Raw genomic sequence first — 64,050 nt, 5'->3', positions numbered from 1 at the left:
TAATTATCCATGAAATGTTGATATCTTCCTCGTGCATTTTTGTATCCAAAAGGTAGTACGTTCGTTTCATAAAATCCTTGTGGTACTGTAAAAGCTGTTAATTTTTTAGATTCTTCTTCTAACTTTAGATGATAAAATCCTGATTTACCATCAAATTTACTGAAATAGTTGTATCCTTGTAGTTGTCTTACTTTTAATACTTTGTTAGGTATGGGGTAATTATATGTTTTTGTTTTTGCATTTAAATTTCTATAGTCAATAACCATACGACTTTTACCTCTTTTCTGTTCGCTATGTTTATTTACTATGAATGCTGGACTTGTATGTTTGCTATTGCTTTCTTGAATATATTTGTTTTCTAATAATTCTTTTATATGCATTTTAAATTCTTTTAAATCTTCAAAATTATATTTCAATGGTTTTTGGGTTATTATACTATTTTCATCACTTAGTTCAATTTTTACCTTTGTTTTGTGTTTTTCCCATCCTTTTAAGGGATCTTCACTATATAACATATCTAATTTTTCTTGAATTAATTTTAATTTATCTATTGAAAATATTATTAATTCTATATTGTGGGTATTTTCCTTAACATTTTCTAGTTTTTGAGTGATTTTTTCACTTCCTTTAATCCATGGTGTAGGCTTTCTGTTTTTATTATTTACTCTTTTTGCTCCTATCTTTTGCTTACATGGTGTGGTAAACCACCAATGTGTTTTTGTTATTACATGGGGATATAGTTTTTCTAGAAATGGCATTCCTAAAAGCATATCTTTATTTATAAATTCATAACTATATATATCTTCTATAGTTAATATTTTATCCCATATTTGTAACTTTATATTTTTTGCTTTATATGTTATCATACTTCCTTCATTATTAAATCCTGTGACAACTATAGGTGTTTTTAGTTTCTCCCATTTTTCATCTGGTAGACAATTATGTTTACACATGTTTGCTTCTGCTCCTGTATCTATCATTGGAGTATAGTATTTGTTGTAGTAATTTTCTACTATTATTTTTGCAAGTATATAAATTTTCATACTGCTCTTTTTGTTTTTATAGGTTATTATTAATAGTGTGTTTTCTAGGTTATATGGTTTCATTTCTTCTAACCATTTTATTCCTAATGTTATATTATCTCCTTGATATATCTTAAAGTCTATTAATATTATTATACCTCCTATGATTATTTCTTTTTGAGTTGTTTCTTCTATATGTAACAATTCTTTTGGTAATTCCGGGCATACTTGTTCTTTAGAGGTTATTTCTTCTTTCGATACTAATTCTCTTGGTATATAATTTTCTTCCTGTCCAATATTTATTATGATGATATGTTTTCTTTGTTCTATTATTCCAGTTATATAGTAGTGATATGGTTCAATTTCTTTTATTCTTTGATATTCTACTTATTTTCTTGAGGGTTGGGACGTGTCATTATTTTTATCTATGTTTCTTATTCTTTTTGATGTACTTATCCTATCACTCACTATTTCTAGATCTTCTTCTATGTCTATTTCTTTGTAACTATAATCATTATTATCTATTACTATAACAATTTGTTCAAAAGGATTCTCTATTTTTATTTTATTTATCTTATTTTCTGCTGTTATCTTATGTTTTGTTGTTAATACGTATAGATTTTTACAGCGAGCTGTAAATATTTAAAAAGAATAAACTATGAAATACTCCAAATATCATAAAAAATGAGTACCTCAAGAAGAATAGATAAAACTCCACAAAAATCAATAGAAGAAGAAATAAAACCATATCATTATTACATAACGAGCAACAAAAATATCTAATATTAATAAATATAGGACAAGAAGAAAACTATATTATAAGAGAATTAGTAACAGAAGATGAAATAATTACTACTGAACAATTATGCCCTGAACTACCAAAGGCATTAATATATATCGAAGAAACTACAGAAAAGGAAATAATCATTGGAAGAGTACCAATAGTAATAAAGTTTAAAGTATATCAAGGAGATAAAAATATCACTTTAGGAATAAAATGGTTAGAACAAGGAAAACCATATAATTTAGAAGACAAACAGTTAACACTAAATTATAATAATAAGAAGATAATAATAAAAAGAACTTTCTTATGATAAAAACATGAAAATATATATACTTGCAAAAATAATAATAGAAGGATATTACAACAGATATTATATACCAATGATAGACACAGGAGCAGAAGCTAACATATGTAAATACAATTGCTTACCAGAAGATAAATGGGAAAAATTAAAAACACCGATAATAATAACAAGATTTAATAATGAAGGAAGCATGATCACATATAAGGCCAAAAATATAAAAATACAAATATGGGATAAGATATTAACTATAGAAGAAATATATAACTTTGAATTGACCACAAAAGATATGCTATTGGGAATGCCATTTTTAGAAAAATTATACCCACATATAATAACAAAAACACACTGGTGGTTCACAACACCATGTAAACAAAAAATAAGAGCAAAAAGAGTGAATAACAAAAAATGAAAAACAACAGAATGGATAGAAGGTAGTGAAAAAATTACACAAAAATTAGAAAATATAAAAGAAGAAGACCCTAAAATAGAATTAATTATATTCTCTATGAATAAAGTAAAATTAATCCAAGATAAGTTAGAATTATTATATAGTAAGGATCCTTTACAAGGATTGGAGAAACATAAAATAAAAGTAAAAATTGAGCTAATTGATAATAATAGTATAATAATCCAAAAACCATTAAAGTATAATTTTAATGATTTAACCGGATTCAAGATACATATAAATGAATTACTAGAAAAAGGATATATACAAGAAAGCAATAGTAAGCATACAAGCCCAACATTTATTGTAAATAAACATAGTGAACAAAAAAGAGGAAAAAGTAGAATGGTTATTGACTATAGAAATTTAAATGCAAAAACTAAAACATATAATTACCCAATACCCAATAAAATATTAAAGATAAGACATATAAAAGGATATAATTATTTTAGCAAATTTGACTGCAAATCAGGATTCTACCACTTCAAGTTAGAAGAAGAATCTAAAAAACTTAAAGTATTTACAGTACCACAAGGATTTTATGAATGAAATGTATTACCATTTGGATATAAAAATGTACTAGGTAGATATCAACACTTTATGGATAACTACTTTAAACAACTAGAAAATTGTATAGTATACATTGATGATATATTATTATATTCTAAAACATAAAATGGTAGATAACAAGAAAGGTACAAGATTCAGTAACAAACCAAAGAGATACGAAGACTAGTATTGCATATATTAAATTTTACATTTACAATAGAAGTAATATGTACTGAGAAGAATGTTATTGCAGATTACATCTCAAGACAAAGCTACCCAAACTGAGAAAGAAAATACTATAGAAGAAATACTCAAAGCCATGAACCTACTTTGCACAAAAGTAGAAAATATTGACAAAGAGCTACAACAAATAAAAAGTCAGCAGCATGACTATAAAAATGCTGAGCTAAGTCGATCAGAAGACTTAAAAATTCCAGAGCTACAAGGTGACGTTGGGAAACACCTAAAAACCCATAATGATTTGTTACATGCAGCTACAGGAAGTACATCTGCAACAAACGAAGAAACTAGAACTAGATATTCTAATACTAATATGAATAAAATATCTGACAAATCATTTATGCCAAAAGAACCAAAAAGATCCATTATTCATACCACATCAGCTAAATACATATAAAGAAAGCCTAGGAGAAAACAAAAAGACTTATAACCATATAACCAGATCCTACATAGAAAACCCATAAAATACAGACTTTTCTGAACCAGAATCCAAGATCCAAAAATACAAAAAAATCCCGTGAAGATTATATTACACAAAATCTACAGGGATATAATAAACTGATTGCACAACCGGGAACACGTACCAATCTAGTAGAAACTTGCTACAACTATGGACTATTAAATACTGTATGTACCCAAACAGGAGATGAGATATCAGCAATACCAGAGTTACACAAGACATTTATGCATTATAAAAGAATAACTAAAGGAACACTCTTTTATATAAAGTTCTATTAAGCACCAGCAGAAATATTGTATGATGAAATAAAACCTATCATACAAGTTATAAAAATCGAATTAATCAGGAAAATGATAATACCAGAAAAAATAGAACGACAAGACGAGATACAAAAAGTAGAGATACCAGAATTTTATGCCAGAAAGCGAATTATTGGAATAGCTACTATTTTAAACGAATTAACAACCAATTATTTAAATGGAAATTCAGTATGAAGCTATTATGCAAGAGAGCAAACTATGATATATTCAAATTCTAGAGAAGTTAGAGAAGTAGATATGGAAGAAATATGACAATGGAAATTCAATCTATTTATGATTATGCGTAGCTAAATTTATTGATTCCTGAATATCATAGCATGATAAACTTTTAATAAGCTTAATATCCATTGTCGTATTTCTTCCATATCTGCTTCTCTAACTTCTCTAGAATTTGAATATATCATAGTTTGCTCTCTTGCATAATAGCTCCATACTGAATTTCCATTTAAATAATTAGTTGTTAATTCGTTTAAAATAATAGCTAATTCAATAATCTGCTTTCTGGCATAAAATTCTGGTATCTCTACTTTTCGTATCTCGTCTTGTCGTTCTATTTTTTCTGGTATTATCATTTCCCTGGTTAATCCGATTTTTATAACTTGTATGATAGGTTTAATTTCATCAAACAATATTTATGCTGGTGCTGAATAGAACTTTATATAAAAGAGTATTCCTTTAGTTATTCTTTTATAATGCATAAATGCCTTGTGTAACTCTGGTATTGCTGATATCTCATCTCCTGTTTGGATATATACGGTATTTAATAGTCCACAGTTGTAGCAAGTTCCTACTAGATTGGTACTTGTTCCAGGTTGTGCAATCAACTTATTATATCCCTGTAGATTTTGTGTAATATAATCTTCATGGGGTTTTTTTGTATTTTTGGATCTTGAATTCTGGTTCAAAAAAGTCTGTATTTTATGAATGTTTTCTATGTAGGATCTGGTTATATGGTTATAAGTCTTTTTGTTTTGTCCTAGGCTTTCTTTATATGTATTTAGTTGAGGTGGTATGAATAATGGATCTTTTTGGTTCTTTGGCATAAATAGTTTTTCAAATATTTTATTCATATTAGTATTAGCATATCTGGTTCTATTTTCTTCTTTTGTTGCAGATGTGCTTCCTGTAGCTGCATGTAACAAATCATTATGGGGTTTTAGGTGTTTCCTAAAGTCACCGTGTTGCTCTGGAATTTTAAGTCGTCTGATCGACTTAGCTTCGCATTTTTATAGTCATGCTACTGACTTTTTATTTGTTGTAGCTCTTTGTCAATATTTTTTACTTTTGTGCAAAGTAGAGTCATAGCTTTGAGTATTTCTTCTATAGTATTTTCTTTCTCAGTTTGGGTAGCTTTGTCTTGAGATGTAATCTGGAATAACATTCTTTTCAGTACATATTACTTCTACTGTAAATGTAAAATGTAATATATTTAATACTAGTCTTCGTATCTCTTTGGTTGTTACTGAATCTTGTACCTTTCTTGTTATCCACCATTTTACCTGCGTATTATATGTTCTTACAATAAATTTGTTATACACAATATATGGTTCAAAAATTATTAAACATTTATATATTGAATATAATTCTTTTCTATTTAGTTCTCATTTTATTTCGGAATTTGTAAATGTTCCTGAATAATATCTGCAATGGTGTTGTACCTATTCCTTATTATATCTATATTTTAATACTGCTCCGTAGCTCATTTCACTTGCATCTGATTTCACTATATAGGTGAATTTTTCATTTTCATCTGGAAAGCATAGTTTAGGTAATTTTTTACATAATGATTTTTTTTTCCGTATTTGTTGTTGATCTTTATTATCAAAATGATATTCTACATCTTTCTTTAATCTTTTATGTAATGGTCTTAAATTTTCTGCTAAACTAGGTATATATTCTCTTACTTGATTTACTAATCCTAGAAACGGTTGTAATTTCTTTTTTGTATCTATTTGTTCTTCATAATTTATTATCTTTTATACTATATATGTTTGCATTTTTGTTCCATTTTTGTCTATTTGTATTCCTAAGAATTCTATTTGCTTTTTCATTATATCTGCTTTCTTTTTAATTAGGCTTATACCTGAGTATTCTATGATATGTACAAATTTTTCTAATAATCTTATATGTTCATCTTGTGTTTAAGAATATAATAATATATCATCAATGTATACTATACAATTTTCTAGTCGTTTAAAGTAGTTATCCATAAAGTGTTGATATCTACCTGGTACATTCTTATATCCAAATGGTAATACATTTCATTCATAGAATCCTTGTGGTACTGTAAATGCTTTAAGTTTTTTTAGATTCTTCTTCTAACTTGAAGTGGTAGAATCTTGATTTGAAGTCAAATTTGCTAAAATAATTATATCCTTATATTTGTCTTATCTTTAATATTTTATTGGATATTGGGTAATTATATGTTTCAGTTTTTGCATTTAAATTTCTATAGTCAATAACCATTCTACTTTTTCCTCTTTTTCGTTCACTATGTTTATTTACAATAAATGTTGGGATTGTATGCTTACTATTGCTTTCTTGTATATATCCTTTTTCTAGTAATTCATTTATATGTATCTTGAATTCGGTTAAATCATTAAAATTATATTTTAATGATTTTTGGGTTATTATAATATTATTATCAATTAGCTCAATTTTTACTTTTGTTTTATTTTTCTTCCATCCTTGTAAAGGATCCCCACTATATAATAATTCTATCTTATCTTGGATTATTTTTACTTTATCTATAGAGAATATAACTAATTCTATTTCTGGGTCTTCATCTTTTATATTTTCTAATTTTTGTGTAATTTTTTCACTACCTTTTATCCATTCTGTTGTTTTCCGTTTTTTGTTATTCACTCTTTTTGCTCCTATTTTTTGTTTATATGGTGTTGTGAACCACCAGTGTGTTTTTGTTATTATATGTGGGTATAATTTTCCTAAAAATGGCATTCACAATAGCATATCTTTTGTGGTCAATTCAAAGTTATGTATTTCTTCTATAGTTAATATCTTATCCCATATTTGTATTTTTATATTTTTTGCCTTATATGTGATCATGCTTCCTTCATTATTAAATTGTGTTACTACTATCAGTGTTTTTAATTATTCCCATTTATCTTCTGGTAATCAATTGTATTTACATATGTTAGCTTCTGTTTCTGTGTCTATCATTGGTGTATAGTATCTGTTGTAATATCCTTCTATTATTATTTTTGCAATTATATATATTTTCATGTTTTTATCACAAGAAGGTTTTTTTTATTATTATCTTCTTATTATTATAATTTATTGTTAACTGTTTGTCTTCTAAATTATATGATTTTCCTTGTTCTAACCATTTTATTCCTAATGTGATATTTTTATCTCCTTGATATACTTTAAACTTTATTACTATTGGTACTCTTCCAATGATTATTTCCTTTTCTGTAGTTTTCTTCGGTATACATTAATGTCTTTGGTAGTTCAGGGCATAATTGTTCAGTAGTAATTATTTCATCTTCTATTATTAATTCTCTTGTAATATAATTTTCTTCTTGTCCTGTATTTATTAACATTAGATATTTTCGTTGCTCTATTACTCCCGTTATGTAATAATGATATAGTTTTATTTCTTCTTCTATTGATTTTTGAGAAGTTTTATCTATTCTTCTTGAGGTACTCTTTTTTGATGATATTCAGGGTATTTCATAGTTTATTCTTTTTTATGTGCTTAATCTTTCTTTTACTATTTCTAAATCTTCTTTTATGTCAATCTCATTATAACTATAGTCATTATTATCTATGACTGTAACTATTCTCTCAAAATGATTTTCTATTTTTATTTTATTTATTTTATTTTTTGCTGTTATGTTATCTTTTGTTGTTAAAACATACAAGTTTTTACATCTAGCTATAAATATTTCACTTCCTGGGGTAGTTCTATCCCTGACATTTTTCAATATAATACTAGTGATTTATCTATATTCATGTCATTTATTGCTACTGAGTAGTTAGCACTTATTATGAATTTAAATTTTTGGTATATGAGGTTACCTTTTACTGCACTTATTATACTTTTTTCTATAGGTTGTATGATCTTATCATCTGCTAAGTATATTTCTATGGGTGTATTTATTCCTTCTCTAAAACATGCTTTTATTAATATCTCTGTTCCTCCTAAATGTACATATTTAATTGGATTTTTAGCCTTAATATATTGTATTTCTTTATTGATTATTCGTTTGTTTATTATTGGTATTTTAGCCTTTCCTTTTCCTTTGGTGTATTTGCAATCTATGATATGTTCTCTTTGACTTACTACATAATACTCTTCTTTTTGTTGTTTAAACCAATTTCTTATTTTTGGTATTTCAAATATTTTTTCTACGCTTAGGTCTAATTCTTTTCCTTTTATTTGTTCAAATATATTATTATCAAATATTATTTTTTGTTTTGCCGATTCTTCAACTTGATATTTTTCTTTAGTTATTATTTGTATATCTGTTTCAGTCATTGATATAGTATTCATTATCTGATTCTATTACTGAATTGTTTTTCATTTCGTCTGTTTCGTTTTCTGATAATCCATATATACTATCTTCACTTTCTAATTCATAATCTACGTACTCTATTTGTGTATATTTTTTCATTGTCTACCAGTATTTTTTATATAATTGTTTTTTCTTTGAATTTTTAGGTAATGTACAATTTTTTGCCATATGTCCTATTTTTCCACAATTGTAACAAGTACATCCTGTTAATTTTTTCTTTGCTCTATATGGTCTTTTAGTTTTATAGTTTTTTACATAGTATCTTCTTCTTGGTTTTTTATATTTTATTTTGATATGTATTTTTTATTATATTTCTTTTTATAGTATCTGTCTGTACAAACGAATTGGGGTGTTGTTTTATTTTTGCAACATGCTAGGTTTTTTACCAATATTTTTTCCATTTTTATTTCTTCTTTATGTTTTTCACATAGTTCTATAAACCATCGCTGTAAGAATTTCATTCTAGTTCCTAATGTATCTGTTAATCCTGCTTCATTCCAACTTTTTATTACTTTTGAATTGAAAGGTTCTCGTAATTTTGTAAAATATAATTTTCTTATTTCTTTACTCTCTTCTATGCTATATGTTCCTTTATAATAGTATTCTCTAAATGCACATGTATATTCATCTATATAACGCATATTACATATTGCTAATTTTGTCATTAGATTCTAGTTTATGATTTTTTCTTTATTTTGTTCTTCTACTTATGTTGTCATACTATTAAATTAGTTTCTTATAGCTACTTCGTATTTATATAATATTTTCATAGTTGTAGTAGCTATTTCACCATCAATTTTTTTATTACTTCTTAAAGTTTTTAAACTTTCATCTGATAAATTTTGTAGGAATAATTTTACTATTTCTATAAGTGTTCTTTCTATATATCCTGGTGTTTCTGTCATTCCTATTTTGTTATCTATTAATTTTTTTGATATATATCCCATCCATAATTGGATTTTTTTATTTATATCTACAACACAGTCTAAATCTAAAAAATTTTGTTGTTCAGTTATTGGTTTAGGTGTTCATTTTTTATTCAATCTTTTATCCCACATAGTTTTTTCTCTATCATATTGTCCATAGTTTATATTATAGTATCTTGGATTTTTTGGATTTTTTACTCCTGGTGTACTTGGTTTTTCATCCATGTCTACGTGTCCTGTATTTACTTCTAAATTCTTTGTATCTATGTTTGCTAAAAGTTTCGTATATGTTTCGCTGGTTTCTGAATGTTATTCTTCTAGATCATCATTATTTATTTCATCAATTCCTATTTCAGGTAGATTATCTTGGTTTTCTTCTTTTTCTTCTAGTTCTTCTAATTTTAATTTTTTTAAAAAAATTTATTTATCTCATTTGCTCATTTTGTTTTTTGTTTGTTTTTTTTGTTTAATTTCATACATTTCTTTCAATATTGCCAACTCTTTTTCTAGTTCTATTATTTTAGTATTTTTTTCTTCTTTTAATTGTTGTACTTCCTTTTTTGCTTGTTGTTTTATTTTTTCAATTTCCGTTTTTCTATCTATTTCTTCATTTTCTTTTGTTATTCTTATCATAGCAGTTAAACTATCGTCTAATTTTACTGTTTCTTTTTCTAACATTAAACTTAGATTGTCAGCTATTTTCTTATATCTTCTTCCTAGATTAGAAAATATTATCTTTATTTTTAGTCCGTCATAGTTTTCATATGTTTTTCCATCTATTGCGTATTCTTCTTTATTCATTTATAAATTGTGTTGTAGTTTATATTCTAAGTTTTCTATTTGTATTTGTAGATATAAAATAGTTTTTCTCTGTGCTACTATAGATTTTTTACAAATTTCTGCAAATATATTACTGTTAAGTCTATTTTGCCTATGTCTTAATTCTTGTCTTTTTGCTATAATTATTTCAGTAAGTTTTTGTCTATATTCGTTATTCTCGTTATTCATTGTATCTTTAAATATTGAATATATTTATATTCTAATTTAGATATATTATTTATTAGTTGATCTAATTTATCGTTATTAGTTTTTGTGATATTGAGTTGTTTATATTCTGGATATAATTTGTTTATTTTTCTTCTTGTTTTTCTTATTTTTCTACTAATATATTTCTTTTTATCCATAGCTCTGATACCATTTTAGGTATACAAGACTTTATCATAATATTCTTTTTTCAAGGGTATTAATATGATTATTTCTTTTATATTTTCTATAATATATTCTATATATTGTATATCTTGGGTTCTTTGATATATTTCTATATTTTGTTTTATTAGGTCTCCTAATAAGGTTATATTTTTAGTTGCTTGCCAATATTGGAGGTATTCGTAGTTTATCATTAGTCTGAGTATTCTAATTCTTGATCGCTAATATCAATTCGTTCTAGGTCTATATCTATTTCATACCAGGTTTGGGTCGCTAGTTCTAATTCTTCAAAAATAAATATTTTATCCCATATTATTCTTCTTAATTCAATTATTTCTATATCTTTTAGAATATATAAAATCAATGTTTCATAAGTTAATATCATTTTATCACGTAGGTAAGTAGCCATATTGATGTTCCGTTGTTTAATCAATAATTTCCTCATATCATATGCACTGTAAATATTATTCATATTAGATTACTATAAACTAGATTATTTTTTACCATGCTTTCTCGTCACTACTAACACCGTACTTTCAAAGGTACTTTCTTCCTAAACAGCGCCTCAACTTTGTTTACTCCCCTCACGACTTTCCTTGCCTACGGTTTTAGCCTTAGGATGACATAGTTCTGAAAGTTTTTCCTTTTTTTTTCCCATGTTAGCAAAATAGAAACATGCTTCAAATAATTCTAGTATATAATAACTAATATAAACTTATTTTATCATGCTATGATATTCAGGAATCAATAGATGTAGCTACGCATAATCATAAATAGATATACCTGTTTTTCTATGAGTGTAATTTCTGTTGTGTTTTGATCCATATCTTAGATTGGAAACTTGATATTTTATTGAAATATTTTTGTTTACAAAGAGGCTTGCTTTCCGTCGAGAAAGTCTTGCCTTAGATGTGCCTAATGACTCTATATTTATACAAGTAGAGATGCCTCTACTTACTTTACATCTGTCCTATACTATTTCTACTTTACATTTACTACATACTACTTTACTTTAATAATGCACACCTACCACTTTAAATTTGTCCACTAATAATGTACACCTACCATATCTATCACTTTACATTTGTCCACTAATAATGTACACCTACCACTTTACACTTGTCTGCACTAATTTACATATTCCTATCCACTAACTTACTTTTACAATAAGACAAGCAACTTTATTTTTCTTTTATCTTGTCAGTATTTGATTTTTATATTGTCGGCTATATTCTAGTTGGATAGCTGGAATTACATTATCTTCTCCATAGCATTTTGAACATTGATGATCTGGGTATCTGTATCCAATAGTCTTGTAGTATTTTGTCATTATCTCTGGTGAAATAAAATTCTTGCGTATTACTCCTGTAGTTGGCTGTTGCTCTGGTTTTAATAAGCTTAATATCCATTGTCGTATTTCTTCTATATCTGCTTCTCTAACTTCTCTAGAATTTGAATATATCATAGTTTACTCTTTTGCATAATAGCTCCATACTGAATTTCCATTTAAATAATTGGTTGTTAATTCATTTAAAATAGTAGCTATTCCAATAATCTGCTTTTTGGCATAAAATTCTGGTAACTCTACTTTTTGTATCTCGTCTTGTCATTCTATTTTTTTCTGGTATTATCATTTCCCTGTTTAATCCAATTTTTATAACTTGTATGATAGGTTTAATTTCATCATACAATATTTCTACAGGTGCTGAATAGAACTTTATATAAAAGAGTGTTCCTTTAGTTATTCTTTTATAATGCATAAATGCCGTGTGTAACTCTGGTATTGCTAAAATCTCATCTCCTACTTGGGTATATACGGTATTTAATAGTCCATAGTTATAGCAAGTTCCTACTAGATTGGTACTTGTTCTCGGTTGTGCAATCAACTTATTATATCCCTGTAGATTTTGTGTAATATAATCTTCATGGGATATTTTTGTATTTTTGAATCTTGGATTCTGGTTCAGAAAAGTCTGTATTTTATGGATGTTTTCTATGTAGGCTCTGGTTATATGGTTATAAGTCTTTTTGTTTTGTCCTAGGCTTTCTTTATATGTATTTAGCTGAGGTGGTATGGATAATGGATCTTTTTGGTTCTTTGGCATAAATGATTTTTCAAATATTTTATTCATATTAGTATTAGCATATCTGGTTCTATTTTCTTCTTTTGTTGCAGATGAGCTTCCTGTAGCTGTATGTAACAAATCATTATGGGTTTTTAGGTGTTTCACAACGTCACCTTGTAGCTCTCGAATTTTTAAGTCTTCTGATCGACTTAGCTCCGCATTTTTATAGTCATGCTGCTGACTTTTTATTTGTTGTAGCTCTTTGTCAATATTTTCTACTTTTGTGCAAAGTAGGTTCATGGCTTTGAGTATTTCTTCTATAGTATTTTCTTTCTCAGTTTTGATAGCTTTGTCTTAAAATGTAATTTGCAATAACATTCTTGTCAGTACATATTACTTCTATTGTAAATGTAAAATTTAATATATTTAATACTAGTCTTCGTATCTCTTTGGTTGTTAGTGAATCTTGTACCTTTCTTGTTATCCACCATTTTACCTGCGTATTATCTGTTCTTACAATAAATTTGTTATACAAAATATATGGTTCAAAAGCTAATAAAAATTTATATATTGAATATAATTCTTTTCTATTTGTTTCCCATTTTATTTCGGGATTTGTAAATGTTCCTGAATAATATCTGCAATGGTGTTCTACTTTTTTCTTATTATATCTATATTTTAATACTCCTCCGTAGCTCATTTCACTTGCATCTGATTCCATTATATAGGAGAATTTTTCATTTTCATCTGGAAAGCATAGTTTAGGTAATTTTTTACATAATGATTTTATTTTTCGTATTTGTTCTTGATCTTTATTATCAAAATGATATTCTACATCTTTCTTTAATTTTTTATGTAATGGTCTTAAATTTTCTGCTAAATTAGGTATATATTCTCTTACTTGATTTACTAATCCTAGAAACGGTTGTAATTTCTTTTTTGTATCTATTTGTTCTTCATAATTTATTATCTTTTATACTATATATGTTTGCATTTTTATACCATTTTTGTCTATTTGTATTCCTAAGAATTCTATTTGCTTTTTCATTATATCTGCTTTTTTTTTACTTAGGCTTATACCTGAGTATTCTATGATATGTACAAATTTTTCTAATAATCTTATATGTTCATCTTGTGTTTTAGAATATAATAATATATCATCAATGTATACTATAAAATTTTCTAGTTGTTTAAAGTAGTTATCCATAAAGTGTTGATATCTACCGAGTACATTTTTATATCCAAATGGTAATACATTTCATTCATAGAATCCTTGTGGTACTGTAAATACTTTAAGTTTTTTAGATTCTTCTTCTAACTTGAAGTGGTAGAATCCTGATTTGCAGTCAAATTTGCTAAAATAATTATATCCTTGTATATGTCTTATCTTTAATATTTTATTGGGTATTAGGTAATTATATGTTTTAGTTTTTGCATTTAAATTTCTATAGTCAATAACCATTCTAATTTTTCCTCTTTTTTGTTCACTATGTTTATTTACAATAAATGTTGGGCTTGTATGCTTACTATTGCTTTCTTGCATATATCCTTTTTCTAGTAATTCATTTATATGTATCTTGAATTCAGTTAAATCATTAAAATTATATTTTAATGGTTTTTGGGTTGTTATACTATTATTATCAATTAGCTCAATTTTAACTTTTGTTTTATGTTTCTCCCATCCTTGTAAAGGATCCTCACTATATAATAATTCTATCTTATCTTGAATTATTTTTACTTTATCTATAGAGAATATAATTAGTTCTATTTTAGGGTCTTCATCTTTTATATTTTCTAATTTTTGTGTAATTTTTTCACTACCTTTTATCCATTCTGTTGTTTTTCGTTTTTTGTTATTCACTCTTTTTGCTCCTATTTTTTGTTTACATGGTGTTGTGAACCACCAGTGTGTTTTTGTTATTATATGTGGGTATAATTTTCCTAAAAATGGCATTCCCAATAGCATATCTTTTGTGGTCAATTCATAGTTATATATTTCTTCTATAGTTAATATAATATCCCATATTTGTATTTTTATAATTTTTGCCTTATATGTGATCATGCTTTCTTCATTATTAAATCCTGTTACTACTATCAGTGTTTTTAATTTTTCCCATTTATCTTCTGGTAAGAAATTGTATTTACATATGTTAGCTTCTGCTCCTGTGTCTATCATTGGTGTACAATATCTGTTGTAATATCCTTTTATTATTATTTTTGCAAGTATATATATTTTCATGTTTTTATCATAAGAAAGTTCTTTTTTTTTTATTTTCTTCTTCTTATTATAATTTATTGTTAACTCTTTGTCTTCTAAATTATATAGTTTTACTTGTTCTAACCATTTTATTCCTAAAGTGATATTTTTATCTCCTTGATATACTTTAAACTTTATTACTATTGGTACCACTCCAATGATTATTTCCTTTTCGGTAGTTTCTTCGGTATAAATTAATGTCTTTGGTAGTTCAGGGCATAATTGTTCAATAGTAATTATTTCATCTTCTGTTACTAATTCTCTTGTAATATAGTTTTCTTCTTGTCCTGTATTTATTAATATTAGATATTTTCGTTGCTCCATTACTCCCGTTATGTAATAATGATATGGTTTTATTTCTTCTTCTATTGATTTTTGTGGAGTTTTATCTATTCTTCTTGAGATACTCATTTTTGATGATATTAGGGGTATTTCATAGTATATTCTTTTTGATGTGCTTAATCCTTCTTTTACTATTTCTAAATCTTCTTCTATGTCAATATCATTATAACTATAGTCACTATTATCTATGACTGTAACTATTCTCTCAAAAGGATTTTCTATCTTTATTTTATTTTTTGCTGTTATCTTATGTTTTGTTGTTAAAACATACAATTTTTTACATCTAGCTGTAAATACTTTACTATCTGGGGCTAGTTCTATCCATGACATTTTCCAATATAATACTAGTGATTTATCTATATTCTTTTCATTTATTGCTACTGAGTAGTTAGCACTTATTATGAATTTAAATTTTCGGTATATGAGGTTATCTTTTACTGCACTTATTATACTCTTTTCTATAGGTTGTATGATCCTATCATCTTCTAAGTATATTTCTATGGGTGTATTTATTCCTTCTCTAAAACATGTTTTTATTAATATCTCTGTTCCTCCTAAATGTACATATTTAATTGGATTTTTAGCTTTAATATCTTGTATTTCTTTATTGATTATTCGTTTGTTTATTATTGATATTTTAGCCTTTCCTTTGGTGTATTTGCAATCTATGATATGTTCTCTTTGACTTACTAGATAATATTCTTCTTTTTGTCGTTTAAACCAATTTCTTCTTGTTGGTATTTCGAATATATTTTCTATGCTTAGGTCTAATTCTTTTCCTTTTATTTGTTCAAATATATTATTATCAAATATTATTTTTCGTTCTGCCGATTCTGCATCTTGATATTTTTCTTTAGTTATTATTTGTATATCTGTTTCAGTCATTGATATAGTATTCATTATCTGATTCTATTACTGAATTGTTTTCCATTTCGTCTGTTTCGTTTTCTGATAATTCATATATACTATCTTCACTTTCTAATTCATAATCTACGTACTCTATTTGTGTATATTTTTCATTGTCTACCAGTATTTTTGATATTTGTTTTTTCTTTGAATTTTTAGGTAATGTACAATTTTTTGCTATATGTCCTAATTTTCCACAATTGTAACAAGTACATTCTGTTAATTTTTTCTTTGGTCTATATGGTCTTTTAGTTTTATAGTTTTTTACATAGTATCTTCTACTTGGTTTTTTATATTTATTTTTTGATCTGTATTTTTTATTATATTTCTTTTTATAGTATCTGTCTGTACAACCGAATTGGGGTGCTGTTTTATTTTCGCAACATGCTAAGTTTTTTACCAATATTTTTTATATTTTTATTTTTTCTTTACGTTTTTTCACATAGTTCTATAAACCATCGTTGTAGGAATTTCATTCTAGTTCCTAAGGTATCTGTTAACCCTGCTTCATTCCAACTTTTTATTACTTTTGAATTGAAAGGTTCTCGTAATTTTGTAAAATATAATTTTCTTATTTCTTTACTCTCTTCTATGCTATATGTTCCTTATAGTATTCTCTAAATGCACATGTATATTCATCTATATAACACATATTACATATTGCTAATTTTGTCATTAGATTCCAGTTTATGATTTTTTCTTTATTTTGTTCTTCTACTTATGTTGTCATACTACTAAATTCGTTTCTTATAGCTACTTCGTATTTATATAGTATTTCCATAGTTGTAGTATCTATTTCACCATCAAATTTTTTATTACTTCTTAAAGTTTTTAAACTTTCATCTGATAAATTTTGTAGGCATAATTTTACTGTTCCTATAAGTGTTCTTTCTATATATCCTGGTGTTTCTGTCATTCCTATTTTGTTATCTATTAATTGTTTTGATATATATTCCATCCATAATTGGATTGTTTAATTTATATCTACTACACAGTCTAAATTTAAAAAATTATGTTGTTCAGTTATTGGTTTAGGTGTCCATTTTTTATTCAATATTTTATCCCACATAGTTTTTTCTCTATCATATTGTCCATAGTTTGTATTATAGTATTTTGGATTTTTTGGATTTCTTACTCCTGATGTACTTGCTTTTTCATCCATGTCTATGTCTCCTGTATTTACTTCTAAATTCTTTGTATCTATGTTTGCTAAAAGTTCCGTATATGTTTCACTTGTTTCTGAATGTTGTTTTTCTAGATTATCATTAGTTATTTCATCAATTCCTATTTCAGGTAGATTATCTTGGTTTTCTTCTTTTTCTTCTAGTTCTTCTAATTGTAATTTTTCTTTAAATTTATTTATCTCATTTGCTAATTTTGTTTTTTGTTCTTTTTCTTTTTGTTTAATTTCATAAATTTCTTTCAATATTGCCAACTCTTTTTCTAGTTCTATTATTTTAGTATTTTTTACTTCTTCTAATTGTTGTACTTCCTTTTTTGCTTGTTTTATTTTTTCAATTTCCTGTTTTTCTATCTATTTCTTCATTTTCTTTTGTTATTCTTATCATAACAGTTAAACTATCTTCTATTTTTACTGTTTCTTTATCTATTATTAAACTTAGATTGTCACCTATTTTCTTATATCTTCTTCCTATATTAGAAAATATTATCTTTATTTTTAGTCCGTCATAGTTTTCATATGTTTTTTCATCTATTGCGTATTCTTCTTTATTCGTTTATAAATTGTGTTGTAGTTTATATTCTAAGTTTTCTATTTGTATTTGTAGATATAAAATAGTTTTTCTCTGTGCTACTATAGATTTTTTACAAATTTCTACAAATATATTACTGTTAAGTCTATTTCGCCTATGTCTTAATTCTTGTCTTTTTGCTATAATTATTTCAGTAAGTTTTTGTCTATATTCGTTATTCTCGTTATTCATTGTATCTTTAAATATTGAATATATTTATATTCTAATTTAGATATTTTATCTATTAATTGATCTAATTTATCGTTATCAGTTTTTGTGATATTGAGTTGTTTATATTCTGGATATAATTTGTTTAATTTTCTTCTTATTTTTCTTATTTTTCTACTAATATATTTCTTTTTATCCATATCTCTAAATCCATGGCCAAACCCAAGATCCTAATGTTCAATTAGGTCTTTTCCCACAATTAATTACAGGCCAAAACCCTCCCCCAATGATAATCACCCAAGATTCTAAGTTCTACGAATCGAAAAATGGATTAAAGGAGTAATAATCTTACCTTTAGCGCTAGAAGTTGTGAAAAACTGTCAAGAAACTGCACTGGGTGGTCCCTTATCTCTCAAGAATGAACTATTGCAGAAAATAACATTTTTGGGGTTTTTACCCGATTTAAGTTGCGACTATCCCGCCACATCGGCCCCTCCCTGGCGGAACTAACCCTGCTCTGGTTTCTTGCACGGAGACAGAAGGTCAGAATTTGAGTTCCAAGCTCCTATTTTGCTACACACCTTCAACCCTTGACGTTCACAAACTACCATTTCACGCGTTTTACTCGCTCGAATTTGATTCCGCAAAGCCGTATGGGCTCTTTAAAATCTTAGCTATCCACTCATGTGATCAAATTCATAATTAGTTCCCCCATTCATTACTAGATTTCCCTAGACCTTACCTGACTCAGATTTCGTCAAAGTCTGGCCTAGGCTAGAAATTTTCAAGTCACTACTCAAATGTTTTTTGGCCCAAATTTTTTCCCCATTGGCTTTCCATAACGACGGAAACAGAACGTTACAATAGATACCAATTTACCCATCACTCGTCCCCGAGTGATAAACTAGGAGAACTGGCTAAGGAATGAGTAGAGTAGTATCTGAATCATCGAATAGCTGGGGATACTTGTCTCGCATGTCCTTCTCGATTCCCCAAGTATCTTCCTCAAACAGATGATGCTTCCATTGAACTTTTATGGACTTATCTCCTTGGTTCTCAGCTTTCGAACATTGCGACCAAGAATTGCAACCGATTCTTCTTCATACTGAAGGTCTTTGTTTAACAAAACTGAGTCCCACTTTATGATGTAATCTCCATCCCCAAACCAACCATTAAATTAAAACACATCCTCACATACAATGCCTCAATGAAGTAATCTCAATAATCGAGTGATAAATATTGTTGTATGTAAACTTAACTAACAACAAAAGCGATTCCTAACAACCACCAAAGTTGATCGTACACACCTCTGCAACATGTTATCAAGGACCTTGACGCAATCATAAGGACAAATCCATTCTCACATAAGCATGATAAAATTCTATATCAATACTCGCTACAATTAGAAGTGAACCTGAACCAACCAACGTTCACTCATAATACCCAAAAAACCACAGTTCTTATCAGCATCTCCATCTCACAACATAAATTCCCATGAGCTTAAGTTATAAAAGTTTGATCCTTAGACAATCGATACTCATCAAGGGATATGCCCAAGCATACAAACCCTCTAACAACACTATCAAAATACTAGATTTAGTAATTGTGATTGTAGATTACACTTAAGTACAGTACAATTGGACCCAAAGGTACCTATATTCAACCACACATAATCGATACATGACCTCGATGACTAGATGAATATTAAGATTGTCGGACAACCATAAATACGCATGGTAGCTCTTCTATAAATTCTCATAAGCAAGGGGTACATGTAGAACCACTGGAATAGTTTAACAACTCCAAGACAACACCAAATATGTCATTTGAAATAACCAAGTCTTCTCAATCATCCCACTCAACCAAGAGAACATTGCAGGGTCGGTACACCTGATCCACCACTAGGGATCCACCCACAAAAGTGAAACCACACGTGAGCATAGCTAGTGAATCATACTCACAACCATGTACAAAATAAAATAGATGGTCACATTAGAATTTATGGAGTAAATATTGAATATCACTAAAGGTTTTCCTCCGAAGAGCCGATACCAACCATTTCCATTCAGTTGACTCCACATACTCTTCACATCAATCTACTGAAGCCCACACTCTCAATACTAACAACCATCATAAACACTCCGGCCATTTACCTTCCTCTAAACCAACACTTTTGAATGAAAACCTTTCTTAGGTATTTACCAATCAATTGTAATAAACTTTACGAGTCAATCCAGGTGTAAGTCCTTTCAAATGCTCAATACCTGATACAATGATCATTTCTCACCTTGCAATTCACACCTTGACAAGATATATCACCACTAATGTAGAATTACTATGAAAATCTGAATTGTAAATTCAACCGTATAACACAATCCCCTTATCTATCAACATTAACTTGTTCCTTGAAGATTTTTATGAATTCATGGATCTTTGCTTATCATTGATCGCATCTCCATCGATCTTACAATATCTTTCGCTAAAAATTCAATCGTACTCTTTACTAAACTCAAAAATAAAAGCAAAGCACTTATTATCACACTCGAGCTAATGTATGTACACTCCAATAGTTTTTAATCAATCTGATGGACTCATGACACTATTACCATATGCACAACAAAATGAATGAAATCACACGTCTCTAAACCCTGTTAAGATACCTCTTTAGCCTTTGCAATCAAATAAAATATTCTTGCTCTCGCCTTTCTCTAAAGGTTGTACTACATCCCACTATTTTTTCTTCATTATGACTCTAGCTCTTTTAAATTCTATTCGAGTGGTGTCCCACAATTTCTTTAAACTTTCCATACAACCACGTTACTGACCAAATATTTGTAAACTGCAACCTTAGATACTTGCAAGTCATAATTACTATACAAAATTCACTTAATCAACAATCTTAATATATAGTTGCATCCCATCACAATCCATCACGAACTCTTACTACCATTACGCTCGGTTAGCCTTGTCTATCACTACAAAGTCAACCTTTTCATCGACATGACACCTCAAACACAGGTATACCCATCAAATTCAAAGGAATAACCCAATTTTATACGCACTTTCTTACTAAAATCTTCAATTTCCTTCACCCAAGTATACTCAATGGGACTTTCTTTATCCATAAGCTTGTCATTCCAGTATCAATCCACTCATTTATGTCTTAAAATAAAATCACCAGTCCTCATACTGCCATCCTTCTTCTTAACAAAAAAGACAGGAGCACCCCACGGGGAAGCACTAGGATGGATGAAACCTTATCAATAAGCTCCTGGATTGAGCTTAAGCTCTCTCAATTCTGCCGAAGCTATGAAATAAGGAGGGATGAAGATGGGGCGAGTCATGTTCCAAGTCAATGCAGAAATCCATATCCCTATCCGGAGGCATACCAGTCAAATCAGTAGGAAAAACTACCTTAAATTCAGACACTACAAGAATAGACTTAATAGAGGGAGACTCAACATCAACATCCTGAATATGAGCAAAATACGCCAAACACCCCTACCCCACCAGTTTCTTATCCCGAATGAAAGATATGACCTTAGATTCCTTAGGTTTGTACACCCCTTCCCACTCTAACTTTTCCCTACCTAAGATCTCTAGAGTCACAGACCTAGTATTACAATAAGCACAACATAATAGGGGGAAAACTAAGTCATGCCTAAGATTATATTAAAATCAATCATATAAAAATAACCAAATCAGCCCAAGTTTGAAAACCCATAAACATAACAGGACAATCACGATATACATGGGTGACTATGACAAACTCTACAACCGAGGTAAAAACATTAATGGGGGCATCAAGTACATCACAAACCTCATCAAATCCCAAGGGAAACTAAATTGACACGTATGAAAAAGTAGAACCCGGATCAAACAACACATTAGCCATCTGGTCACAGACAAGAATAGTACTTGTGATCACTGCATCAGATGTCTCCGCCTTGGCCTTGCCTGAAAATGCATAAACTGAGCCCTATCATTAATGAGTCCACAATTTGGATTTATGTAGGGCTTTATTTTGATAGATTAGTGTTCTCAAATACATATTTTGTCTCAATATCTGATGTAAATCCTTAAGTTTCAGGTATTTGAAGTTTGAGGTAAAGCATGGACACTACTTGGCAAAAATGTACAAAATGGCTGAAAAGATGAAGAAAAGAAGGCCTACGGATCGCCTAATATATTACGCGAGTCGCCGAATGGCTTTTATCTTGCCTAATGTTCTAGTGTGCTGAGCCCTAAAAGGAATGATCAAGTCGGTGGTGAAAAGAAGTAGTCGGTGCGTCGCCAAACAGTTCCGCGAAGCTATACTTTATTGCCCAGTGATTCAAAACGTGAACATGCTGAAGGCAAAAGAAGAACGGCAATGAACCAGACCAAAGGGCGGATCGCCGAGTGTATCAGTGATCCTGACTAACTGCACCGAGTGGTCCTTCGCAACACAAATTATCAAACATTACAAATACGTGTTTAAATTATTAGCTTAGAATTAGACCTTCTATTATCATATTTTTACAATTTTTTAGAATTCTTAGTTCTAAAGAGTTTTTGGAGACATTTGTTCTTGTGCTTAAAGATGTTGAAGATTTTCAATTCCAAGAAATTGGAAGTGGGTATCCAAGAATCTTCATCCTAGACGTGTGTAAAGACATTTTCGATCATACCCACTTGATGGAAACACTTGTTGGTATCGATTTCTATATCTTTTTCATGTCTAGCTAAAACCCATTTCTTGGGGTGTGATTTTGTGAATATGGAATTTACTATTGGGTCTTGCTATTTGATATTCTATTTGTTGTTTAAATGTGATTTCGTTTAATAGTTGTGTATGAACTTAATGGGGTTGTGATTGCAAATAGAATTTCATCTTAGTGTTTTTGGCTTGCTCTCGAGAGAGGTCGTAAAATTAAGACTACTAAATTGATGGCCGGTGGTATTGGGTTGACATGGGTTCAGCTCGAGAGAGTGAATCATAGTCCTTCTCCCAAAAATTCAGCTCGAGGGAGTGAATGGGCTAAGGCGGAAGCTGTGCTTAATGCGGCAAGTTGGTGTTCGAGAGAAACCGATTTGATTCGGGGTAAGTTGTTCGAGAGAAAGCTTACCCCCACTAAAGTATAGCCTAGTCAAATATCCAACTATTTACTATCAATAGCATGTACCAGATTGTTTGTTTATTCCCGTATTCTTATCACATCCCAAGAATCTCGTCTCCATAACTCACATCTTTTATATTTCTGTTGTTCTTGTTGTTAGTTGAATACAAACTTCCCATTGATAATTGACACATTCGTGTCAATATTTGATTTGAAATGTTTTTATTCGATAATTTTTTTAGCTATGACTAATTAGAACTTGATTTTACTTTCTTATTAATTCTGGCAACCACTCCCTTGGGACTCGACCCCAGCCCATTCGGTTGGGTTATATTACTACAAGCGATCGTTGACATTGTCTGCTTTGGGCCTATGCCTGTACGAATTTGAAATGCATCATTAGTTGATAAGGTTTGCTTACTTATATATTCAACTGTAACACCTCAGTCTTAGAAAGAGCTAAATTTAGAAAGAACTAAATTTGAAAGAGCTACACTGAGGTTTGTTCAAGTTACTCTTAAATTGCGAGTTTTGGTTCAACTTCAAACAACCTTAACTTTTAGCACATGATGAGTTAAGTGGCCCGTGAGATATAAAATTGAAGGTCGTTGACTCCTCTTTCTAACGCTGGCGAGTTTGCTAAATTTTGAGTTCGGATGAGGGAGATATTCCCATTTGTGTTTAGCCTGTCAAGGTTAGGAAATTCATCTGAATTAAGGAGGGGTATTTTTGAAATTTCCTTACCCCAACTAGGCCCACACATTTTTTTTACTCAATTAGGGGTCTAAGACGATTAAAAATAATTTTCAATCATGTCTAAAACGTTCAAGAAAATTAGGGCAAAGTTCAAGAAGAGAAAAGAGGAGATTTCAAGAAGTTCTTCAAGAATTTGGGGAAATCGCCAAGAAAGTGGTAAGTTTTCATAGTGATGGGTTTGTTTATCCTCACGCCAATCATGAGTTTCAAATTTCAAATTTATCCATGAAATTGAGTGTATTGAGTTCTTGATTGAGTTCTTTGAGGTTTTTTTGCTTCATTATTTCACAATGGAGTTTTATTGAATTCTTCAGGAGAGGGTCTTGTGTATGAGGGTTGTTTTTGAGGGATTTTGAGTAGATTTTTGTTTAATTGTATTGGGTTAATTAAGCTAATGGATTTTGATGAAATCAATCGATTCTAGGTGAATTAGGATAAACTAACAGTTTAGTGATAACTGAAACAATCACTTAACAACTCAAGCCAAATCTATTTGGAATGTACTGAGCATGTAGGATATTGAATCTAAGTTGAACAAATATATATGAACAAAGCATAAATAAACAATGCCATAATCTGAGCAAGAACATAAATACTAAAACATAACTGAAAAGCTAAGTTGAATGCAATGACCAAGTACTAATTATGAAGATAACCTGCTGAAATGTATATTGACATAACTGTTGAAAACCTGGTCAAATGCACTAAGAGTCTAACTGTGGAGCTACTATTAACCGACATAAACCACGTGAGCTAAACATGGAGTCTGATGTATACTCCCCATCAAGACGACCCAATATACCTTCCTAGGGGTATAAAGGCATGAGTGGTGTGATCACTAAATCTGATGCTCAACAGAAAGTACTCATAATCCTACGTGGGCATGTACTTCTGGGACTTAGGGTATGCTGAACCCTAGTCCAACTCGTTGCTAAGTCTACTCCAAACTGAATATGTATATGACAAAAATATAGCTAAAATAATGACATGCTAACTGAGAATGCAACATTTATATAATGAGAATGTGACATTAAAAATCTAGAGCATGATTTTTCTATTTAACTAACCAAGCAAGCATAATTTATGAACTAATAGAATTTACACAAACTAAGGTTCTGAGTTTAATACAAGAAATTATGCAAAGTTTCCAAGAAAACATGATATTTAGATTGTGGAACCTATAGCAACTTAAATCAAAATAAATTTCCCAACATTTTACAAACCCTAGGTCTAAATAAGCTATGTAGAATAAAGGAACTGACTGAATTCTGGGGACCTAGTGGTTAAAAGGAATCCGCTAGTGAAATCCCACATACCTGGTGACAAAATATACAGAGAAATCCTTTGGATTTCGAGGTTAAAACTTGAAGAAAACTGCTTCTTGTTCTTGGGAGGTTTGGTCGACTTTTCCTCTTCATTTTGCTCCAAGTTTGGATGATTTTTGGAGAATGAGAGTTTTGGGTATGTCTGACTAGGTTATTAAGCTTAGACTGAGTAAAACGACGTAGTTTAGGCATAAAAAAATGTAGTTTAAGTGCCTAATGCATACGGAAAATAACCAAAATGACCCTGACTTAAAACTGACGAGTGTCATCTACTACAACAACAACAGGTGCCATTTGAAGTACCAACCGTCGTTTGGGGTCGTCGTTCGTGCTCTGCCCGATAGGGCTTTATTAAAATGAGCTTAACTTTTTACTCCAAGCTTGGATTTTAGCAAACTCGGTGGCGTTGGAAAGAGGATTCAATTATCTTTAATTTGATAGGTCATGGGCTACCTAATTAAATTTTTGCTAAAACATATGACCTTTGAAGTTGACCAAACAACAAATTTTCTCTTAAATAGCTACTGACCCTCACCTACAGTGAGACCTACGTTCCGCAGAGCCAACCACAGACTGTACTAGTTGACCTTGGGTGGGATCAGAGACCATAAAAAATTGGACCTTAACGATGAAACCCCACCTATGATCTGTGGGTGGATTTTGTTGGTACCGGCACAAGTTTTTTGAAAAGTAGGATTTTCTTCATTTTGAGATCCGAGGTGTTACATTATCTCCTCTTGGGAACATTCGTCCTCGAATGAAGTCTAAACAAGCTTAGTATGGAGAGAAGGAGCTGCAATCCCTACCACTAGGTATTGAAATTGTTATCTAACTGAACTGAGTTCCAAGAACATGCAAATATGTTGAAATGCAAGTATAACTGAGGGAAAAAGATATTGAGACTCAATTACACAAGAGTAAACTGAGAGACCAGAGAGGAACTATTTTCTCAAGATGAAACGAAATTTGAAGGAAAGAGGTGAGGATACTTGGCCATCTCAATTGCTTCTGCTTCCCAAGTAGCTCCCTCTACGGACCGAATCCTCCACAAAACCTTCACCAAAGAGACTTCCTTATTTCTCAACCTACAAACTTGACGGTCAAGAATTTCAACTGACACCTCTTCATAAGTGAGACTATCCTTCACAACCACACTCTCTAATTGTTCTATTTAATGCCGTATCACCAACACACTTCTTCAACAAGGAAATGTGAAATACTGGATGAACCGTTGCTAGTTCTCCTAGCAACTCGAACTCATAAGCCACATTACCCACCCTTTTTAGGATTTATAAGGACCTACATATCTAGGTCTGAGCTTCCCTTTCTTGCCAAATATCATCACCTCCTTCATAGGTGACACCTTTAGGAAAACCCAATCATCGATTTCAAACTCTAAGTCCCTTCTCCCCACATCTGCATAGGACTTTTGACGACTCTGAGTTGTGTTCAGTGTATCTCTGATGAGCTAAACTTTCTCCATAGCCTCATGAATCAAATATGGCCCAATCAAGGCTGCTTCACCTACTTCAAACCAACCAATTGGGGACCTACATCTACGCGCATATAGTGTTTCATACGGGGCCATCTGAACACTGGAATGAAAGCTATTATTATAGGCGAAGTCTATGAGAGGTAGGTGATCATCTCGACTACCCTTGAAATGGATCACGCAAGCTCTAAAAATTTCTTATTAGGTATGAATGGTACGCTCTGCTTGACCATCCGTCAGTGGATGAAATGTTGTATTGAGATTTACCTGAGTACCAAGACCTTATTGAAACATTTTACAGAAATAAGACGTAAATTGAGGACCTCTATTTGAGATGATAGACAAGGGGACCTGATGAAACATGACTGTCTCATTGATGTAGAGTTTGGCGTAATCCTCCGCTGAATCTATAGTCTTGACAACAAAGAAGTGAGCGGACTTAGTGACTCTGTCTACTATTACCCAAATGGAATCATGCTGTCTGCAAGTACGAGGTAAGCCTGTAATGAAGTCCATGTTTATCACTTTCCACTTCCATGTAGGAATGCTAATCTCTTGAGTCATACTTCCTGGTTTCTGATGTTCTACCTTAACCTATTGACAATTAGGACACCTATCCACAAAATCTGTTATGTCCCTCTTCATGTCGTTCCACTAAAAGACTTCCCATAGATCACGGTACATCTTAGTGGCACCTGAATGAATGGAATACCTGGAGTTATGAGCTTCTATAAGAATCTGCTACCTCAACTCACCCACATTTGGAACACATAAGCAACACTGGTCATAAAGCACACCATCTCCCCTTTGGGAGAAAACCTCAACTTTCTGCTAATGAACTGCACCTTTCAACTGAAGTAATGTAGGATCACTATTTTGTTTTTCCTTAACCTCCACTACCAATGAAGATTCTAACCCATTCTGAACAATCACACCACCATCTGATGTGTCGTAACACAAACTCCTAACCGAGCAAGCCGGTGAACATCTAGGCTAACTCTTTCTTTTCTTCCTTAACATGTGCAACACTACCCACAAACAGTCTACTGAGAGCATCAACCACTGCATTGACCTTACCAGGATGGTAAAGCACATTCATGTCATAGTCCTTGAGGAATTCAAGCCATCTCCTCTCACGAAGATTCAAATCTTTCTGTGTGAACACATACTAGAGGCTCTTATGATCTGTGAACACATCAAAATGAACACCATACAAGTAATGTCTCCAAATCTTTAGGGCAAATACTATGACTATAAGCTCGAGGTCATGAGTCGAGTAGTTCTTCTCATGGACCTTAAGCTTTCAAGAAGTTTAAGCTATAACCTTATCTCGCTATATCAACACACAACTTAGGTCAACCCTGGATGTATCACAATAGATTACATACCCGTCTGAACCATCTGGTAGAGTCAAGACATGAGCTTTAGTCAACCTAGTCTTCAGTTCTGAGAAACTTTTCTCACACTTATTTGACCACTGAAATTTGACCTTTTTCTGAGTCAACTTGGTCAAAGGGGAAGTTATGGATGAAAATCATTCAACAAACCACCCATAGTAACCGGCCAAACCCAAGAAACTTTTGATATTTGTTGGAGAGGTGGGTCTGGACCAATGCTGTACTACCTCAATTATCTGAGAATATAATCATATCCTTTCGTTGGATAATGAATGACCAAGGAAAGTGACAGACTGTCACCAGAATTCACATTTGCTGAACTGAGCGAATAACTGGCGATTTTTGAGAGTTTGCAAAACAACTGTCACGACCTGAGCCTACACCCTAGACATGGCTGGCACTCGAGAACCATTGTTGGTACCCAAGTGAATCCTCATCCTGACTGACTATAAGAAGAAGACTAACTCAAGCATACACATGCATCAAACTAAAAGAAATGTTTGAAAACAATTTTACTGAATCTCAAAACTTCACTAAACATAGTGAGTATGAAACATTAGTTTTAAATAAAATATGTAAAACATGTAATACTCTCAAAAACTATCTATATATGAAGCCTCAACTATACAAAGATGAGTGTCGGGACAAGACCCACGACTCCTCAAAAGAACTACTACTAACAACTCATAAAACTAGAGTTCTCCAGAAGCAAGGAAGTCTCACTCATAAGCAGACGAGTGGATGAAATGATCTCTACAGACTCTTATTAAGGATTCTAATAACCTGTATCTACATCATTAAAGATGCAGGTCGAATGATATCAATACATTGAATGTACGAGTATGTAATATAGTTGAATAACAAATAACTGAAAGAAAGGATTGGAATAGATAACAATGTACTCAAGGTGAACGTAAATAAATGAAATATTTAAATAATTTAAAGCTTTACAAATACCTTCTCATCTCCGAACTCAACATAATAAGTGATATATAAAAATACACTTTAACTCTATTGGGGGATTCTCTAACTGACAACCATCATTATGAGCTATGTGATGATACATCGTCTTGCCCATGATGCAAGAACTGTCCTATACCTTGTCGGGGTATAGAAATCCTCAACCAAGTGGATCCACTAAGATATGCTTAAAAAGCAATAAGGAATCATCGAAAATGTATGACCCTTTACCCAGTTAGCATACATGGTTTAAGAGAACTTTGAGTTGTCTTAACTCGTCCCCTTATCGGTGCTCAATACTACTCTCAATAATATATACTCATGCTCATATGTCTAAAAATAGAACTCTTTCTCTGGTTGAGATAATTGCTCAAACTACCCTCTTAAAAGTGGTAACTACTCTTGAAATATCTTTTGAACTCATAACTTATTAACAAATCTGAGTTTCTCTTTTATCAATGTAAAAATTGATACCTTTGGGAATACATATTCCCCTTATACTCTTACTCAATTCATACTTGGAAACTCTTTCTAAAAAACATATCAAAATCATATTTTAATAAGATCATTGATGATTCGGGAAGTCATACTACATAAACATTGATGGTATATCTAGATACCATATTGCTCATACACTGATGGCATACTTATCATGTTTTAGAAACTCTTTTCTCAAAACTTATCTTTACTTTCTCAAAACATAGTTTAAGATGTCAAGTGTTGGCTTTAAAAAGCTTTTCAAAATTTATAACTCAAATCATACGGGTCATGTGGAATTATGGACATCTAAAGGCTCAACTCAGGTATCTTAATAGCAATAAGGAAACTTAGTACTCATAACTCAAGACTCAAGAACTCAAGAACTCGAAACTCCTAACTCGATGATATTTTCCTCTCAAATATACTAAATTCATAGGGTTCATGCTAAAATATAGACATGAGCGAATCAACTCAAAATTTTTAATGCATAACATATAGCAATTCAATAGTTAGGAATATAATTTAAAAAAGAAACAAGAACTTACGAGCTCAAATTGACTTGTCTCAATAATACTCAAATCTAGGGATAGAATCCTAGATTACTCTTTTATTGATTTGAAAGTAGATGTAGTGCAGGGGACGAACTAGTCCTACACTATGATAGTCTTACATACCTAAAATAACAAGGTTTTTGAAGAATCTTGAAGAAGATCTTGATTAGAAGCTTTGAAACCCTTGCTTGAAGGTAAACAATGAAGAAAACCTTTTCTAAGATTCTTAAATTAGTTTCTTGAAATCTCTACGACCAAGACTTATGATTTTTATTAGTGATTCATAATTGTATGGAGGAATTTGAGATGGAAAGAATGAAATTCTTGGATAAGAATCTTGATAAAGAATGGAAGAATCTTGAATCGAGTCTTCAACTTTGATTAGTCCTTCGGGTTTTATCTTAGGGTTTGAGATATAAGAGAATGATGAATTAAGAGATGAAAATCTGATTGTTTTGGGTCTTTTATTGGTAAAGAAATTTGTTTAGGGTTTTCTTAGAGGTAAAAAGATAAAAAAAAGACCATTTTTAATGTTTTCCCGTGGCTAATTTGTAACAACACGGTATCAGGTTACTAAAATGGTCATAACTTTTTACTCAAAAATTGGATTGACGCGAAATTGATGGCGTTGGAAAGTAGATTCAAATACCTTTAATTTTATAGGTTATGGGCCACATAAATTTTTGTATTCTAAGAGATACGGTCGTTTGAAGTTGACCTAAGTAGAATCTTACATCAAAACTTTATCAATAAGGAAATTTTCAAGTCTACTTTGTGCTAAAGAATTTAGCTTTACACATAGGGGTAATTTATGAATAAACCGATATGAACCTAGAAGTAAATGAAGAATGGTTCGAGTCTTAATTTAGAAATTTTCGGGGTGTTATAATAGCTCCCCCTTGGGATCATTCGTCCTAGGATAACAACTGATTAGAGAATTGAAAGGGGTTACTCTTATTATATTCATGTCTAACTCAGAATCACAGAGTACTTAAAATTGGTTGATTCTTCTAATCTAAATCACAAGATTCAAGTTCTATACCTATGTAGTAAATCTCATCCCAAGAACACTACTCCTTACTGCTACATTAAGCTATCCTTGAGATCATATCACAAAACACCTAATGTATCACACATTGTCCACATGTTGACAAAACCACATTCAAGCTTAGAATCTTAACCACTGCATAGACTCATACTAACCCACTTTCTAAGAACATCTCACCCTCTCATCATCTCTACCAATTTATCTTTCATGCATTACCACTAGGAAGCTGACATAGTACTTATTGTAAAACCTTATCTCCTTCTTCATCCACATTCATAAACTTAGATGGAATAAACACACCATCACTATCACACTAAGAAATAGCAATCCTCTCCTCTATCATCACACAACTACTATCTACAATACCATTCTCCAAAACTAAAAAGGATTACTGAAAGGACTTTAGGGTGAAATATCATAAACACGATTCATTCGAGAATTCTGATATAAGAATATGCATGACATAACATTATGTTGCTAGCCATTGAGAGTAATTAATGGATTTGTAAGACTCAACATACTGTAAGACATGATTGCTTATATGAATAGGTTCATAACATGAGATAAATATTCATAACTTTATGGAGTAAGATTAAGATCAATGGGCAAAAGTGTTTTCCCCCCATTTTGAAAACTGAGCATAGATGTGAATCTCTCTGAAGTGTATGAGCATAGGTCCTGAACACAATTATGATATAAGAAACATCATTATGATGTTGAAATGACTGAAATTTGAGGAATACTCTAGAGTATGAATGAATTGATGTACCTCTACAACTCTTTCTAAAGACATAACTATCTCATTCTCAACACTTGACTTGATTTCTCATCTTATCATCTCACCCTTAGGTCTAAAACTAACACTTGAAAAAAAATGGACCTATTCCCTCATCTCTAAACTGGTCTGCATTCCCTTTAATACTCAGAAAGGCTTATCTCATGGCTACAGAACTCTCCATAAGCAGGTACTAAGAATCTTNNCTCAACATACTGTAAGACATGATTGCTTATATGAATAGGTTCATAACATGAGATAGATATTCATAACTTTATGGGGTAAGATTAAGATCAATGGGCAAAAGTGTTTTCCCCCCATTTTGAAAACCGAGCATAGATGTGAATCTCTCTGAAGTGTATGAGCATAGGTCCTGAACACAATTCTGATATAAGAAACATCATTATGATGTTCAAATGACTGAAATTTGAGGAATACTCTAGAGTATGAATGGATTGATGTACCTCTACAACTCTTTCTAAAGACATAGCTATCTCATTCTCAACACTTGACTTGATTTCTCATCTTATCATCTCACCCTTAGGTCTAAAACTAACACTTGAAAAAAAATGGACCTATTCCCTCATCTCTAAACTGGTCTGCATTCCCTTTAATACTCAGAAAGGCTTATCTCATGGCTACAGAACTCTCCATAAGCAGGTACTAAGAATCTTTGTAGGACCTCTTTCTAATATGTTTCTATTAACCTCTTCTCATTGGCTTATAAGGCCACTTCATCTAACTCTTTAAGGGAAAAATAATGCTTACTTTAGCCTACTCCATACTGGTAACTCAATTATACTATCTAGACACATATAGAAAATCATAAACTTAATTAGAATCTCATTTGACTACATACGATCTTGGGTACACCTCTTAATGCTCTTGTTACTCTGATGACTTAGTCACACTTTATTACACTCATCTAAATGTCGATATCTCACACTTGTGCCACTTCTATTCATTGTAGTTGACACCATAATTCCTTACCTACTCTTTGTCAAGTCTACCAGACCAGATCTAAGAACTAACATCATCACCCTCATGTTTCCATTCTTTTGATCACAACACTCATCTCAAATTCAAGCTTAGTGTCTAGTTCTACACACAATTATCAATAAGGTTTCTCACATAATGTACTAACTTATGAATACTAGGTAAAATTAAGAAACAATCACACACTAAGGCTTCATGCTAAGCAGTCAATCTTGATCTCTTAGTCTACATACTTATAGTTTACCATCACTTTCCGCTTCACAACTTAAGTACTATTTAGTCTTTCACTATACACTATTGCCTAGTTAGTTCTATAACCCTCTGAATATCATTGGGTTTCCCCCTTCAAAATCATAAGCCTATCTTAGATCTATCACCTCATGAATACTCTACTCTTCTATTCAACACATACACTTAGTCTTTATTTACACGATGGCACATCGACTTAAACTCCCTTCTGGTTAAAGTATACTCAAACTCATCTTGACAAGTGACTAATTCTCTACCTCTTATCATGAAATCTACACAAGCTCATCACTTTTTAGTCCACCCATAAGGAAAAACTTATAATTAATAACTCACTGGGTGCATGACTATAATAACATAGCTTGCCTCATCACTATCTCCCTTTCTTAGATTACTAAACCTCTACACATATTCTTCTAATTTAAGTTCACCTTCACTACTACTGCACATAATAACATAACTCATACTATCATTTTGGGTGAAAATACTACACAAGCTCTAAAACACACTTCCTCATAAGAGTCTCAATTGAAACAAGGTTTAGAGAAGAGAGTGCATCTCGCTTTTAACTTGAATGCACGATTCATGTGAATAAGAGTGTATTCTTTTGAATCTCAACACTTAAGCTCACTCATGGGCTTCATTTAAGCCTATCTAGAGTCTCATGACTTCCTCAAGACTTTTGCTAAGAACAACTCAACCATAAGGATCTTGGGATTTATTTTCAACCACCTTTAGTATGAGGGGTAGTCGAATGGATATGAGGACGCACAAGTTAGAATAAATTCCTTATGACACAGTTCTACTTCACGATTTAGAGTATGAAGGAAGGGGAACTTTTCTTAAATGTCTGTCGTAGTCCCTCATTTATAGAAGTGGGTCCCTCACAACCATAAATAAGATCCTACTTGACACGACATTATAGACACCCTAGGACATTTGAAATTTGTGCTCGGATACCAAGTTTGTCAAGACCCGAACCTACACCCTTGACGTGGCCGGCACTGGAGAATCGTTGCTGGTAGCCAAGGGAACCCTCATCCTAGCTGACTACAAGAAGAAGACTTACTGAAGCTTACACAAGCATCAAATTGAAAGAAATATTTAAAGACACTTTACTGAATCTCAATGCATCGCTGAATATACTGAGTATGAAATATAAGTTTTAGATAAAATATCTAGAACATGAAATACTCTACAAAATTTTCTATTTATGAAGCCTTTACTATACAAATATGAGTGTTGGAAAAAGACCCACGACTCCTCAAAAGAATTACTACTAACAATTCATAAAATTAGAGTTCTCCAAAAGCAAGGAAGTCTCAGACATAAGTAGATGAGTGTATGAAGTGATCTCAAAAGACTCTTGTTGAGGATTGTAATAACCTGTATCTGCATCATTAATGATGCAGGTCAAATGACCTCAATACATTGAATATACGAGTATATAATATAGTTGAATAACAAATAACTGAGATAAAGGACCGAAATAGATAAAAATGTACTCAAGCTGAATGTAAAGAAATAAAGGAGTTTAATCATTTAAAGCTTTACAAAATATTTTCTCATCTCTTAACTCAACATAATACGTGATATATAAAAATACACTTTAACTCTATTGGGAGATTCTCTAATCGACAACTTTCACTATGAGCTATGTGATGATACAACGTGTTACCCACACTACTAGAAATATCCTATACCTTGTCGGGGTCCTCAACTAAGTGGATCTACTAAGTTATGCTTAAAAAACAATAAGGAATCATCTAAAAAGTATGACCTTTTACCCATGTTGGCATACATGGTTTATGAGGACTTTAAGTTGTCTAAACTCGTTCCCATATCGGTGCTCAATACTACTCCCAATAATATATACTCATGGTCATATGTTTAAAAACATAACTCTTCCTCTGGTTTGAGATAGTTGCTCAAACTACCCTCTTAAAAGAGGTAAATTCTCTTGAAATATCTTTTGAACTCATAACTCATTTAGAAATCTCAGTTTCTCTTTCATCAATGTAAAAATTGATACCTCTCGGAATACATAGTCCGCTTATATTCTTACTCAATTCATACTTGTAACCTCTTTCTCAAAAACTTATCAAAATCATATTTTAATATGATCATTGATGACTCGGAAAGTCATACTGCATAAACATTGATGGTATATCCAGATACCATATTGCTCATACAATCATGGCATACTCAATCGTCACTACTAATCATATTTTAGAAACTCTTTTCTCAAAACTCATCCATTTTCTCAAAACTCAGTTTAAGAACTCAAGTTTTGGCTTTAAAAAGGTTTTCAAAATTTATAACTCAAATCATAGGGTTCATGTTGAATTATAGACTTGAATGACTCAACTCATGGATCTGAATAGAAATAAGGAAACTCAGTACTCAGATCTCAAGACTCAAGAACTCAAGAACTCAAGGACTCAATAACTCGAAACTCATAATTCGATGATGTTTCTCCTCTAAAAAATACTCAATTCATAGGGTTCATGCTGAAATATAGACATGAATGAATAAACTATAGAATTTTAATACATAACATATATCAATTCAATAAGAATTTAAAAAAGAAACAAGAACTCAAGAACTCAAATCAACTTATCTTAAGAATACTCAAATCTCTGGATAGAATCCTACATTACTCTTTTACTGATTTTAAAATAGATGTAAGGAGAGAGGATGAACTAATCCATCACTATTATAGCCTTACATACCTGAAAGCACAAGGTTCTTGAAAAATATTGAAGAAGCTTGAAGAAGAACTTGATTAGAAGCCTTTGATAGGTTATGGGCCACATAACTCTTTATACTCTAAGAGATATGGTAATTTTAAGTTGACCCAAGTAGAATCTTATATCAAAACTTAATCCATAAAACTTTCAACTTTACTTTGTGCTAGGGATTCTAGTGACCTTAATTCATATCCAAATCATTCCCACACTAAAGAATTTACCTTTACAAATATGGTAATTTATGAATCACCGGATATGACCCTACAAGTAAATGAAGAATTGTTGGAGTCTGAACTTAGAAATTTTTGGAGTGTTACAATAACTCTTAGATGAGTTGCATGCTCCTCCTCACTTCGAGAATAAATGAGGATATCATTGATAAAGACAATAACGATCAAGTCCAAATACTGTTTGAACACCCTGTTAACTAAGTCCATTAAATCTGCTGGAGCATTTGTTAGTCCAAAAGACATAACTACAAATTCATAGTGACCATACTATGTTCTGAAAGTTGTCTTCAGGATGTCACTATCTTTGACTCTGAGATGATGATAGCCAGCTTTGAGGCCTATCTTAGAAAAAAAACTAGTACCATGAAGTTGGTCGAACAAGTCATCAATCCTGGGGATGTGATATTTATTCTTTATTGTGGCTTTGTTGAACTGCTGATAGTCAATGCACATTCTGAGAGAACCGTCTATCTTTCCCACAAACAACATTGGAGCACCCTACGGAAAGATACTAGGTCTGATGAAGCCCTTATCTAGAAGGTTTTTCAACTGCTCTTTCAATTACATAAGCTTGGCTGGAGCCATTCTGTAAGGAGGAATGAAAAAAGGCTGGGGTATCTGGAAAGAGATCTATCCCAGAGTTGATTTCCCTTTCGGGAGGAACTCCGGGAAGATCAGCACTGCTGGAAATTCATTTACTACCGGGACTGACTCAAGAGTTGGGGTTTTAGACTTTGAATTCTTAACCCAAACAAGATTATAGATATACTCTTTGGAAATCATTTTTCTGGCCTTAAGGTATTAGATCAATCGACCCATACCCACTGAGCTACTACCCTTCCATTCTAAGATGGGCTTGTTTGGAAACTGAAACCGAACGATCCTACTTCTACTATCGACTGAGGCATAATATGAATGTAACCAATCCATGCTTAGAATGATATCAATATTTATCATTTCTAACTCTATAAGATCTGCTGAGGTAACTTTCTGAGAGACTGTAACAGGGCAATTTATGTATACCCATCTAGCTTTAAGTGGCTCACAGACTGGAGTAGAGACTGAGAAGGGTTTTGAGAGAGTTTTTGGACTGCCATCGAAGTTTACTGCTGTATATGGAGTTATAAAAGACAATGTTGCCCCCGGATCAAACAATTGATAAACATCTAAATGAAAGACTCGAAGGTACGAGTGACCACATTAGGAGAATCTTCCTTGTCCTGGCGAGACTGGAGAGCATATAACTTTTTTTGGCGCTGACAACCACCTGTACAAGACGAAACACCTTGCTGAGTTGAGCCACCTACTGGAGTTGTAGACTGAGCCCTATTGTTATTACCCCCTTGCCCTTGCCTGGAAGAAGGGCATTGCTTCAACCTATGGCCAGACTGACCATACCCAAAACACCAATCTCTGCCAGTAAGACACTCAACAAGATGGTTCTTACCACACCTTAGGCAAGTTGGAAAAGTCGGATTACCTTACTCCCCTGTGACTTAGAACCTGGTTTCCTACTTTTCTGATCGTGTCAAAACCTGGGGGACGGAGCGCTAGCTGAGGAATGTGCTGGGGTTGTAGGCCTGTGCTGAAACTGTGAGCAATTTCCACCACTCGATCTCTGCTGAGAGTATTCATAATGTCATGTTCTAGCCTTCTTGTTGTCCTTAGCCATTTCCTTAAGCTTTTATCCCTCAACCTGGTGAGCATGAGTCATTATTCTGGAGATATACGTATCCCCTAGAAACATATCATTCCTTCACCTGGCCTTCACCAGATCGGATACCCCAAACAAGAACTTACTCATTTGTGCCCTTGGATCGGAAATCAGGTGTGGAGCATACCTTGAGAGCTAGGTGAACTTCAACCCGTACTCTTGGAGCGACATTGAACCTTGCTTCAAGTTATAAACTTTTGTGCCTTAGCTTTTATCAACTCCCTTAGAAGAACCTATCCATAAAAGCTCTAGTAAAACAATCCCAAGTCACATAAGCTGCATCTGCACCCCTGTTTTCTTTCCACTGAGTGAACCAGATATGAGCGACATTCTTAAGTTGATAGAATGCTAACTCAACACTCTCAGTACCAATCATTTGCATTACCTCAAAAATCATCTTAGCCTCATCAATGAAGTTCTGTGGGTCCTCACCGACCTTCGACCCTAGAAATTTTGGTGAATTCATACGAACAAAGTCTCGAACCCTAGTTGCAACTGATCCACCAGTGGTGTTTGTAGGAACTTTGGCCTGCTGATTATTCTGATTGGCTACACTCTAAGCCAAGATCTTGATTGCTTTTCGAAATTCCACACTCGTAACCTCATGATCCGAGACTAAAGAAACTGTTCTAGCATTGGATGCATTAGCATTCCGTGCATTAGCTCTATGAGGAGGAATGATCTGAAACGCATAACGATGGATTATAAAAGAAAAATTGCATAATACCCACGCACGATAAAAATAGCAAAGAAAGTAAGGTCTTTTACTTAAAACACTTCGTAGCTTCCCCCTAATAGGTGTCGCGTGCTTCACACTTATGAAAGTGACTCTACTTAGTGCGACTTTTAGACACCCTAGGACTCTTGAACCTGATTCTCTCATACCAAGTTTGTCACACACCGATGCTATCTATTTGACATAACACAGGACTTAGGATCATGAGTGACCCCAAGCTAACCATGTGTCTGGCATATATAAAGCATACTGAGAATAACTATATAAGACATGTACTATGCAGAAGCTAAAGAAGTGCATATCTGAAAATGGAAAAAACCAAAATACTCTGAATATAAGTTAAATAAACTAATAGTTTATCTATAAAATAAAAAACCACTTAAAAATTCAAGCTGAATCTACTACTATGTCTGAAAAAAGCCTCTAACTTATTTGAGTTTCTTGGACATGCCCCTCATCTAACTCTAAAAAAACTGAAACTAAAAAGAATGACTAAAATGAAATCATGTCTATTGTCCTAGAAATATGAGTACTTACCATTGGAGCTACTGAATGTAGACCGAGAATCGATTTAAGTGTGATCTGGATGCTGAGTACCTCAACCGACATCATGAAAGGATGTACCGCAGGGTATGCATCAGTACTTGGAATGTAGTGAGCATGCAAGATATAGATACTAAGCTGAACAAATATATATATGCTAAACAAAGCATAACTGAGCAATGACAAAATCCGAGCAAGATATAAATACCAAAATATAACTGAAAAGCTAAACTGAATGCAATGACCAAGTACTAATCATGAAGATAACATCCTGAATTGTACACTGACATAACTGCTAAAAACCTGGTTGAATGCACTAAAAGTATGACTGTGGGAGCTACTATTAATCGACATAAACCATGTGAGCTAAACGTGCAGTCCGATGTACATGCCCCATCGAGAGGACCCAATATACCTTGCCAGAGGTATAAAGGCATGACTGGCGTGATCACTAAATCTGATGCCCAACAAAGGAGACTTATAATCCTATAGGGGCACGTAGTTCTGGGACTATNAATGCATTAAGAGTATGACTGTGGGAGCTACTATTAACCGACATAAACCATGTGAGCTAAACGTGCAGTCCGATGTATATGCCCCATCGAGAGGACCCAATATACCTTGCCAGAGGTATAAAGGCATGACTGGCGTGATCACTAAATCTGATGCCCAACAAAGGAGACTTATAATCCTATAGGGGCACGTAGTTCTGGGACTATGAGGGTACACTGAACCTTAGTCCAACTCGGTACTAAGTCTACTCACAACTTACTATGTATATGACACAAATATAACTGAAATATTGAATAGCACAAAATACTGACATGCTAAACGAGAATGCATCATTTATATACTGAGAATGCGACTTTCGAAATCTAGAGCATGATTTTATGTTTAACTGACCTAGAAAGTATAATTCATGAACTAATAGAATTTAAACAAACTACGGTTCTAAGTGTTATACAAGGAATTATGCAAAGTTTCCAATAAAACAAAAAATTTAGGCTGTAGATTATATAGAAACTGAAATCACAACAAATTTCCCAAGATTTTACAAACCCTAGGTCTAAACAAGCTATGTATAATCAAGGAATTGACTGAATTCTAGGGACTTAGTGGATGAAAGGAACCTACTAGTAAAATTCCATGTACCTCGTGACGAAATGTACGGAGGAATCCTTTGGATTTTAGGGCTAAAACTTGAAGAACACTATTGCTTGTTCTTGGGAGGTTTAGTCAACTTTTCCTTTTCTTTTTGCTCCAAGTTTGGATGATTTTTGGAGAATGAGGGTTCCGGGTATGTCTAATTAGGTTATTTGGCTTAGATTGAGTAAAACGATGTAGTTTAGGCATCAAACGACGTAGTTTAAGTGCCTAATGCATAGGGTAAAAGACCAAAATTACCCTGACTTAAAACTGACGAGTTCCATCTACTATAAGAACAACGGGCCGTTATTTGAACTACCAACCGTCATTTGGTGCTAAGAGATATGATCGTTTGAAGTTGACCCAACCGTCATTTTCCTCTAAATAGTTGTTGACCTTCACATATGGTCATACCTATGGTCTGTAGGTCCAACCACGAACTGTACTGGTCAACCGTGGGTGGGATAAGAGAACATTACAATTTGGACCTTAACGATGGAACCTCATCTACGGTCCATGGGTGGTTCCGTTGGTATTGGCACTAGTTTCTGAAAACTAGGATTTTCTTCATTTTGAAATCTTAGCTGTTACACAGGGGTTGGGTAAGGCTTTGTGTACGCAAACCTTACCCATACCTTTTGCAGGTAGAGGATGGTATTTCCAAACACATCCTTGCCTCAAGTAAATCATATGAAAGCAAATAAACTCGTTTATTAGTAATTCAAAAAATAATTCTCGACATAAAACTATTTAAGGTCTATGAAGAACATAAATTGTGATTTGATCCCTAAATATAAAATAGGTTCAGAAGATGAAGATTGAAGTACCTAATTTATTCACAAAATGGAACACAATGTATTTTAGGAAGTCGGTGGTTAAAGAGGCCATTATTGTGAATTAGTGGCGGTGTAAACAAACATATTGGCTAGTGATTACTACCTCTAATATATATAGAGGGAAAATGGAAATTTGAAATTTCGATAGACACAACATTTTGTATATGAGATGTTAAAATTAGAAATGTTTTCGTTCAAAACGACATTTTGAAAGAAGTGTTGATGGTTAAATGACTAATGTACTCTCCATTTTCCGCAAACCTATTATTTTTTTAAGAAAAACACATCCTTCAAACAAAAACTTTTCCTGAATTATTTTATGCAACATAATACATCATTCAGGCTAAGTTTTTGTTTGGAGGTGTTTTTGTTAAAAGAATTATAATTTTTCCGCAAGAGAATGGAGGGTAGATTAGTCATTCAACACCTTATTCAAAAAGCCTTTCGAAACAAAAACATTTCTAATTCTAATGTATCATATATAAATATTGTGTCTACCTAAAATGTAACGCCTTGGTTGTGTCTACGGGTCCAATCTATAGACTATAGAAGCTTCCACGAGATTTTAGATGGCTATTGTAGGAAGTGGGAAGATATTTTTTCTAAAATCAAGTCCTAGTACCCTTTTTATGGTTCATCGGGATGGTCCTTCACTTGATGAACGAGTCATAGATAGGTCTTGTAGATGAGTCCCAGACTTAGAGAAATTTTAAGGAATAAAGTTGGTTTCAACGGTTGGCCTGTACCGACCGTAGGAAGACCTGCAAGTCGTAAATGGATTCTGACAAAATTTGGTCAAAAATAATAGTTTTGGAACTTATTTACGATTCACTATTACGGTCCGTACAAGGACCTATGGACCGTTGTCCAAACTGTAGATGAACTTCGACAGTTATTTTAGAGGGCTTTTGGGTCTTCTCCCTAATTACTTTAACTCAATACTATGTTGTTTTGCCTTCTACCCTAATCCCTATATAAGGTTTTTAGTAGCTAAAACTACACATTGAAACCCCATTCTCCTAATTCCCAAAATATAATGTCATGACCCGAACCTACACCCCGGACGTAACACAGCGTAAAGACTTCAAAAAGCCTCATAACATTCAAAACATAAGACATAAGATAATGGTACGAAATTTAAAATATTTATCCATACAATCGAAGTCTTTATTTAAAAACAAACAGTGGAAGTCTAACTTGTCTCACATGGCCATCTAATACAACTTGAATCAAAGATAGGGTCACATCCCTTCAACATAGTCCGAAACGTAAAATGACATAGAAGAAAATAGGAAAGAACAACTCTCTTCCTCGAACCATGAGGAGTCAGCACTAGCTTTGGAGAGAATCAATCCAAGCTTTGAACATTAGAAGTCACATTAAGATCCGGAACCTACACTTTGTAAAAATGTAGAGGAGATATGGGTTAGCACAAATATGTACTAAGTATGATAGCCATGCAAAAATCATGCTAAAAAGGACATTTTGGTTGAAAACCATGCTATATGTAAAGTTTGAGAATCATCATTCATCTTTAGATAAACACACAAGACATAAGCATATTCATCATGTAAGTCATTAGAACATAATAAAACCATTATGAAAGTAACCCTAAGTTATACTTGTGCAATGTATGAATGCCATCCCATAATACTATTCATACTAAGTACCATTTGAGGCCACCATAGCATACTTACTGTTCCTTTTTCTCATCTTTAGTAAATAATCATAGACAAGGAATATTCACATTTAACAAGGCATGACAAGGAAAACAACTTATAATCACATTTCCAAGTTAAGCATTCATCATTACATTAAGCCTTTAAGTCAACATTCACATTAACATCATTATGAGCACATTCATTTCATTATACATTAAGACATTAGAGAAACACACCATAGCTACCCTCAACACTTACTCATGCAATGCATGGATGGCATCCCATACTACTGCCAACACTTCATAGAACTTCATGACTAACCATTGCACATAACTCACATGATGGGAATAAGCATTAATCGACATAGACCATGTGAGCAAACCATGGAATTTGGTGTCTATCGCACACCGTAAAGGGTTGGTCTACTTGCCTAAGCTACCACCGGTAACATTTTAGCTTAGGTGGATCCACTAGCTGATAACCTATGTGAGCACATAGTTATGTTATAAGGAAGGTGTTCATTGAAACCCGACCTAATATGGGGAGAGCTTCCACCTTACCATATCCACTCGGTGCTAAGCTTAAATTCCCATAGAGTAGTTCATTCTCATAAACATTATTACACATGAGAAGGTGCCATTGGCCTACCGACCCAAGGTACATTGATTCACACATAAAACGGTGCCATTACCCTACCGATTCAAGGTACATTATTTAACACATGAATGGTTCCATAAGCCTACCAATTCAAGGTATATTATTAGGAAAGCTCATTGAATATTCATGAAAGGGTGCCATAAGCCTACTGATTCAAGGTTCATCATTATCATTCATGGAAGGGTGCCACTAGCCTGCCGATCAAAAGTACATCATTAAAATACTTCATTAATCATTTATGAAAGGGATACCACCATTAGGTATACCGATTCAATGTTCATTAAGTCAAGATACATTAGTTACACAAGAAGAGGATGCCCTAAGCTTACCAATTCAAGATGTATCATCAATCAAAATCACTTTCAATTACACAAGAAGAGGATGCCCTAAGCCTACCAATTCAAGGTATACCATTATATTGAAGAAACCTTTCACAACATATCATCATCATTCACAAGTGTATAATTGAGAATAACCTTTCAACAATATCACAATTGCATTGTAGTGAAAATCACATTACTTTCATTGAAATGACAAAGTATGTACATAGGCATCATGATTATACATCAATCTTCATAATTTTCCCATCAAGGCGATGAATCATAATTCACCAACACACCTAGAATACTACAATTTTGGCATAAATAATGAATAATTCAAGTAAATAAACCATTTCAAGATCAATTACATAACATTCATTTTACTACAACTCACCCACATCAAAGTCATAAATTAGGGCTATAGGGAATCATGGATTCATAGGGGATTTTATCTTAAAACCACCATAAAACAGCAATTCAATCGTAAAATATGATAATTAAACCATTGAAAACATTTTGAGAAAGAACCCATGCCTAGAATGAAAACCCTTAGTTTTGGAGAATTTCCAACTTGAAAGTGAAGGTTTGAGGACTTCATGGATGGAATGTTAACCATGAATCAAAACTACTATACCTTAATTGAATATTCCTCACGAAATTGAGTGGAAAAGTTGAGTCCTCGAGACCTAGACCTTGACTTCTTGTTCTTCTTCTTCTTCTTCAATGGAGGTTCTAGAGAGAGAAATATTGGAGAGAATTTGGGGTCTTTTGTGAATATAAAATAATGATTTTGAAACTACTTAATTAAGGGTTTATTAAATGTAAATATAGTGGGTCTAATAAATAATTAACTGTCCCCACTTAACCCTTGGAATTAACCCCCAAAGTCCCAACTTAAAAACTTTCGACCACAAGCAGCCCCTACCCACGAGACCACGACCCACAACTTTTTTATATCCCCTTAGACCAGGACCTGACCCACGACCCCTTCCCACAGGGCCTGGGTCCACCTACAGGGCATGAGTCCCAACCGTAGGTGGCCCTTTTTTTGGCAGATTTGGGGACTGTTTTGGGGTCCTCCTCAAGGACCCCTTTGGTGGTCCTTGGGGAGTCGTACCTTGACGACCTAACCCTAAAACCTTCATACTAAGTTCTTGAAGTTATTTTACACTTCCGAGCCCCACATAAAATTCAACAACTCACTAGTACGGCTCTAGTTTAACATACTAGTTTTCCGGGTCGTTACATATAACCAAGTTCATCCTTCCCTAATTCTGTCAAACTAAGGAAGAAGAAGACAATCTATGGTTCCATTCAAGTCTCCAATTCACTATCTTTCTTGGGCTTTGAATAGAAGGTATGTTATTATTCACCTATGGAGTCCTTTTCTCCATAGGGTTCCTAAATACTCCAATTTTACAAGTTAGACTCAACAATCAAAGTTAGGGTATTTTTCAGTATTCATGGGTGCTTATCAATTATGATTCAATTGATTGTTCTCCATCCTTTTATGCATAATTGAAGTAATTGTATGTTTTTAAGTTGAAATCGTATGAACCCATGCTTGACCCATGAATTTTAGACTATGAACAAATGATTAAGCTTATGAACTATGGAAAGTGAATTGAGGAAGATATACATGTTCTTTCTATAGAATCATTGTAAATTATTAAAGGTTGGTTTAAGAGTAAAGAATTGATGTTATTGTTCTTGTGAAAGGTTACTTTCACATAAAGGTTTCATAGGGTTGAAATTTTTTCACCTATGTTGAATCAAGATTTAGTATATTCTAAATGAACTCTACCTTGGATAGGTTACTAAATCATGCCTTTCCATGGAGATTAATATGACTAATGACTATTACGTGATATTTATTATTAGCACTGAGAGGATCTTGAAATGGGAACTCTCCTATTAGTAGAGGACGTGTTTCTAGTAGAAATCTCCCTATCCCATAATTATGTGCCACCATAGGTTTGTCTAAGATATACATTAGCTAGAGGATCCGCTTAAGCTCAAGTTTATGGTTTTTACCTTGGCAAGCAAGGACATCTCTTTTCTGTGTGGGATAGACTACGAATTACATGTTATAACTCACATGGTCTATGTCAGTTAGTGTCAAACTTCCCACAATAACAAAATAAGGTTGCTTTCTAAAGTATCTCACATGTGTTCTAAATATGGTTAGATTGCATTAACAATGATCATGACTTATGCTTTCTAACATATTATCTTACAATTTAGCTTGGTCATTGCATGTTATGTAAAGTCCCTTTTAGCATGATTACTTAACTCTTATGCATTGCTAACATACTTAGTACATTCCATGTACATACTTAGTACATTCCACTATTTTACTTTTCGGTGTGCCTAAACTTTAGAATTTTTCACTAAGGTAGGTCTAAAGTTTAAGTATACGCTGCCCTACCCAACCCCCCTTGGGTATGTTGTTGTGTTCGTTGTTTTTGTTAGATGAGTTAAATTATGCTAAGTAAACATTTTTCTATAACCATTCTAGTGCGTAAGCGTTCTTCTGAGCAAAGGTCTATTGGAAATAACCTCTCTACCTCAAAGGTGAGGGTAACATTCGCATAAATCCTACCCTCCCCGTATTTTACTTATGGGATTACAGTAGGTATATTGTTGTTGTATTCTAAATCATGAACATAGTCAAGAATAAAATTAGCTTCATCAGCAAAAAGTTATCGTAAGTTTCTCGAATAAATTTTAGAACTTTAGGTGAAGTATATGACTTTTATCCCAATATATAAGGAGTTAAATGGCCAAAAATCTATCAAATTGAAGGTCTACGAGTCTAGTTTTCAACGCACAAAGACTTACACCAAACTGGCCTCGGAGTATGGAGTAATGAGTGTGTTACCAAGGGCTGTCTAGGCAGAAACAAGGTCACAAATATTTTAGGTCTAATAGAAACACAACATCAACCATAAATAAAATAGTAAAACTAAACATGTTTTGTAGATAAGAAATTAAAAATTAATTACCTAATTCAAGCAGGAGAATTTGTAAGGTATATAGGTGTCCATGTAGGCATCATAAATATTGTATCATTATAAATAGTAACTTGTCCAGCTGGGCACTTATATATCTTTAAAATACACCATTACACAGTACAACGGGTAATAGGTCCTACCAAAGTTTGGGATTGTTATAGCAATTTTGGTCAAAGTTCAAATATATTTCGAACCCATTTCCCTTTAGAATTAGAAAGGTTTTAATTCCAAAAGACTTTTTGAATCAATTATTGAATGACTAGTGTACTCTCAAGGTATTTCGAAGAGTTGAGATGAACTCTAAATGAAATTATGATGATTAAATTTTGTAGTATATCACAATAAAAAAGAATTCAAGTTCATTTTATTGGTGTTTTAAGTCTTGAATTTACAAGATTTAAATCTTTATTTTATAGAAGTTATATTTTTTCCAGACCTAAACCCTGATTTTATTAGTACGTACAATTTTTTCAAGATCAGTTTTAATCTATTGGTGTTTTAGGTCTTTAAATCGAAGTTGTTACAATGCTTAAACCATAATTTTTTAGAAGCTACAATTTTTCAATCCTATTAAATTAGTACGTACATATTTTCAAGATTGTGAGATTCCATATTTTTTTCTTTTCTAGCATAATATACGTTGCATAGAGTGGTTATAAGGGGTGTATATCACTTGGTATAGTACATTGGAGAATGATATTGCAAATGGATGGTAATATCAAGGAACTAAACTATAGTTTTAGGTCAAAGGAAAGCCTTAAACATAGGTTTGGGGGTTAAAGAAATGGCGCTGTAGCACCTTGCCCATTCAAAAGGTTTAAATTAACCCGTACCTTTGAGATAAGCCTATGAATGTCTAATATGCTAATAATAATTTGTTATGAGGTATTATAATAGAACAATGGTCATATGTTAGGTTCTGAAGTCATGGACATTACAAAATTAAGGTCTGCAAAAGCTATCATAAGTTTCTCTAATAAAATTTATGAAGTTTGGGTGAAATGTCTCAGAATTTTTCTCCCAATATATAAGGTGTTAGATGGAACACAACCTATTAAACTGAATGTCTATGAGTCTACTTTTCAACAAACAAAACCTTCCACCAAACTTACATTGGAGTAAGGAGTTATGAGTGTTTTACCGCCAGTGGGAAAAAATCGGGTCAGGTCAAAAATATTTTAGGTTGGCATTTCAAGGTTTTATGCCATAAAAACATTTTTTCTGTTCATAACTGGAGACAAAGCATAAGAGAGTATTCAAATGGAATTCTTGAGTTATTAATGTACGTTTATAATGATTTCTACCTTTAAAGTTTGCCATCGTGCCTAGAATCGCTATCTATACGCATGACAGTCATTTTCCCCTTCTATTAATTTCCTTTGAAGTTTGTTTTGGAAGATAGATCTTGGTAGTTATTGGTGATTATTCAAGGTTTACACTTGGTTTGATAAGGTAATCATCTCAAAACTCTTTTATGATTGATTTTACGAAGTTCTGTGGATGTATCGTCAACTTAGGATCATATAAAAATCAGATGATTTCAGCTCAATTATAAAGTGTTTGTAGGTGCAAATAAGCTGCATATATGTAGTGTTTTCGAAACTTATGATATAAGAAACAACATTTGTGTAGGAACTATGGGCATTCAAGCGCTTTTTGAAAGTGATGTTATGGCTAAGCTCCATCCTTCCTTTTAGCAAGACTCCTGGGAAATTCCTAAAAAGCAAAATGCGATATGTTACTATTCTATTGCTAGGAAAACCTTCTGCGCAAGACATAGGGATCACAAGTGAAATATTTTCATAATGTTATTATGTTGATATTCCACTCGTTCGGCAAAATAGATTATTCGACATCTATATGTTATTTTATTGTCTTCCTTGACTATTTGTCCAAATGTATGAATTTTTCTTCTTCTTTAGGTTGTGTTACTTAAAAGGATTATGAAAAACATTCAGTATTTGAAACCAATCCTCCTTACCTGCTAAAGTGTATTTGGAAAAGTGACAAAGTGATTTCCAAAACTCTTAATTATAACTTGTATGTTCAAACTATTAAAACACTTAGTTTTTCAATTACTTTCTATTATAAATTATCAAGGAACCAAGTATAAGAACTAAGTGAAGTACCTTAAGATTTTATGAACACCTGAAAACCTAATAACATTAGTGTCTGCACCATACCAAGATGTAATGTATTTTACATGAGAATAACTTTCCTACTATTATCTTAATACTTTATTCCTCGTTAAAATGATAAAGAAAGGACATTTTTTGATAAATAAAATGGCATACTCATTCCTAGCCACTACCAGATGAACTCAATTTTTTCTTGACAATGTATATGCACTAGAATACAACAACATACCCAAGGTAATTCCAAGAGTAAGATGTGGGGAGTGTTGGATGTTTGCAGATTTTACTATTACCTTCAAGGTACAGAGTCTATTTCTTATGCACTAGAAAGATGTTTACTGTAACACCTCTCTATTTTAAAGAACTAGAAAGAGCTAGAATTAGAAAGAGTGATTTTTCAAAATGATGAAAATCTGGAAGTTTGCTATGAGTTAAGTTAAGAACGAGTTTATGGTCAACTTGAAACGACCATAACCCCTAGATCAAGATGAATTAGGTGTTCTACCAGATACTGTAGGAAAGATCTTTGAATTATCTTTCTAACGCCGCCGAGTTTTCTCAATTCCAAGTTCGTATGAATGAGATATGTCAATTTGAAGTTGGGTTGGTTAAATAAGGAAAGTCAATACCGGATATTTGAAGGGCGTTATGGTCTTTTCCATAGCCTATTAGTTTATTTTCATTTTTGGTAATTAAGTTGGGGTCTGAACTGATTTGGTTCAGTTTACGCTTTTCAAAAAGAGTTAGGGTTTTGAGAGAAAAGAAAAGAAGATGAGAAAAGAGGAGAAGAAGCAAGGATTCGTCAATTTCTTGGAGAATTTCATGTGGATTTCGCCAAGGGTTAATCTCTACGAGGTATGTGAGATCACATAACATTGGGTTAGTTCACCCACGCATCAATCATGATTTATTTCAGCGAATTTATGTTCTAGAAGGATTAGAAATTGAGTTTCTGATGGGTTTTGTTGAAGTTCTATTGAGTTCTTGATTCGTTGAAGTTGTTGAGGAGTTGTTGATTCAAATTCATGATATTAGGTGTCGTTTAGAGTATATTCTTGCAGATATTGGTTATGTAGTTGAATCTAAGTGTTTGGGGAAAGAACCAATCGAAACTAGAGGTTTTAGAGTTGAAAAACGACCAAGAAAAATTAAGGAATTCTGGGCAGGGGCCTGGGGCGCTGCGCCAGCCAGAGCGCCCTAGAAGTTGTTCTGAAGTTTAGAGCCTGGGGATCCACGCCAGACAGAGCGCCCCAACTTCAGTTCTAAAGTGTTGCTTCTGGCGCCCCGCGCCACTTAGAGCGTCAGGGACGCCAGGTCTTCTACTTTTTCCCCCTTCTTTCCGTACTAGTTTCGTTGAAACATACCTATATTTTCTAGTCCATTTCTACACTCTAAGGTACGTCTAAACAAACATGAAATCATCATTAACATGAGATCATGAGCCTTGAATTCATAATTCAATTCAAGGAAAGTTAAGAGTTAAGTCAAAAGAAGTCATGAGTCAAGTCAAGAGATGTTCTTAGAGTTTTCCAAAAGTCTTTTACAAACGTTTTACCTTTGTTTTAAGACTTGAGTTTTGAGTTGAGTAAAGAGTAAATATTGAAGTTCATTTCTTCGAAAGAGTATATTGGGACTATTTATTCTCAAAGAGTAAAATGTTTTAACATTTAAACAAGAAAGGAAACCTTGATTTCCAAAGAGCCTTTGAGCTAGTTTTCAGTAAAGAGTAAATGCTTTCACAATTAAGCAAGAGAGGAAACTTTGATTTCCAAGATAGCCTTTGAGCTAAGTTTTGAACAATTATCTCAAACTATGAAAAAAAGTTATGTTTTTAACATAAGAGCTAGTATCATATTTTGGGAGTAGTATTGAACACCGATATGGGGGAGAGTTCAGACAACTCCCAGCCCCCATAAACCATGTAGTCATCATGGGTAGAAAATGGTCATATTTATTAGATGATTCCTTAGTGGTTTTTAGCATAAACTAGTGGATCCACTTAGTAGTCAGGTTCTATACCCTCGGCAAGGTATATGACAGACTTGACAGCGTGAGGAAAAACGTTGTATCATAACAATACCTCTTAAGTGATGGTGTCGGTTTGAGAAATTCCCACATAAGTATTTTGTATTCTTATATACATAGAAGTAAATTGTATTTTTACATACATTCAAAGTTTACATTGTATCTTGCATACATACATAGTTATTATTGTATTTCTAAATACACAGAGCTCCTATCCATGTTTTAAAAAGCTTTTCTTTTCATTGCACTTGTTTATATTGCTTTATATTGAAATGAGTTCAGTTCAGTTGAGACCAGGTTTGTTCTTTCAGTTATTTTCAAGCTTAAGTATTGTTTTAGTATTCCCCTCGCATACTCGTACATTCAATGTACTGATGCCATTTGGCCTGCATCTTTTCATGATGCAGATACAAGTAACCAGGATCAACATCTAGCGCATCGTTGATTCTAGTTGAGCTCCAGAGTTGTTGGTGAGCCTCCTTGATTTTGGTGGATCCCTTTTTATTGCTTTATAGTATTCAGTTCATTAGTATGTCGTGGGTCTTGTCCCGACATCCATCTCAGTCTTAGAGGCTTCATAGATAGTTAGTCAGTTAGTTCATTTGTCACTACTTTATTATTGGCCTATGTTTCCAGACTTTAGTAGCTATCTTGACTAGTTTGAATGTTTCTTTATAGACATTCTAAGTTTATTTCATCTCTTATTTCAGACTATTTCTTTTATTTAATTCTTCCGTTGAGTAAGTAAGCCAAGCCAAGGATTCTCTTGGGGCCAAAAATGGTTCTCGAGTGCCGGTCCCTCCCAGGGTACATGCTCGGGGTATGACAAACTTGGTATCAGAGTACAGAGTTCAAGAGTCCTAAGGAGTCTATGAAGCTGTGTCTATAGAGTCCTAGTTATTGGTATGAAGCGTACCACATCTATAATTAAGAGGCTGCAACATTTAGGAATTTCCTTCACTTCTTTCATATTCATTTCGTGCGATAGAGTTTATCTCTAAAAAGTTTCTCCTAATTAGTGCTTGCGCGTGTCTTTCAGATCATACCTCCACGAAGAGCTATTTGAGGTCATCCGGCTAGAAGGAATGTTGAACCGCAGGAACAAGGGGTACCTAATGTACCAGAAGTGCAACCTTAAAGACAGGTCACCCATGCTGAGTTCCGTGAGGCCATCCAGATGTGGAGCCAAGTTGTGACCAACCAAGCTCGGCAATAGAGCGAGAATCGACTGGAAGTGGCTAATACTTCATGGTTCTGTGAGTTCTTGAGGATGAATCCACCGAACATCGCTGGTTCAAATGTTAATGAGGATCCAGAAAACTTTGTTGACGAACTTCATAACATTTTTTAGATCACGCATGTTGCTGATGTTGAGAGGGTAGAACTAGCTGCATACCAACTGAAAGGTGTCACTAGGATATGGTTAGACCAATGGAAGAAGAACTAAGTTAAGGGAGCACCACTTGTGAGTTGGGCTTGTTTAGAGGACGCCTTCTTGGGACGTTTCTTTCCCCGAGAACTGAGAGAGTCTAAGGTACGAGAGTTCCTCACTGTTAAGCAGGATTCTTTGAGCGTTCATGAGTATAGTATGAGGTTCACACAACATACCCACTATGCTTCAGATGTGGTTGTTGACTTGAGGAGTAGGATGAGTTTATTCATTGATGGGTTCTCTCACCTTTAAAGCAAAGAAGGCAAGGCAGTTATGTTAATTGGGGATATGGATATAGCAAAGCTAATGATCCATGTGCAACAAGTTGAGGAGGACAAGCTGAGGGATAGAGAAAAGTTTAAGAATAAGAGAGCTAAGTCATAGGGGAATGAGTCAGGTAGAGACTTTTTAGACATAGTATTAGATTCAACTTTATATTTGAGTGAATGTTCAGTATCCTTGAACTCTTAGTAGTTTTATATATATTGAGATTAGTATTAGGTATTCCCCGTCTTTTAGTTATCTCTTGTTTTAGCTTCCGCATAGTATTTCTTATCTAGATATTATTAGTATGCTTGATATATGCTAGACATATGGTTAGCTTGGGGTCACTAGTGATCCTAGGTCCCGTGTTACGTCAAGGAGGTATCCTCGGGGCGTGAAAAACTTGGTGTCAGAGCATTAGATTTAAGAGTCCTAGGTTGTCTGAAAGCCTCACTAACTAGAGTCCTTTTCATGGGTGTGAAATGCACCACATCTCATGAGAAGGAGGATACAAAGTGTTTTAAGAAAAAAATCACTTTCTTGTTATTCTTATTCTCTAGTCCCGAACCATGATGTCACTGACGCGGAATTTTGGAATGCGATTCAGCTTTTGGCTCAGAGTGTGGCGAATCAGAACAATCAACAAGCCCAGGTCATACTAAAGCTAATGTTGGATCAGCTACAACTAGGGTTCAAGATTTTATTCGGATTAATCTGCATGAGTTTCTAGGGCTACAAGTTGTTGAGGACCCACATACTTTATTGATGAGGTTAAGAAAATCTTTAGGGTGATGCAAGTAACTGGTAATGATAGGGTAGAGTTGGCATCCTACCAGCTTAAGGATGTAGCTAACATTTGGTTCACTCAGTGGAAAGAAAATAGGGGTACCGATGTTGCCCCTATGACTTGGGAATGTTTTACTAGAGCTTGCTTTTCTGGACAAGTTCTTCCTGAGGGAGTTTAGAGAGGCTAAAGCTTAGTAATTCATGAATTTGAGACAAGGTACAATGTCAGTCCAAGAGTTGGCCACGACCTCTAACTCCTTTCGACATTAGAAGTTTTTTGGGTTTGGCCGGTTACTATAGGAGGTTTGCTGAGGGGTTTTCCTTCATTGGTTTTTCGTTGAAGTCTTTGACTCAAAATAAATCTAAGTTTGAGTGGTCGGAGGCTTGTGAGAAAAGCTTCCAAGAGTTGAAAGATAGACTTGCTTCCGCTCTGGTTTTGACCTTACCAGAGGGTACCGATGGTTTCGTGTGTATTGTGATGCCTCTATAGTGGGATTGGGATGTGTGCTCATGCAAAATGGTAAAGTTATTGCCTATGCTTCAAGGCAACTTAAAGTACATGAGAAGAATTATCCGACACATGATCTTGAATTAGTGGCGGTGGTATTTGCCTTGAAAATATGGAGACATTACTTAAATGGGGTCCATGTATTTTCACTGATCACAAAATTCTTCAATATGTGTTTAGTCAAAAAGACATGAATCTCCGACAAATAAGGTAGTTAGAACTCTTGAAGGATTATGATATAAGTGTCCTTTACCACCCCGGAAAAGCTAATAAGGTGGCGGATTCACTTAGTATATTGTCCATAGTAATGTGGCTCATGTAGAGGATGAAGAGAAATAATTGGTTCGTGAGGTGCATATATTGGCCCGACTAGGTGTCCAACTAGTGGATTCCACAAAGGGTGGTGTCATGGTCCATAATGGTTCTGAATCTTCATTTCTGATGGATGTGAAGTCTAAGCAAGATCTTGATCCCTTATTAGTTGAGTTGAAAGGCGGTACTCAAAAAGTCCATAGAGGTTTTCTCCCAAGGGGGAGATGGGGTGCTTCAGTACCAAGGTCATTTATGTGTTCTGGATGTTGATGGTTTGAGGGAGCAAATTTTAGAAGAAACTCACAGCTCTCGGTATTCTATTCATCCGGGAGCAACCAAGATGTACCGTGATATATGGGAAGTCTATTGGTGGAATGGTATTAAGAGAGATATTGCGGGATTTGTAGCCAAATATCCCAATTGTCAGCAAGTTAAGGTCGAGCATCAAAGGCCAGGAGGCTTATTACAAGATATACCAATTCCCACTTGGAAGTGGGAAGAGGTGAATTTGGATTTTATTGTGGGTTTGCCTCACACTCGAAGGCAACATGATTCTATTTGGGTTATTATAGATAGGATGACAAAATCTGCCCACTTCATTCCCGTCAAGGTTTCTCATTCGGCGGAAGATTATGCCAAGTTGTATATAAATTAGATATTGAAGTTAAATAGGGTTCCTTTATCTATTATTTCGTATCGGGGGTACTCAATTTACTTCACACTTTTGGAGGTCAAAGGGATTGGTACTGAGATTAAGCTTATCATGACTTTTCATCCCCAAACCGATGGACAAGCGAAGCGTACCATCCAAACATTAGAAGATATGTTGAGGGCATGTGTTATAGATTTCAAGGGTAATTGGGATGACCACTTGCTTTTAATAGAGTTTACCTACAATAATAGTTATCACTCTAGTATCTTTATGGCTCCATTTGAAGACTTTTATGGTAGGAGATGTAGGTCTCTGGTTGGTTGGTTTGAGGTAGGTGAAATTGCTCTTATTGGTCCCGAATCAGTTTATGAAGCTATTGGGAAAATTCGGCTCATTAAGGAGAGGTTGAGAACGACTCAAAGTAGACAAAAGACTTATGCCGACATGAGAAGAAGGGATGTAGAATTTGAGGTTAATTATTGGGTCTATTTGAAAATCTCACCCATGAAGGGTGTGATGAGGTTTGGCAAGAAAGGGAAACTTAGTCCCCGGTATGTTGGCCCATATCAAATTTTGCAACGTATAGGGAAGGTTGCCTATGAGTTGGATTTGCCAAATGAGTTTTCCCCGGTTCATCTGGTTTTTCACTTAAGAAATGTATCATAGATCTGACATCCATTATTCCTTGGGAGTTGATGAAAGTTTCTCATATGACGAGGTTTTGGTAGAGATCCTACACTGGCAAGTCAACTTATTGAGAAATAAGGAATCAACTTTCGTGAAGATTTTATGGAGAAATCATTTAGTTGATGGTGCTACTTGGGAGGCCGAGGCCAATATGAAGTCCCGATATCATTATCTCTTTCCTTCTACTCCTATTCAAGCTTGAGGTAAATAATTTCTCTTGAGTGTTCATGTTTTTGGAGTCATGTGTGTTATATGTGTTTTTCATGATTTACTTATGTTCTGCATGTTCTTGATGAAATTCATGTTTAGTAAGAAAATGAGTTTTTATGATTGACTTTCCTCATGTTGTTGTGCGTTTAGTCTGAGTTGCCAATTTGACTTCATGAGATGAGTTGATGAACATTCTTTAATATGCTTTTGAGAGTAGTTGTATATTGGCTCCATGATATTGTGTTGATCATGATTTTAGATGGAGAAGGTAGTTCCTTCTATGAATACGAGAAATATTGATTTTCATGCATTTGGGTTGTTAGATGTAGTTCGTACTTCCATGCATTGCATTGACTGTGTTTTGAGATGGAGTTGATGTTTCCTCCTTTGAATTGTACATTATGTTGATTTTCATGCATGATGGGCAGTTAGTTTTTAGTCTTTAATTCTGTAAGGTATCTAGATCTTCATTTGAGGTCGAATGTTCCCAAGGGGGAGATACTGTAATGTTCCAGAAATTAGTAGGCTAAACTAGAGGTTTATGTGAGGTTTAGAGTCATATATAACTCCCGCTGCTCAATATATATGTTTCGGTTAAAACGTCAAGGTACGACCCCCCAAGGACCAACCATAGGTCTTTGAGGAGGACCCTTCAAAAGGTGAATTTTGTTTTGCCTGGGCAGTCCAACCATGAGGGAGAACCACAACCAGTAGGTGGACCCATGATTCGTGGGTGAGGACTGTTGGTTAAGACCCCAGGAACCATGCCCCAGAACCCCTACCAAGGTTTACCAGCACAAGCCATGGGTCCTACCACGGTCCGTCATTGGTGGGTGTGGATGGGGCCTTAGAAGTGCCATAAGGCAGTTATACTTAGGGGTGTTTTGGGGTTTTCCTTTTTCATTAAATATTAAGGGACGTCATTTAACACTAAATTAAACTAACTATATAAGGTTTTTAAGTCCCTAAACTAAGTCATCCAAACCACAATTCCAAATCACAAATCAAAACCAAGTTTTCCCCCAAAACTCTCTCTCTAGAACTTCAAGGAAGAAGAAGAAGAAAGGTGAATCTAGGGTTGAAGGAAAAAGATTTTTCACTCAATTTCGTGGGGATTCATCACCAATGTATGTTATATTTTCATCCATGGATAGACTTCATCTATGGTGCCCCTTCAAAATCCCCAATTTCAAAGCTAGTAATCCTAAAAGTTAGGGTTTGACTTCAATCTCATGGATTCCTTTCAAATTCGGTTTAATGATTGGATATTGTTTTTATTATGGATATATTAATGATTTTATATGGTTTTATGTTGAATTCCCCAAGAATCTATGAATTCCCCTATTTTCCCAATTTGGATCTAAAAGTGTGGGTATTGATTGATGCAAGTAGAATATGATAGAATTATGCATGAAGTAATTGAATTATGTTCTCATCCATATCTAATGTAGTAATTCTACATGTGTGATGGATTGTTATCTATGGTCCTTGAAGGGCAAAGTATGATATTTGTGTATATGGTTTATGAACACTTTGAGAGTAAAGTGAATGTGATTATGATCTAGTTGTTGTGCTGTTGGAAGTTATCCTCATGTACACACTTATGTATGAGTATGATATGATGTGAAAGGTTTTTCACATGTAGTGATTCTAAGGTTGGAATACTAGTGTCACCTATCGAATCTATGAGCTTTAGTATGAGTTATGTTGGATTGAATGTCAAAACGTTCTTCCATAATTATGAACTTAAGTCCAGACCTAATATAAACTCAATGAGAATTAAAGCTTAGCACCGAGTGGATATTAATATGAGATGGAAGTTTTTACACTAGTTGAGTCTGGCTTTCCAAATAGGTTCCTTCTACATTAGTTGAGTTCGGGTTCCCAAAGTATGTATCTCATGAGATGGAAACTTTCTACCTTAGTTGAGTCCGGGTTTCTAGAAGCAATCTCCTTATCCCATAAACTATGTGCCATCATAGGTATTTATCTAGTGGATCCACCTAAGCTAAGAGTATGGTTATACCTTAGGCAAGTAGGACAACCCTTTTTCGGTGTGGGGTAGACACCGGATTACATGTTAAGCTCACTGGGTCTATGTTGGTCAAGGCTAATACCTCTATGATAGTATAAATAAGAATATGAATTATGAACTATAGCTACTCAAGAATCTTTACTTAATATGGGTGCGATATGGGATCTTATTCATGCATTGCACAAGTATGCTTTGAGGGTAATTGTGGTATGTTTCCATTATGTTATGATGATCTATATGTTGAATATGCTTATGACTTGTGCTTTTACACCAATTTTCATGGAGATTCTTAAACTTGGTAAAGTGCATGCTTTTCAACTAAAATGTCCCTTTTTGCATAACTTCAAGGTTTTTAAGAATGGCTATCATACTTAGTGCATTTTTGTACTAACCCATATTTTCCTACATATTTCCCAAGTGTAGGGTCCGGTTCTTAAGGCGGTCATCATTTGGTTCAAGCTTGGATTCGACTATTCTCCTTGCTTGTGGTGAGTCCTCACAATTCGAGGATGGGATATTCACTTTGAGTTTCATTTCTAGTATTTCATTTTTGAACTATGTTGTATGGGTTGTGTCCCTTTTTCATTGGAACTATTGTAATAGATGGCTAATTGAGACAAGTTTAGAGAGTTAATAACTTTGATGGTCACTCAACTATCAACTATTTTCACAGAAAGTCACTCACCTTTTATTCTCAATTCAAAAGTCACTCAAATATGTCTTCTTTGCACAGAAAGTCACTAAACATAAGAATGACCTGAAAGACCCTTGTACTTGGCTTCGTTTGTCAGTTGAACCCTCATACTCATCAGTTTGCCAACTAGACCCTTAAATCCATCAGAATACAACATATCAAGCCCTTTTCTCCTCCGGTCAGTGTGCGTGTAATGGATGTGATTACACATGGAATTCCACATCATTTTTTAGTGCCACATGCAAAATTAAGTGCTAAAAAATTAAAAAAAATCAAATAGATCAATTTTTTAATTTAATTTCTTAAACTTTTCAAATAGTCATGTTCTTCATATTTGGTCACAAATTGAGCACTAGATTCATACCCATTAGATGAAATTCTTCTTGATTTAACTTGTAAATTCAACTATAAGTTCACCAACACAAACTCAATGAACCCCAATCAAATTTTTTAATTAATTTTACAAATTCACAAGACCCATTTATTATTTTTTAAGCTTTTTCAAGCTTATCAATGGAGTTTTAAAATTTTCAATAGTCACAATCATCCTTCACATTATCCACATCTCCTCGTTTAAATCATCTAATAAAAGAATGATACTAATATTTTTCAAACCTAAAAAACAAAAAAATTAGAAGAAGTTTAGGCTACTGATTTGTATAAAAAAAAAAGAGGCGGAGAAGAGTGAATGTGGGGATGGAGAATGAAGGAAGTTGAGGGTTGTGATGAGGGGTAGAGGAGAGAGGGCTGGTGGAGAAGAAGAAAAGGTGGGTATGGGTGAAGGAGGGTTGAAGAAGAGGAATCTTACTTTTTAATTTTGTTAAATTGAATTTTTTTATAGTAAAATATTGTTTTAACTCGCTTTCAAGCATGTGTAATCACACATATTTCCAACTCACCAATATTAATGTCACATAATCTCGGTCAATGGTCAGAAGGGTTTAAAATATTATGTTCTGGTGAGTTTAAGGGTTTGGTTAGCAAAGTGATGAGTAGGGGGTCCAACTGACAAACGGAGCCAAGTACAAGGATCTCCCGGGTCATCCCACCTTTAATTCTTTTTTTCACTAAAAATTGCTAATATGGAATTTTTATTTTAAGCTAAAATTCTAAGAACCAAATATATATCCATTTAAACCATTTAATGACCCAACCCATTTAATCCAACCCGCTAAATTATTAAAAAGTCATCATTCTCTCTAGTCGAATTATCGCTGGAAAACAACAGCTAGTCTGGCCTCTTCTTGATTTCAGGTCTCCCTATTTAGACTTATGATTGGCCAATCTTCCATTTCTCATTATTTCTTAGTCAAATCTTTTGTCGTTCCGTGCTTGAGATCCGATGTTTTCATACACATCTCATATATTATATATGAGATGTGGGCCAAAGAGTTATCTACACCTCTATTTCATCACATCACCTATCACACCCATAAATTTAGCTATCTTTTTTATTGTACAATTAGTACATTATATTTATATAATATGATGAGATCTTGGTTGCTTACTTGATTTTAAGAAAGAAAAAGAAATAGTTCACACATTTAAGAGAGAATGATGACTTTTTAATGATTTAGTGGGTTAGATTAAATGGGTCGGGTTATTAAATGGTTTAAATGGATGTATATTTGGTTCTTAAAATTTTGGTTTAAAATAAAAATTCCATGTCAAAAAATTTTAGTGAAAAAAAAAATTAAATATGTTGAGTGACTTTCTGTGCAAAGAAGGCATAGTTGTGTGACTTTTGAGTTTAGAATGAAAGTTGAGTGACTTTCTGTGAAAATAGTTGACAGTTGAGTGACCATCAAATTTATTAACTCCAAGTCTAGACTTCTGCTTTTCTTTTATGAAAACTTTTAAGACTTGAAAATGTGTTCTACTCTTATTGTTCTAATGCTTTATGCTATGATATGCTAAGTGGCTTACATGGTGCCTTTAGGGGTATTATGTGCCTTGTTACGTCTAGGGGGTACCATTGGGTTGTGACATTGTCCCATAGAGTTAATATTGTTGACTTGGTTGAACTTGATATGTTATACTGTGATGTCATACTTGGGATGGATTGGTTGCATTCATGCTATGCTTCGATTGATTGTAGAACTCGGGTAGTCAAATTCCAGTTTCCAAATCATCCTATACTAGAGTGGAAGGGTGGAAATTCTATGCCTAAGATCTGGGTTTTCTCATGTCTAAAATCTAGAAAGATGATATCTAGGGGTTGAATCTATCATATAGTTAGGGTGAGGGATGTGGATTCCGAAGTCCCTAGTCTTTAGTCGGTCCCCATTGTTAATGAGTTTCCGGAAGTATTTTCTGATGATTTACCTGGTATTCCTCCCGAAAGGAAAATAGACTTTGGTATTGATCTTCTCCGAGATACGCAACCTATCTCTATCCTCCTTATAGAATGGCTTCGGTTGAACTTAAGGAGTTGAAAGATCAATTGGATAAAGCTTTCATCCGACCGAGTATCTCTCCATGGGGTGCTCCAGTTTTGTTTGTTAAGAAAAAGGATGGTTCCCTCCGAATGTGTATCGATTATCGTTAATTGAACAAGGTGACCATTAAGAACAAGTATCCTCTTCCGAGGATTGATGATTTGTTTGATCAACTTCAAGGTGCAAGTTATTTCTCTAAGGTTGATCTCCGATCGGGTTATCACCAATTGAGTGTGAAAGAAGAAGATATTCCCAGGAGAGCTATGCTTTCNAAAATAGACTTTGGTATTGACCTTCTCCGAGATACGCAACCTATCTCTATTCCTCCTTATAGAATGGCTTCGGTTGAACTTAAGGAGTTGAAAGATCAATTGAAGGATCTATTGGATAAAGCTTTCATCCGACTGAGTATCTCTCCATGGGGTGCTCCGGTTTCGTTTGTTAAGAAAAAGGATGGTTCCCTCCGAATGTGTATCGATTATCATTAATTGAACAAGGTGACCATTAAGAACAAGTATCCTCTTCCGAGGATTGATGATTTGTTTGATCAACTTCAAGGTGCAAATTATTTCTCTAAGATTGATCTCCGATCGGGTTATCACCAATTGAGTGTGAAAGAAGAAGATATTCCCAGGACAGCTATGCTTTCTTGGGGACTCGAACTCACAACCTTAAGGTAGAAAGTGAGGAGTGCTTACCATTCCGATCAACTCTCTCTTGTCTCTCATTTTTATTTTATTTTTAACTTTATTCACTTCTTTCAAATTTAACTTTTGTAGATATAATATATTATATGATTATTTATATGCATACACAAATGCATGAAATTTATAACCCACAATTCATTCAAATAGATTATATTTTAATTAAAGTATATATTTTTTAAAATATCTTCAAATATATTTAGTATGATTTTGCCATTTTATTTATTTATTTTTATAAATTATAAAAAATATTTAGTACAATTATAAATTTATATAAAATTAAACATTCAATTTTAATAATTTTTTTTGAATAATAGGTTCAATTGGATCAGTAAATCAATTGTTTTGAAAAAAATGGATACCCATAACTATAGTACTTTATCATAATATATTTGAAATCCTAGTTGGTTCATTTCTTTCATTTAAGCTTTCATTTTTTAGTTCATTTCGATTTTCACACTAATGGAAAAAGTTAATAGAAATTCATGAAATATTTCACACCTTTGCAAAGTCTAAGTTTGTAAGTCGATGTTATCTCTGTATAGTTGTTCTACGTACATAGTGGAATTACTATTAACTATGTACATACTTTTAGACATAAGCAAATAGATCGACTTAGTCTATGTAGTTTACCAATCACAAATCAATAGACATGCACAAAAATTAGCACCAAGACATGAGGAATTATTTTTTTTTATCATCTTTATCGATAAAAGTGTATCAAATAAAAAACAAAAGTGTTAAACCAACAAATATTAGCGATCTAGTGGTAGAACTGTACCCACTCATGGTACTTATAACCTGAATTGTATTTTTCAAATGATGCATTTTATAATTGTGTAATTTAATAAAATTGAAGAATTGAACTTTTTTAGTTTTATAAAATTGATCGAATTTGTTGGTTTTAATATTTTCCCTCGCCAATTGACGAAAGGACTCTGTCTATTTCTTATGAAGCACTTGTATTATTCTTTTTGTAAGTTGTCATCTGTAATTCTGAACAATTGTAGCAAAAAAAAATTGGATTAAGCTATGAATTTTTTCGTAGCAAATAGTTGAATTATTCACTACAAATCTTAAGTCGTCGCTATTTAACACCTTACATATATTGTGATAATATTTTTGTTGTCACTAAATCACGAATTGATTAGAGGCAATAAAATCTCTGTCACCAATTATTTATACTATTAGTGACGAAAATAAATGTCATAATTAAATCTAAGTTTTTTATAGCTAAAATTTATAATATTTAACTACGAACTCTTATTTGTTGATATTGTAACAACATATTTTTTTAGATGAAATTTTTTTGTGTCCAAAAATTAATACATTTTAAGACAAAAAATATTTTTTCATGAATTAGATACATTATTAGTGACAAAATAATGTGTCACCAATAACTTCAAATTCGTGACTGACACTACTTAACAGATGGCGCCAATTAAATTTTTGGTGGAAAATTTTAGTGGACAAAGCTTTTGTATGGATTTTTATGTTTTAGTGGACAAAGCTTTCGTCACTAAAAATATGTGGCTCATATATTTAAGTACGAAAGGTAAATTTTGACGCTAAAAACGAACAATTAGTGATGAATATGATGTTGTAGCTAACAATTTCCTAGTTGTATATCATATTTGTTGTAGTGATTATCCTATTCACGACCTTGAGTTAACGACAGTCGTATTTCCTCTAAAGATTTGGAGACATTATTTGTACGGAGTGCATGTTGATGTGTTTACCGATCACAAGAGCTTGCAATATATGTTTAATCAAGAAGACTTGAATCTTCGCGAAAGAAGGTGGCTTGAGTTATTGAAAGATTATGACATGATTGTTCTTTATCACCCGGGCAAAGCAAATGTAGTAGTGGATGCTCTTAGTAGGTTGTCTATGGGTAGTGTTGCTCACATTGATGATGATAAGAAGGAATTCGTATGAGATGTACATAGATTGGCCCATTTGGGTGTTGTATTAGTAGACTCTACCAAGGGTGGGGTCATGGTTCATAATGGTTCCGAATTGTCTTTTGTGATTGATGTGAAAGCTAAGCATTGTCTAGATCCGATTTTGGTAGAATTGAAAGAGGCGGTACTCAAGAAGTCCGTTGAGGCTTTCTCCCAAGGGGGAGATGGGGTACTTAGACACCAAGGTC

At 33.1% G+C, this 64,050-nt stretch overlaps 3 pseudogenes; 1 reads left to right on the top strand and 2 right to left on the bottom strand.

The window, feature by feature from the left end:
• Positions 1-3,345: 3,345 nt before the first annotated feature.
• On the top strand, positions 3,346-4,415 carry LOC125845818 (uncharacterized; annotated as a pseudogene).
• A 2-nt stretch (positions 4,416-4,417) lies between these two features.
• LOC125845816 (uncharacterized) lies at positions 4,418-5,505 on the bottom strand (annotated as a pseudogene).
• Positions 5,506-11,986: 6,481 nt separating this feature from the next.
• Positions 11,987-13,238, bottom strand: LOC125845815 (uncharacterized; annotated as a pseudogene).
• Between the last annotated feature and the right edge of the window lie 50,812 nt (positions 13,239-64,050).

Source organism: Solanum stenotomum, chromosome 11 (genome assembly GCF_019186545.1).
Source record: "Solanum stenotomum isolate F172 chromosome 11, ASM1918654v1, whole genome shotgun sequence".
NCBI lineage: Eukaryota > Viridiplantae > Streptophyta > Magnoliopsida > Solanales > Solanaceae > Solanum > Solanum stenotomum.
The sequence above is the reverse complement of the archived record's forward strand: the minus strand, read 5'-3'. Positions and strand labels throughout refer to the sequence as shown.